The sequence below is a fragment of the Pteropus medius genome, unplaced genomic scaffold, assembly GCF_902729225.1.
Source record: "Pteropus medius unplaced genomic scaffold, Ma_sr-lr_union100, whole genome shotgun sequence".
Lineage (NCBI taxonomy): Eukaryota > Metazoa > Chordata > Mammalia > Chiroptera > Pteropodidae > Pteropus > Pteropus medius.
In genome coordinates, this window is record NW_024349799.1 from 18,115,388 (window position 1) to 18,187,208 (window position 71,821).

The 71,821-nt window shown below is 47.4% G+C and overlaps 1 protein-coding gene across 9 annotated transcripts; it reads right to left on the bottom strand.

The window, feature by feature from the left end:
• Nucleotides 1-8,430: 8,430 nt before the first annotated feature.
• On the bottom strand, nucleotides 8,431-51,671 carry WSCD1 (WSC domain containing 1). 9 transcript variants are annotated; one of them, XM_039886488.1, is made up of 10 exons: nucleotides 47,550-49,599; nucleotides 43,879-43,953; nucleotides 40,781-41,487; nucleotides 34,304-34,418; nucleotides 32,505-32,689; nucleotides 28,257-28,378; nucleotides 15,005-15,164; nucleotides 13,785-13,949; nucleotides 10,932-11,132; nucleotides 8,431-9,573 (listed from the first exon to the last, which is right to left on the bottom strand). In XM_039886488.1, exons 3-10 carry the CDS (start codon nucleotides 41,208-41,210, stop codon nucleotides 9,221-9,223), a joined length of 1,731 nt encoding a protein of 576 aa, XP_039742422.1. In that variant the 5' UTR covers nucleotides 41,211-41,487; nucleotides 43,879-43,953; nucleotides 47,550-49,599; the 3' UTR covers nucleotides 8,431-9,220. The 9 variants fall into 9 exon arrangements, with proteins under 9 accessions (XP_039742422.1, XP_039742419.1, XP_039742426.1 ...); XM_039886485.1 differs by lacking the exons at nucleotides 43,879-43,953; nucleotides 47,550-49,599 and adding an exon at nucleotides 51,542-51,671; XM_039886492.1 differs by lacking the exons at nucleotides 43,879-43,953; nucleotides 47,550-49,599 and adding an exon at nucleotides 51,537-51,561.
• Nucleotides 51,672-71,821: the final 20,150 nt, after the last annotated feature.

The window sequence follows — 71,821 nt, forward strand, 5'->3', positions numbered from 1 at the left end:
GGAGCAAAGGTGGGGCTCACAACATTAGACTATGTTCCTGAACATCAATAAGTGGAGATTTTGATGAAAATCCTGCTGATCTGTCTTCTGTTCTCTAAGAGTAAGGAATAGATAGTTGACCTAGAACTACACTTGTATCGTAGTTCAAAACAGCTCTCCAGGGGAATTTGGTGGCTACCATATTTCTTCACCTTTGTTTTTTCTTTTTTACCTGTAGTACTGAATAGTTATGGCTCAATTCAGTCCCCAAGCTTCTTAATAAGCAGCTGATGGAAAAACTCAACCAAGCATTTTCTACAACATCCCCTTAACTCACAGATAAGAAGAGCAAGGTATTATTTTTGAGGAAGATCTTATTTTTGTGGAAAACTTTAAAAGCCAGGTAATTTAGGATTTACCTGCATCCTTCCTTCCAGTTCGCTAATATTTCCTGTGCCTCCTGCATACCAAGTCTCGTGCGAGGCGCTGAGGTTACAAAGATAAATGCAAAACATAGTACCATCCCTGCCTCCACTGGCTTAAAATCCAGGAAATATGAAAATACAGCTTTTCAAGTGAATAAAAAATATTGGTGAATTGTTTATCAACTTTTAAAAAATGAAGAATGGAAGGAATAAACAAATTATAAGGGTATTTTATTTTTCCCAGGGAGCTCTCCATTTTGGGGGAGCCCTGACAAAGATTAGCTTCTCAAGTGAAGTTCAGTCTGTTATGACATCTTTGGTGAGGGCCTGTGCTTTGAGCAGGGGCAGAGATTGTTCCTTTCCATGAGATTATGCAGATGAGATAAACAGAATTTTAGAATGCCAAAACTGAGTGAGGCCTTAGACAATTCTTATTTTGGACTTTTCATTTTTTTAAAAATGAATAAATTGAGATTCAGAGAGGGGAAGGCACATGTCCAAAGTCACATAGCAAGTAAACTATGCTTCTAGAATAAAACCCAGGTCTTCTTACTCCAAGGAAGCATTTTTTTTTTTTTTTGTGATGCTTGCAGGTCACCTGAGGACATCAAAGATCTGATTTTCATGATCAAGGATCTGTTTTTCCTGATGGTAGATTAAGAATCAAGGATCTGGTTTTCATGATATTGGTAGATTAAGCAAGCATGTGCTCTGTTTTTTCCCTCCCTGAATCAAATATATATGATAATGTAGCTATGCATGGAAATAAGAAGAGAACCAGAGTGGACCTAAAAATGAACAAACTCTGAAAGACAGAAAACAGGAAGATAAGAAAGGAATCAGTACCCGAGACATTGCTAGGAGTTGTTTCTCCGGAAGATGAGAGCTTCTCACCAAGAACTGGAATTGGGGGGAAGGAGGTGGTCTGAGATAATTAATAGGATCATTAGTTGAGGTATCAAACCAACCAAGATGGTTGACCCTTACACAATCTTCCTCTCCTTTTATGAACACATGATCATCAAAATTTTGATGAAAACCAAAACCATGAAAAAGACCAAAAACAACAAATGGAAAACTCACACCCAAGGAAACATAATTTATAAGTAATCAGTAGAAAACATCTGTATGTGTATATTTAATATCCTCAGAGAAATATGAAGTGGGATCATCCATGAAACAAGTTTTAGTCGCTTAGAGGTCTCAGGACTAAAAAACATACTTATAGAAATCAAGTTCGTTGAATAGAAGAATGTACACAGTGAAAAGCAAATTATAATTTTTGACTATCAAAGTGAAGAATTGTCCCAGAATCCAGAATAATGGGATTTAGAGGTAGAAAGTATAAAAAAAGAGCTGGGATATGGAAATTAGATTCTTGAGATTCAATATCAGTGTAAACAAATGCCAGGATGAGAGATTAGAGAAGGAAAGCGGTGGTAATATTCAAATTAATAATAGTTAATAATGTCCTAAAATTGAAGAAAGAAGTCCAGATATTGAAAGGCCTACTAGGTATTGAGCATGACAAATGAAAAATGAGTATAGAATGGCCAATATGAATTGGAGATGTTAATGATTTCATTAATGTCAAGATGGTGTATTGGGGATATTAGACCTAAACTCATTATTATAACATGGATATAACTTGATCTTTCTAGATGATTCTTTCAAAACATCCACTGCATTCAATGCAATCCAGTGGTCAGCAGTGCTGTATAGATATAAAGAATGTACTGATTTCTGGACTTTTTCCAGACCTAAAGGTGGTCCCCAATGATCTCCAACTCCTGGTGTTCATACCCTTGTGTAATTTCCTACCCTTGAATGTGGGTAAGGTCTGTGACTTGCTTCTATCCAGAATATGGCAAGGTGAAGGAATGGCATTCCTGTGATTACATAATATATGTAAGACTCTATCTCACTCTGCAGCCAGTCTTAAAGAAGACATCAGCCATGCTGTGAACTGCCTATAAGAATTGAGGGGCCCACTAACTGAGAACTGAGGGTAGGCTGGAGGGACTGAGAGCTTCAGTCCTATAACCACGAGTGACTTAATTCTGCCAACAATCTGACTGAGCTTGAACATGGACACTTCTCTAGTCAAATCTCTAGATCAGAACGCAGCCTAGCTTACACCTTGATTGCAGCCCAGTGCGATTCTGAAGCAGAGGACCCATCTGAGCTTGTCCTAGACTCCTTCCTGACCTACAGAAACTATGGGGTGAAATATGTGTTGTTTTAAGTTTGTGGTAATTTGTTATGGCATAATAGAAAAGTAATCCAGGTGATTCTGGTGAGTTGTGATCTCAATCTTTGGTATACCTCATGTTATGATTTAGATGGTTGAAGGCTGGGTAAGGAGGGAACTGTCTGTACTTAGTACCACTTCTCTATTCTCGTAGCCTTTCTCCTAGACACACTAAGTGCAAGCTCTGCCTTCTAAAGTAGGATGTGGTAGCTCTGACTGTGGGAGGAAGTTATCCAAGTGAGTTGACGCCAAAATCAGGTGGCCAGGCTCTTATCACTTATAATGCTCATGTAAGCTGGCATGGGACTCAAAGGGGGCAGTTGTCAGCAGCTAGAGCTCATGCTTGCTTTCACATGTACTCATAAACGCATGCACACCACTGATCTCGGGCCCACCAAAGATGCTTGTCTATTAATATCTTGGGAGAATTGGACCTTTCTGCTGCCTGGGATTTTCGTGACTCAGGATGAAAACTCTGGGCTTCTACCTTACGGAAAGTTATGGTCCATTTCTAATCTCGCTCCTGTGGAAAGGCCTGCACCCTCTGAGCAGGTTTTCAAGTACTGGAAGTGTTTGATAAATGGCCCTTAAAACTAAACTCAGGTGCCCATCAAAAAGTATTCTGGCAAAGAATTAACAGTGAAATTAATGGGGTCGCTTCCAAATGAACTGAATGGGCACATCTGCCTCATTTCTAGTAATTTCTTGAAGAGTTACAGGGTTGCAATATGGGGGCAATCAGGTAGTTTCATGGAAGGGTCCTCGTTCCAGCCCCAGCTCCATCACTCATTCTCACAGCATGACCTTGTGGGAAATCGTTCCTCATTCAGAGTTTCCTTTTTCTCAGCTGTAAAACAAAGGGTTTGAACCTCGGGCAAACATTCTCAGAAACTAAATTTTTCTTCCCCTCACATGGAAATTATAACGTCCATCTCACTGAGGCATATGTGGGATGATGTTTGTTAAACTTCAAAACCTGTTTACTCTTTGGATCATCATTAGCTATACCATTAAGCCATGGATCTGTCACTGCTGATGTCTGAACCTGAAAAAAAATGTCCCACATACTGAAGACACCTTGGAAAGTCAATTCATTCAACTCATGCTTATGCTTACAGCATTGACTGCAAATTGTTTTAATTTTTGTTTGATACCAAGATTCCTCATTTTATATAAGCAAATAAGCTTTTAGGGTGGATCTGCTCAAATTTCTCAAGGCAGAAAACCAGATTTCTGCAATATTTTTGAATGTAAGAGTTCTCAGGAAAGGCTCAAATCTATCTTCAGTAACAAAAGAGCACTGAGAACAAATATATTCACATCAATTTCCTGGGATCTTTGGCTTTCTCTACATACTGCATAGACTCCATCCTGGCAAACTGTCTTAGATTCAGACATTCTAAGGAGAGTTTGAAGATAGAGGCCATGTATAACTCACTCTGTCCCTCTAATTTCTAGCACACGTCAGGGTTTAAGAGGAGAAGACAGAAGGGAACTCTCAGTGGCATCACCCCACTTCTCCTCCAATGGCAGTGATTCTGTTCTGCCCCAAGCTTGCATGTTCCACTCAGCAAAACCAAAGCTGTATGACTAACTGTACCTACCCTCCTTAAAAGGCAGTTTACTGCCCATCAGCTGTTACTCAAATATGTCCCTTGAAGGAGGTCTCACCCTCAATCTAAATAGCTTATCAAGGCATTCCTTCCAAGACCACATCATATTCTTCATGGAAGGAGTTATGGTAAATACAACAGGGTCATACTTTTACAATTATAAAAGATTCCTATCCTGGTCCATTCATCTGTCAAGCAGAGATAATAACAAAGCATTGATTAAAGATTAAATGAGACAACTGATGGTTTGGGCTGGGCAATCAAAAGGAATGATTTTTCTAAGGATATACAAGTGACCTCATTGTGTACTGACTTAAAAATGCTTCTTGTCCTAGCTGACTGAATACAGCTTTCTATTGAGCATTCCACATCCACTTGCTAATTCTACCAGCTCATATTGGTCTGAATTTTACTCTTTATCCACATTAGCCAGAGACAGAGAATATCATGACCACAGGACCTTTCAATGCAAGCCCTTTGTATACTGCTCTGAGCCGTAAGTAACAAAAAACCAACTAAACCCAACTTAAACAATAAAAGGAATTTATTGGCCAATGTAACAAAACCATCTATCTAGAGGTAGGGTCAAACACAGGCTAAGCCTGATCCTGTACTTAAACAATGTCACCAAGGACCTGGCTTCTTTCCGTCTCTCAACTCTCACTTTATTAATGTCAGCTTCAAGCCAAGAATGGTTCCCCCTCCATGGTCCCAAGATAGCCACCATTAAGACCCAGGACTGCCTACTCCTTCTTTCACATCTAGCAGGGTGGATAAAAAGAGTTTCAACTCAGCATTTCCAGAAAAAGTCTTGAAACTTCCTCTGGCTACATTACCTTAGCTCACATGATAATACCATTGTAGCCAGAGAGATGGAATGTGCTATTGGCTCAATCCAGTTCATGGGGTTCACCCCTGGAAGTGATGATAGAGCCAGCTAAGCTAGATCATTAAATCTCAATACAGAAATCAAGGCCTTCTGGGAAATAAAATGGGGGGACGGACATTGGAAATGCAACCAGCAACATCTACCACATCCCTTATTGTATGGATGGAAATTTGAGACCAAAGAGGGAAAAGACCTTCCCAAGTCACAGCAGAGCAGAGCTGGGACTACAACCCAACTCTTCAATCTGTAGACCCTGTATTGTTTCCACTCTACTACTTTTACTTGTTCAGGCCAACTTGCATAATATTGAATGGTGATCAGTATGGATTCAGACCAATCAATTTCTCCCTAAACCTGAATGAACCGGAGGCATCACATTTCAAACACATCCAATGAGTTTCCAGTCAAAAGAAAACAAACCTAAAAATTCTTTCAGCCACAAAATCAACCCCAGCATTTCCATCTCCCCTTTTTCGGGCCCCCTAGGAACTAAGTAACTCCTGCTACTTTTAAAGGAAAAAATGCATTCTGGTGTGCAAACATTATTGCATATTCATGCACTCAAAATCTAATTTTAGCTGCAAGAGACTTCATTATAAGATGCTCACATAATTAAGCAGCTTTCTTCCCAGGGTTTGGAAGCCTCTCTATTCTTCACTCTCATTTACACATCACTGGGATTATCAGAATGTATTTTAGTTTCTTAAAATTATATATTTTGGTTTTTCCAAATTGATCCACAACAGGAGATGAAATCCATGAAAATTACATGTTTTAACACAGGTTTGTGTAACGCCATAGCCTTGGTTTTAAAGTTAGAATCTGTAGACAATCGGGGTTTTGCTGTTCTGTACTGATGGGCTCCCGATGCATTTAACACATTTCTCTCCTAAATACAGATCCATTTTATTCCTTAGCTGGTTAGGACAGTATCCTCTTTATAAAGAAACTGTGAGCTAACTTGGATACAAGACCTAACTTGGAGAGAGACAAATGGACTTTCCCAAAAGGACAGACAGATCCCCCTTTCTGTGATGGCTGCTGAGAATCAGCAGCAGCAGGTGGGGCCTTTGCACCTCCTTGCTCATCCAACATTCTAGAGCACCTGAAAAACATCAGGTGCTTTACTGTGAGCATTGACTCCACTTGACCTGGATGCACCCTGACTCCATCATTCTGCTCATTCATATGTTTGACTAAGGTACACATTAAACTGAAAGGCCATTTGAGCAGCTGACACTCCACCTAGAAGGAGAGGTCGTCTCTGGGTACATGGCAGCAGGGGATGTATCAGCCTATCTACCAGGAGGAAAGGTGTGAGCTATTGTTCTCCTGACTCTTGAGGTGAGGGTATGGGAAGCCCAGGGGGTCTCATTGTGGCCGTGGTCCTGTTCAGCCTCCCAGCCACACCTCTGCCCTCCTCAGCCTCCATGGCTTCTGAGTCTTCTACCTGCAGATTGTCTGTGTGGCCAGGGAGTGAGAGCCACAGCCAGCGAACCAGTCTCAGGTGTAGAGCAGCTTCCTTCTCCATGGGTTGGTGCTTTTCTGTCTCCTTTAAGACTCTAGGTTTGCTCTGGGATGCAGGTGTCCACTGGCCCCTTTATAAGGCAGTGTGGAAACTCCTGGTGGGCCTCGACTACTCCTACAACTCAGGAGACATGGCCTTATCAGAGGCCTTTACAGACTTGACTTTGGAGCCATGTTGAGTCAATAAATGTTTATAAAGATCCTGTTGTTTCCAGGTCTGAGCTGAGATAGGTGATGCTGTGGGGAGGGTCTAGGACAGCCTTGGCATCAGTGTGAGTTTAGAGGAATATCAGGAAGGACTTGGAGTCCACCAGGAGCACGAATACTCGAGCCCACTCCTTGGCAAAACTGAAAGCTGGGGAGGCTTCCCTCTGTGGAAAGGCAGCCCCACTGGCACCCCTATTCCTGCCTGTCCTCACTAGGGGTGGCTCTCAGCTTCTCATTGCTAGCTAGAGCAGAGGTCAGGGCATCCCCATGACCAGCTTTCTCAAACCTCTTACATTTTCTCTTTGTGATGCAGTTTGGCTCAGGCTGAGGGGAAGTCAGACAAAGGGGCCCAGCTGGGGTTATCCCAGGCCTGGACAAGCTATAGAGGGGCTCAGGGGCTGCCTGAGTTCAAACCCACCACCTTCTTCCCCATCACATAGCACAGTGTTCAACTGAGCTCTCCACAACCTTCTCTGTGTCTTGGGTGCCCTGTGCCATGTTCCCTGGTCCATTCATACCTGCAGACCTGGGCTCCCTGGTGCTCACATGACATGTAGCAAAGGGTGACCCAGAAAGGTAATTAGTGTCACCATCTCTGTCCCTCCTAGGCTGAACACTAAGTGGCTATAAAAACAGAGTCCTTTTCTGCGTCCCCATCTTTATCCTCACTCATCCACTCCCTTCCTCCTGCTGCACAGACTCGGAGAGGCACACACACTCCAACCCCATTCACCTGTTTTGCAAAAACACTCCAGGGTTTTCCAAGCCTCTGAGCCTTTGCACATGTTGTTCTCTTTGGCTTAATTATCCTTCCCCTCTTCCTTGCTGGGATAATTCATACAGAGTCCTCAAGACCGGGCTGAAGCCTCCGTGGTGCATCTCCCAAAGACCACAGGTACACACAATAACCGCTTGAGCCTGCATAGCACCCACACTCCTCCTTCTGGGTTTCTTGCTCCTATTTGTGATGACTCCCTCCCCCAGCCTCACTAGACTGTGAGCTTTGGGTGGGGAAAAAGTGCTTTTCGTATAGGTCTTCTCTTTCTACTTGAGGCCAGCACATAGCAGGTGTCAGCATCTATGAGTGCCCTTCTTTTTTTAAGGAAGTGGATGAACAAATAGAAAAGATGACAGCCTAGCAGAAGTAGAGACAGAGGGTGTGGCAAAGAGGCCTGGTGACAGGAAGTGGTGGAGTGAATGACAGAAGGACAGAGAGGGCTCCACCACAGCCACCTGTGATCAGGGAGAAGCTGTAGCCATGGCCTCTCTCCCCAAGGGTGAAGGGTCATTACTGATGGGCCGAGCAGACCCCCTTCCTCATGATCCAGGGGCGGGACCCAAAGGAGAGCAGGGGACTGTCAAGATGAGTGGGACAACCAGTCACGGTGATCCCCAAGACCCATCCCTCCTGGGTTTCCCCATGCCTACCCCAAATCCCCCCAGCTCCCTTGCTGCCCCACTGTCCCCTCAACCTCATGCCCTGTTTCTGAGGCTTAGCTTTCTCAAGGACAGTTGGAGAAAGAAGCCAGGCAAGGAGGCTGTACTCCAAGGATCACTCATGTTGAAAGGGGTGACATGGGGTACACAGAACTTTCGGCGGATCCTGAGGTTGGTGTGTGTATTAGGGGCGCTCCGCTCTGCCCACAGTGTGGCCAGCCCATCTGCAGAGAAGGGGGAGGCAGGGCTGCAGAGTTCATGGCGCCCAGTTGTCATATCACACATATTTATGGGACGTCAGACACACATTCAGGGCCTCATGGCCCAGCAGCAACAGTCCATGAACCCACCTCCACGCCCAGGTCCTTGAGGCTCAGAGCATGAATGGCTGCCCAGCCCAGCATCCCACAGTCAAGGACTCTGGCCAGCAAGTCCATGCCTGTGGCTGTAAACAGGAAATCCAGGCCCTCCGAGAGCCCTCATACACATGCGTGTCTGTATGTGAGAGAGAAAGACAGACTGACAGCCTCTGGGAATGTATAACCTGGTATCTGTGTGTAACTGTGTCTGCAAGTCTGGGAGTGGCTGGCACACCCTGCCTGGTGGCTTGGTGGTGTCAAACAGGCACCATGAGAGCAGAGTGGCATGTCTAAGCATGCCTAGCTAGGAGTGTGTGTCCATTTTTGTCTGTCCTGTGATATCGGGTCTGCCTGGGTGGGCTAAGGGCTTATGTCCTGTCTCCCTGCATATGAGGGAGGTAGCACCCGGGTGAGCCTTCTTGCTGGCGGCACAGGCAGCTTTGTGTCCCAGTGAGGCTGCCACTCGTGCATCTGTGCAGGTGCTACCCTGGGGGCGGCTGGCTCTCAGCGGGGTGGGCAGAGCAGCTGGCCTATCATCTGGGCACATACTCCCTGGGCAGCCCGGCCCAGTTGTGGTCACGTAGGGCCTGGTCCACCGTCCGGATGTAGCCATTGATCAAGTCCTTCATCTCTGGGGTGAAGGGCTCGGGGTCCTGAGGGTGCCCGCCGCGCCGCCGGAAGCTGCCTTCCTTGTTGTTCTCCACACAGAGCAGCCTCTCCTCACTCACTGACACGTTGAGGAAGGCCACCATCTCCCGCAGTGTGGGCACCAGGCTGTGCCGCAGCTCCTCATAATGCACAACCAGCAGCCGCTTGCCATACTTGAGCCAGTCCAGGACGTGTGAGGACCACCACGAGGAGTAGCTATTGACGAAGTCCGGCCACTCTGTGGAGGAGAGGAGTGCCACATCAGGGCCCTGCCTGGCAAGGATGCTGGCCCTTCTGGATGCCCAGAGAAGCAGCCAGGATTTCCTATTACCTATTGCCCAAGGCTAACTTGCTAAAATATCCTGTGCAGAAAGACCCTTTTGGTGACCTAGTGTGCATAAGCGTTAATATTAGGCTGGGCTCTGAAGAGTCCTATGCCAGCCAGGGAGGTGTGACCTTGAGTGTGCCTGCCCCCAGCAGTTACCTTGCAAACACACCAAATTAAGACAAATGTGGACTGCGTGTACCAAGAACTGGTTCTTTCTCTCATGTGCTATGCATTCCTTGACCTTAGTGAGAGAGAGCTGGGTTGGGCTGGGCCTCACTGCATGATACAGTGATATTAAATACAGGTGGGAAACTGAAGCAGGGCATCTCTGTCAAGATGACCTTCATTCACCTTGATCTTGTCTCTGGCAACTATGCACATCTAATGTGGGTGATGAGAGCCGAGCAGTGAAGTGGGGGCAGCTGCTGGGTTTCCTGGTAAGAGGAAGATGCTGTGCAGGCCTGACTTCCTGTCCCAGCCCCTCCCGTAAAGCTAAATGAGCGTGGTGTCTGATTGATGCTCACTGTGTCTGGTGGGTGTGATGCACAGCTATGGCACAGCTATGTCAATGAAGCCATGGATAGGGGCAGCTTCAAGCTTCTGCAAATGACCTACTCCATAAGATTGCTTTCCCAGCAAATGAAGAAATTAGAGTTTTGGGGATGAGAGGAGAGCATGCAAATGTCAAGAATCACCCCAACAAAAATAGTTTCTATAACTGGGCTATTAATACACGTCAAATGCTTTGGGAAGCATTTGCTTTATCTGATCTTCGTCACAACCCCATGAGGTAGGGACCACCTTGTTTTTCAGATGAGAAAACTGAAGCTCAGAAGACAAGGTATGCAGCTTGCCTGGGGTTAGTGAGTTGGTAAAGGGGAGTCAGCAAGGGGGACGAGGATGGCTGGGGGAAGGAAGGTGGTCTAGGTGGAGGGGAAAGGGGAAAGGAGAGGACATGGGTCAGCATCAGCTGATCCAGAGTCATGCAGGGACAGGAACACAACCTGTCTGGCCTATAGACCCCGTCTCATCATGCCACACGCTCTGCTAGACACAGTTTTATTTCTGATGGCTTAATTTTATCTCGCTCACTACCCTGACTTGTATCTCTGTAACTCATTGCCCAAAGGCTAGACTGTGCATGCCTTGAGGGCAGAGACTGTGACCCCTTTCACAGGACACAGTAGGACTTCAGTAAGTTTGTATCAGCAGACTGATTCCATGAATAAAGTTGCAAAGAGCCCCCAGCCCACCGGCCCCTTCTGTACCTTTGCTCTTCCAGTTTCGGTCAGCTGCATAGCCCAGGTGCCCGGCGCACTTCCTGTTGAATTCAGCTACTAGTGACCTGTAAGGGTTCCGGATCAGCAGGATGGCAGAGTCAAACATTTCAATTTCCCTCTTGCCACTCTCATGGGTCTTCACACAGATGGTGCGCCGGCTTCGCCAGTGGTCCTTCTCACCCTTAAACCCTGCCCGGGAAAAAGGAGAGGGCCGCTTTGGAGGAAGGCATGGTAGAGCCCCCACTGCCATGGCAACAGATAGACTGAATGCTAACCAGCATGCCTTAAAGAAAGCTTTCAATAGGGGCCTAAGAGAGGCCTGTGGATGGCACAGCAGAGAGCACTGGAAGAGCCTATGGATGATTGACAGGGTGGCCTCTCCAGAACTGAGCCTGCCCAAGAGAAAGTGAGAGTAGGAGGTATCTAAAAGTGGGGAAAGATGTCGTCTGCAAGAGAAAGGAGGTAACGTACCTCCCAAAGACCCCCAGGAGGCAGGAGGCAGAGGGGCCTGACCATGCCCCATCTCTAGGAATTGCAGATGCATATGTTTGGGCATTTTCTTGGCAATTTCACATGAATATTGAAAATAACCCTGTGAGTCAACTATAGCTACAGGTATAGCTAGATGAAGAGACTGAGGCTCAGAGTGGGTATGTGACTTGCTCAAGATCACACAGTGCCACAGCGACAGAGCCAGGGCTCTCTCTACATGGCTCTGTGCGTCCCTGTAGGCCCCTGGCTTCCACCCACCTCTCCATAAGATCAAGAGCTGTAAGCGGCTGTTGTCCCTCCCTCTGACCTTATGCCATGGTCCTATAACAGGGCATCCTTGCATCAATGCAAGAGAGCCTCCACCTGGGGCCCTAGTCTGGCCAAGGTCTCATGCACAATGTTTGAGCCCAGCCCTGCTGAACCCAGAACCCAGTTTCTATAAACAGAACCTTATTCCCATTGACCAACCTTTCTAGGCTGGGGATCTGCCTTCCTCCTGGGCCCCTTGGGCCATTACTGGGCACTAGAGGCTGAATTACCTATAACTGAGAAGTCCAGACCCTATCCATCCACACACAGAGTCACGTATTTATCAACAACGATTATTGTGTACTCATTCTGTGTTGAACTTTATGTCAGGGATGAAGACTCAGATCCTATCTTTAAGCTTACAGTCTAATAGGGAAATAGCCCAAGTATATTACAGAGCATGGGGCTTATGGAAATAAAATGTAAGGGGAACTGGTTAGAAGGTATAGTGGGATGTCACAGAAGGCTTCCTAGAAAGATGTCCCCTGAACCTAGTCTCCCGGCCACATCTCAACATAGCCCATGCCAACCACCTCTGGGGACATGCTCTATAAATGTACATGACCTTATTTTGGGCTCTTCGAAAAATAAATAAGTGCCTTCCCCCATTTCATGAATGGCTGGGAAGCATTTGTCCATCTACAAATGCCTGGAAATTTGCAAGTCTCCTTTGAAGTTGGACATCTGGGTTCACCTAGTGTTTCAAACTCATCACTGCTATGGTCAAACACCAAAAGTCTTTGCTTTGATTCATTCTGTCAAATAACTGGAGTTTCCAATAAATGAGCATTCAAACCAAGGGCTAAGTAAACGTGAGATCTGGTCTTTGACACCCTGAGACTCAGGGTGCCTTTCATACTTCCCCGGCCTATTTCAACAGCGGCCATTTTCCTTATAATTCAAGACAAGCTCACCTAGGACAGGTTTGGTATTTTGGCACTGAAACTGCCTTGCAAATTTCAGATCTGTGTGTGTCATTGCTCTGTTAAGTACTCTGAGGCCAGTAGCTGACCAGTCCTGTAAGGCTCAAAGATACATTTTGAGGTAGTGTTGCCACAACTCATATGTGGCTATTTGAGTCATTGGGTCACTTAGCAATTTGTGGACCAAAACAGCCAGCTGTGTGAATAAGGTAGGCCTTCTAGATGAACAAGGTGGGTAACTGCAGCCTGTGGACAGTGGGTGGTTCCCAGGGACTATGTAGGTGCCCATAACATTCAAGACTCAAAAGGACAATGGCGCTAGGTTATATAGACAATCTTGGCTTTCTCCAAACCAGACCAAGATTGCTGTAGGTGATTCCAGAACCAACTGCCAAGCTCAGGAAGTTTCCATTTTCCCTAGGATGTTACTGATAGTATTCTCTTTTTCTTAACCAAACTCTCATTAAGAAACCCAGGGAAATTGTTGTAATGCTCAACAACAGAGAAATATACTTCACCAAATTTAGATTCTGCTTGACTTATCTGAGATTCTTAGTTCTTAAACAGCACACAGACTTGACCCATTTAAGTTCATTTATTTGGCATAATAAGGCATTTTATTTCTACAAGGGCAAGATTAAAAATCATAAAACTCTTGAATATGTTTGGACCTATATTTTTACAATACAACTTTGATAAGCTACACTTTGCCTTAAAAAAAAAAAAGAATGAGCAGACGAAGTCAGTCTCACCTAAATTACTGAGAGTTCTGAAAATTAAGGAGAATTTGAGCAATGTTTCTAGAGAGGAAATCCAAGTTACTAGACTTTCCCTTTGAATCCAGAACAGATATGAATTTTTACTCCAAGTGTGGTCCTAGGGCTGGCTGCATCAGCATCCCCTGGGAGCTTGTTAGAAATGGCAATTCCTAGGCTCCCACCTCAGATCAGCTGAACCACACTCTGGGTATTCGGCCAAGAAATCTGTGTTGAATTTAACCAGCCCGCCAGGAGATTCTGATACACACTCAAGTGGGAGAAGCTCAGCTCCAGTGCTCCGAGTGGACAGTCTGGGCCTAGGAGCTGCCTTTTGCCCCTCCTGTGAAGCCTTCACTTACCTTTGTTGTACAGAGTTCCGTCAAAGTAGTAGCTCCCGGTGTAGAAGCCAGTAGCATGCTCAATGAGGTGCCGTGCCCAGGTGTTCCCAGCTCCTGGGAAGCTCGACAAAGCCACGAACACTTTGGATTTGGTGGGCAGGAACCTCCTGTCTGTGCACCGAGTGTCTGAAAGTTCAGAAGTCGTCTCAAGGTCACTCTCCCCATTACGACTCACAGACTCACCTCTGGATTCCCATAGTCAGGAACTGCTGATCCAAGACTCTCACTCAGTAGCAGGGCAAACTGAAGCCCAAAGAGGAAAGCTCTGTGGCTGGCCAGAGAAAGCTCCAATGACGACAATGCTCCAAAGGCCCAGGCAAGAGTGGGGTGCAATTCAGCACCCAAGGAACCCTCAGCCTCGGCTTTGTCTCCATGGCCACAGCCAAATATCGGCTCCCAGCCCAGTACAGATAACTCCAGATTCTGTGGGGGAGGTGGCTAGGAGTCATGGCTAGGATGACCAATGCTACATACCCAGGTATAGCCAACAACAAACCAGGGCTGGACTAATTTCAGGCAAGTAACCTCTCTGTGCCTCCTCTCCTTCCACCCAGGGCTGCAAGGAGCACATGACATCATCAAGTGAAAGCTCCAAAGCCCTTGGGCAGTGCTGGGTCACAGCATGTGCTCCATGGTGGTGGCATAGTCCCTCCATCAGCTCCTAAGGTCAGCTGGGGCAGACCAGATGCTCTAGCAGAAAAGATGCCGGAGCCTGGGGTTAGTGCAGAAATCCCTAGGTCATAGGCTGGCTTGGGAAGGCCTCTGAGGCCTTGGAGGACTCTGGACCACTGAACTCCCATGCCACATACACCACTACTTAGCTGTTATTATCCACCTGGGCCATGCCTCTCTGCTCTTCCTTTCTTCTTCAAACCACATTCATCTCCAGGGAGACTCAGATAAAGGTCAGGTGCTCCTTCAATCCGAGCCCTGTATCCTGTGTCAAACCAACAGGGATGGCAGAGGCCTCCCTCTTCTCATTCTCCCACGATGGGATTGCCCATCGTGGGAGAATGAGAAGAGGGAGGCCTCTGCCTCTGCCTTAGACACCTTCCTCATCTGGGACTGTACACTCAGCCATGGCTGGCATCTCCAAACCCCCAGACCAAATGCCACAACCAACAGCAGGCACAGGGAGGATGGCCCTGCACACTTTATCTGCTTCTGGGGCAGGGGCTCACCTTGCACAGGTGTCTGGTAGACCTTGCAGTACTCCATCAGCCTCTGTGCCTCAGGCTCCTGGCCACAGAGTGAGCTGTCCACAGCATCCCGCAGGTTGAATTGGGGGGTGGGGTAAGCACAGTAGCACTCCCAGCCCCTGAGGATGGCCAAGGGAAACTCCTACCAGACAAGGAGAGGAAGAGAAGAATCTCGGGTGAATGTAAGGGCCACATCCCTTAGAGCTCAGGTACCCAGATGAACACATGGCTGTACTGCCAGTTGCAAGGGACATGAGGGATGTCCGTCCACCCTTCCAGTGCTGGGCTCTGTGCCCAAGCCCAGGGAGACAAAGCTCAATGAGACGTGACTCTGCCCTCCGATAGCTCACAGCTGGCTGGTGACAAGTCAACAGTCACAGCACAGTGAGAGCAGGGCTATCACAGAGGGGTGAGAAGAGTGGAAGGCAGGGGGCAAAGACTGGAACTGGACTTTTGAGATGTCTAGGAGGTTGTCAGGAGTGCCAAGGTGGGAACGGGCACTCCAGGCAGGGGGATCCCCATGAGCGAATGTGTGCATGGGTCAGAATGGGACAGATAAGGCCACATAGGGCAGCTCAGGGCTCAACATGTCACTCCTACAACCAACAGACTGCGAGCCTCGAGTGATGTCTTGAATTCCCGCTGGCCTTCCCTCGAAAGAGACCCAACCCAACTCTTATGCCTAAAATCTACTGCAAGGGTACGGTTCAGGACCAAGGATAGATTCCCACACAGCCATCTCTACGAGACGGTAGGAGTGGGCAAGAGCAGGCTATGCTTCACCAAAGTACTCAGTCCAATGGGGGATTCCTAAGAACAGAAAGGCCCTGCCAGGGTTCAGCCAAGCCCGTTCCTGGCGGTCTATTACAAGGTTTCTTGTTCTCCCTCAGGAGGCTGCACCACATGGTAAAAAGAGCTGGGGTGCTGGCATTTGGAAGGTGTAGATGTGAATCTGAGTTCATGGGCTGTATAACCTTGGGCAAGGTACTGAATCTCTCTGAATTTCACCATTGAACAAAGATAATAAAATCCATTTTGCACGTTTGGTATAAGGACTAGATCAGGGTCTTAACTGCTCAGCGCTGGGCCCTGCATGATACAGGAGTGTTGTGAGTGGCTGCTCCAGCCTTCTGATGCTCAGGGCATCAGCCAGGCTTGCTCAAAAATTCCTCCACCCATCTCTCTAGCATATATTTTTTGAGTACCTACCATGTACCAGGCACTAGATAGAACACACAGCCCTATTTCATCTCTGCCCCTCCCTATATCTTGCACACAGGAGATGTGAGTCTCCTGAAGTGTGGAGAGAGGAGAGGAGTCTATGAGTGTGTGCGTGGGAGGGAGGCCGTGGATGGAGAAAACTTCTCACTGCCAAGGGAAGTGCAGCATAAACCTCTTTATTTTTTGCCCACAGTGAAATCTCATAAATAAATAAATAAAAGAAAATCAATAGCATTTTCCGAGCGTGGCTTGGCAAAGTGGAGGATCTCAGAAAACACTATAGAGGTGGTGTCCCCGTCAAGGGAGGGTGAGGCCGAGCCTGGGGCAGTGGGGAGACTTTAGGAAGAAGGGGAGGAGAGGGTGCTGGATGCTGCCCCCCAAAGAGAGCTGTTCTTGCAAGCATAGGCTGGATTTTCTCCTAGAGGCCCAGCAGCCCCCATGAAAGCTTCTCCCACATCCCTCATCCTTTTTCAAGGCTTAGGGGCAGCTTCGCCTCTGCCAGGACTTTTAGCAGGGCCCTGGGCCCCATTCGCAGAGCTGAGCTGCCACGTGGGGACAGGAGGGTGGATGCTCTCACTCTTCACACGCTATAGACACCTACACACACATACGCACTATCTTGCTGCACTCTGCTTCTAGAACTCAGAGCTCCCTTTTGCACTGGAAAAACTCTTATTCTATGGGGCCATAAGTAAGGCACTTCCCCTTTTGGAACCTCAGTTTCTCCACCTGTAAAATGGACACATCCCATGAGTTGGTCTGCCTGGAAGAGTCGGAGGATCTCATTTCTCTCCAGCCCTCTCACTAGCTTCCCCTGATCCACCGAGGGCAGTGACACTAGAACATCCATTCCCATGCCTTTCGTGGGAGAGATCTGAGATGAGAATGGAGGATGGGGATAGGTAGTCACTCTGGGTGTCCAGAGGGTCCAGGGAGGAAGCACCGTGTAGAGAAAGCACCAGGTTTATAATCCAGAAGACCTGGACTCAAGTCACGGTGCTATAGTTCAATATCTGTGTGACCCTGGGCAAGTAATTGCCCTCTCTGAGCCTCAATTTTCTCACCTGTAAAACGGGGGTAATAATATTCACCCCACAGAGTGCTGGGAGAATGAAGGAAGATAATGCATGAGAAAGACCCAGCCCAGTGCCTAGCACATAGTAGGTGCTCTCCTATTCTTATCTCTTAAGGCCTTTAATTGTTCTAGAGATGGGCCCCAGACCACCCTCTTGACACTCCCAGTACCTAGAGTTTGTTTCCTAAAATTCCTCACTTCGGCTCTCCCTCCAAGGCTGGCCCCCAAAAGCTCAGAATTAAAGGTCAGAAGCCCCTTCCACGGTCACACTTGTGGTCCTTTAGTCTTGACCAGGCACATAAAGAAAAGAATCGCTTTGAAGACTCAGTGGCCACATTGGGGCCCTCTCCCTCTTACCTGCCACACCCCCAGCCACAGCTGCCTTCAATGTCAGCTGCAGTGATGATCCAGCACCAGCAGCCAGGGCCACCGCCACGGTGCAGAGCCAAGGAGACTGGACAAGGAAGTGAGTGGACAAAGGCTGATATACCTCATCAGTATGTCCAGCTAGACTCCACCCACCTGGCGCCCCCAGGCCATTCCTCAACAGAAAGGGAAATCTGTATTCTGACCCACAATCAGAACACCGCTGGCTTCTGGAAGCAAACGCTGCTCATGTGAGTTAGTGAAAAGCCATCGTAGGAACTGCAACCTCCAGCCTTTACCATTGCCATCCACATGTTCCTACAACACCCTCATCCCACCTCGTCCCAGATCAACATGATCATCACAGCAAGCAGTGGAAAACAAGCAGCCTGGGCACCCACAGCATCAAAGGGGAGAGTATGCGGCCACCTGTCTGTGTCCCTGGCACTTCTGTTCACACAGGCTGTCATGGGCTGAATTGCGTTCCCCAAATTTTGTGTGCTGAAGTCCTCATCCCTATACCTCAGAATGTAATTGCATTTGGAAATAGAGTCTTTAAAGAGGTAATTAAGTTAAAATGGGGCCATTAGTGTGGGCCCCAATCTAATCTGATTCATATTGTTATTAGAAGAGATTAGAAAACTATTAGAAGAAAAGATCAGAACATAAACATACACAGACCAAAGGATGACCACGTGAAGACACAGGGAGAAGGTGGCCATTTGCAAGCCAGAGACAGGCCTTAGAAGAAACCAACCCTGCAAACACCTTGATCTCAGACTTCTGATCTCCAGAACAGTAAGAAAATTAATTTCGGTTGTCTAAGCCCCCAGCAGTCTGTAGTACTTTGTTGTAGAACCCTAGTAAACTCATACACTACCTTCCTTATCAGTTCGTGGCCACTGCAGTTACATACCCCCCTCAGGGCCTTTGTACCTGCTGTTCTCTCTGCCTGGAACGTTCTTCCCCCAGACACCCTCAAGGTGTTCTCCCTCACTTTCTTCGAGTCACCTTTTCTGTGAAGCCTTCTCTGGCTACCTCATTTTAAGTTGCAACACCCCTCCCATCATCACCAATACATCCTAATCCCCTGCTGTGCTTTCAAATTTTGTTTCACTGAGGTATAATTTACTGTGATAAAATGCACTGACCCTCAGTGTACCATTCAGGCTTGATGAATGCATATCAAGACACACAGCCATTTCCCTCACACCAGAGTTTTCTCCATCCCTTCTCAGTCAGCCCTCCCTCCCTCAAAGCAACCACTATTCTGATTTCTATCACTACAGATTTGTTTTATCTGTTCTAGTTGTCCTATAAATAATCATCCAGTGCCTATTTTTGTGTGTCTGCTTTCTTTCATTCAGAAACATATTTGTTAAATCCACCCATGTCTTCTCTGTCAGTAGACTGTTCCTTTTTATCGTGGAGTATTATTTCATGTGTAGACATACTGATTCATTGATTTATTCACTTGATGGATACCTGGACTGTTTCTGGTTTTTACCTATTACTAATAAAGCTGCCATGAACATTCTTGTACAAGACTTTCAGTCGATAAATATTTTCATTTCTCATGGGTAAATACCTAAGGTTCCTGCTTCAATTTTCTCCATATAACTTGTCACCATTCAGCATACGATCTGTTTTATCAACTGACCTGTTTATTGCCTGCCTCCATCCATGAGAATGTAAGCAGGGATTTCTGTGTGTCTGATGAGCTTTGCTGCATTCTCTAGAACATGGTGGATGCTTAATGAATGTTTGATGGACAAACCAATGAATGAGCTGAATGAATGAATAAACATCCTTTCCAGAGCCCAACTCTCCCCACAGTTGTTGGCAATGGCCTAGGGCATGAGCCTTCTGTTGGTCACTTTCACTCTGGGCATGAGGAAGGAAAGGAAAGCTGCTGCATCTAAGCAAACCTTCCCCAACCTCAGGGATCCCAGGAGGCTCTGCTATCGTGGGATTCTGTTCAGAGAAGATTTCATCAACAAGGTAGCTCTCTTCAGGGTGGCTGGCTCTGTCCCCCTCCCCAGCTGTAACAGTGTTGCTGATGTTGCTGCCTCACGTTGTTCCCATATCCCAGGGCTGGGGATGGGCTGCCCCCACCAGTGACCCAAACCTTTTTGCTTCCTTGAGTGGATTAAACTGTCAAGTTTCTGGGTGTTTGCAGAGCAACGGGAGAGCTGCAGACAGTAATGTAGTTTTATTTACAATATAACGGCTTCAGCGACAACACTGGATTCTGAAAACAGAACAGTTTTCAGCCCTTTGGGGATTTCTAGGACATGATTTTCATAAAAATTAAACACTGATGAATCTTATTTCCCTGCCAACTTCCCCTCCTCCCTCCCCCATCCCAAGCTTCAGTGAGAGAGAGAGCAGAGAGAAAGAGGAGAAAATGATTAGACAAACCAAGGCAAAAAAAGAAGCAGGGACAGATGTGAAACTGTTTCAATCAAATGGGTTAAAGAGGGAGCCCGCTCAGCCTGTGTCAAAGGGTAGAGTGGATACACATTCTAATTCTGACACTTCATCTCAGCCTGAGTCTGGGTGTCTAGGAGGGGCTCAGGCTGGGCTGGGGCTGGGCCCACAGTGAGAGTGGGTACCCAGCCTAGAGCCAGGTAATGATACAGCCAGGGCTGGGTCCTCTAGGTAGCGGGGATCAGGTGCAAAGGCTTGGTCATGGCCAAAGGGTCAAGGAGTGAGGCCCCAAGAAAAACCCCTTCAACAAACTTGCTCATTTGGGTCTCGTCTCCTCCATCTTCACTCCTCCTTGAGCACCTTTCTCGGAATTTCCAGGCTTACACAGAATTACAGAAATTTCAGAGATCAAAACTTCAGGTTTCATAAGGGGAAACTGAGGCTCATAGGCAGGCAGTGAGCAACATAAGACCTCAGATCTTCAGGGTAAGTGGGAACAGAAGCCAGCCTCCTGGACTCCAGTCCAGGGCTTTGCCACACCCTGCACTCAACTCCTTGGAGGCAAACACATGAATGCGATGGATTTTTGATGAAATCTGCAAAGTTAGTTTTGAACAGTCATTGCCTCCAAGGAAGTTCTCTTCACTCCAGAGGCAGGTCTGACATTCAAGACACAAAAAGGAATGAAGATGCCCACAAAGGTGGCCGTGGAATGGGGGCTTTCGGGCAAATGTCAGGTTAAATGAAAACCCATCTGCTGACACTGTGACTGAGAGCTTGTTTCCTTTGACTTGATGCCCCTGGGTCCGACGGCAGAGTGAGGGGCTGTGTGGTTTGGGGAAGCAGCTACAGGGAGGTAGAACCAGACTAAGGCTTGGTGTTAGGCTACGCAGCATTGACAAGCTACTGAGCATCTCTGAGCCTTGGTTCATCATCTGTAAAAGGGGCATAACTTAATGATCTTAGACTTTGGAGTCAGCAGGTGTACATTAAGTTAAGATGGAGTGAGTCTTGATTTCTACATCTGTAAAGGGGGTTTGTGGATGGAATGAAATACTCATGAGTTGCTATCAGAGAGGAGACATGCGTCATCTTGGTTGGTTCAAGTCAAGGGAAGGCTAAACGCATGGGGTGGGGGCAGAGGCTCCTCCATGGGAAGAACTGACTCAGCCCCCTTGCATGTGTGCAGCCTCAAAGGTGCTACCTCCAGACTATTTGGGGCAAATGTCAGCATCTCCAGGATCCTCTATGGCAAGCCCTTTGGCAATGGCTCTCTGCAGACCTTGAGCTCCAAACAACAGACCCACTAACCGTGCTCCACACAACACCCTCCCTGTCAAAGTCCAGCATACATCAGAAAGTAGAGTCCAGTAAACACTGTGTGGCTCAGAACCGTCAAACCCTCAGGATCCCAAGGTGCGTGGATTTCTACCGACTTGGGAAAGGGCCAGCCCTTCATCTTAGGCAGTTTCTCAAACATCCCATGCACAGTGAAGGAACCAGGGGAAGCTGTATAATAATGATCATAATCACCATCATCTGGAATACTTGCTACTCAAGAGACACCCAAATCATGGAACTCTTTCACGTCCACAAAGTCACTGAGTCCTCCTTGCAGTCTGGTGGAGAAGCATCTCCATCGATCATTCAGTACATGAGGACACTACAACTCAAGGCTACGTGATTTGGCCAAATTGAGAAAATGGCAGAGCAGGGCTATGCACTCAAGTCAGTATGACTCTAAAGTTGCCTTCCCGTCATCTTCAGAAGCATGAGGCTGGGTGACTCGCTCCTCAAAATGTACCGGAAACCTTAAAATCGCACATAGGAAATGGATATACCCTTTGTCCCAGTAATTCCATATCTGATAATATAACCCAAGGAAGTAATCATGAACATGCTCAAAGCTTTATGCACAAGGAAGTTTGTGCATGGCAGCATTATTTATAATAGCAAAACAAACAAAGAAAAACAAAACAAAACAAAAAAAACAGCCTAAATGATGAACAGTAGAGGATGAAATGCCTTGCAATCATGAAGGGCCTAGCAGGGCAAAAGAAAATTTCATGACACATTAAATGAGAAAAAGAAGCAAATGGAAAGAAAGATTAAATTTATTAAAAACAGATGTCACATATACATATACACCTAGAATAAAAGACCAAAAGTGTGCAAAATGTTATTGTTTTCTCTGATGTGGCAAAGTTACAGATGAGTTTTAATTTTATTTTTGTACTTCCAAATTTTCAAAAATATCTGAAATTTTCTAAAATAAAACCTGTGTATCCCCTTCAAGGAAAACAATCAATATTCTTTAAAGACACACACAGTATAACATTGACAGGTTTACTGCAGAATTTTTATAAGAAATCCAAAGTCACATTCTATCAGTCACCTATTGGAATGACTATACAGCATTTTGACAAAAGGAAAAATTCTTAACGTCAAGTAGTAATTCATAAAATCCAGATTCTTACAGACCCAACCGCATGCCGCACGGAGGCAACAAGTCCACCAGGATAGATTAGGTCTATCGGGATCCAGATGGATTTAGCTAGAGCGGCTGCCCGGCAGAGAACAAGCAGGCTCCACCTTAACACACGTCTTTCCATTTTACAGGTGGCTGGGTTAGTGCCTCTATTACATGGACAAAGAAAAAATCCTAGAAAAATGTCAATGGGAAAATGTCCAGGAGATTATTATTCTATATGAAGAACTTATACACCCAAAAGAGGGTAAAAGAGAGCAAGAAGGGTAACACCTCTCTCTCTCCTCCGTCCTGTCCCTCTAATTCCTTTCTCAGTAGCGGCTGGCAGAACAGACCTCGGATCACATGGCATAATAGCTGGTGAGGCTTCACACGTTAGTGACCTATTTGCAGATAGTGTTAGATTTCAGTCATCAGCCCTATTGTGGGAATGCACACTCCCACAAATGGTCTGCCTGCTTGCACACAAACATCAGGCTTCAAAATTAATTACCCCAGATCTAAACTGGTAGCAACTCAAGTATCTAAGCTCCCTGCCCCTCTCCCTCACCTCTATCCAAATGAAAGGCGTGATAGAATCCTGAGTACTGAGAAGAGCAGATTTCCTTCCATCTCCAGTATGATCACAGAAAATTAGACAAAACCATTTTACTTTGTTTAAAAACACATTACACTGGTCAAGTCCCTTTTGCTGGGAGAGTCAGATCATTAAGATACTGATATTCCCCAAAATGTTCTTTTTCAGTCAAACTATACTCTTGGAGCTCCCCAAATCCATTTCAACTAACTAGCAAAAAACAATAGCGATTTTTATCTAGGGCTACAAATAAACTCCAGATGGTGCTCTAAATTAGGGCACTGCAAGCAAGGCTCCCCCTCTTTTCCGGTTTCCAAGCCACACCTCTCACATCTGCTGCTCCTGGCCCCACTCCCCAGCCAGCCCTAATTAAGGCCCTAGCCCCATCCCCCAGATTTAGCTCTGCCCCATTTAACATTCTGTTGTGAGCATTTTCCACTATAAAAGTCTTTGAAACATTTTCAATGGCTGTATTATAGTCCACTGTACAGCTACAGCTTAATATAACCATTCCCACATCATAGAACATCTGAGCTTGTCTTTCAGCCAAATGAGGATGAGATGAAATGGCCACCGGGACAGCACGGCAGCCTCAGTGCTACTGACTTCTCCAGAGAGGAAGAGTTTGGCACAGGAAAGTATAGGCAGACATCCCAGAATTCACCCCTCACCCACCCTCAACATTCAGGGGAGGAGAGAGAAAACCATTCCTGCAAATAGGTCCCTGGTCACTGCAGGCCTGCTTCTTCATCCTCACCAAATAGTTGGAAAAGACAATCGTTCATCAGAATTCAGACCCCTGGAGAATATGGGCCATGCCTGGGCATTGCTGAGCTAACACATTCAAGCTGGCCCTCTAGGGCATTGGTTCTCGACTAGGGAGGAGGGGAAAATTTTGTACTGCAGGGGACATTTGGCCTTGTTTGAAGACAGTTCGGGTTGTTCTAACTGAGGGGGAGGTGCTGTTGGCTTGTTGCGGGTAGAGGTTAGGGATGCTGCTAAATACCCTACAAAACACAAACAGATTCTAAAACAAAGAGTGATCTGACCTGAAATGTCAATAGTTGTAAGGTTGAGAAATCCTGGTCTAGAGTGAAGTCAGAGTCCCCACAAAGCCCCTGCCAGGAAACCGCAGAGCGGAGGGCTGACGGGGGACCGTCCAGAATGCTTGAGTCCAAGTGACACCAACATCCACAGGGCGGGATGACGGAGAAGGAGCGGACGGTTTGGGAGACAAAGGCTCATTCTTTTGGGTAGATGGTGGTTTTCCTTGAGTGAGTGGCATCTGGGGCATCGTCCTTGCCCTACCTGGAACCCCTAACTTCAGAGCCAGGTCACAAGCCTATGTCTGTCACAGCTTTGCCAAGACGTCTCAGAGGGTCACCCTGACGACTGCTGCCTCCCAGAGGGATGCGCAGAGAACAGCTCCACGCCCCCTCCCAGAGCATTCTACCTACAGCTGTGAAGTACCACGTCGTCAGGAATACCACCCCTTCCCTGCCACACCATCAGTAGTTCCCTCATATCCGCCGAGAAATGTCCGGACTTTGAGGCAGGCATCCAAGGCCCACTGCCATTTGTTCCCACGCTATCTTTCACACCATTCCATGTAGCGCTCCACTCCGGGAAAGCTGGGCTGCTTTCTACCACCTCCCTCCTGCTGAGAAGTTGCCTAGTCTCGTGATACACTCCTCACACCCCCTGTTCACCTGCCCCACATCCTCCAGCTCCAGCCTTTTCAAGTTCCTCCCTATGCCCACCTCCAAGCCTCCCTCATCCCCATCAGATGCTGACCTTACTCTGCCCTGTGTCAGGGTCACTTGGGTTCCTGACTTGGCCCCTCCACACGGGTGAACCTCTACCTCATGAGTGGGGACCAGGTCTCCCCCACCTCTGGGCTCTGCTGGCATCTTCCCCCTGCCCCAACCCGTAAGTGTCAGCATATACATTTGGCCACTTCTCACTTAATGTGTCCTGCCAAGATCCCGCTTTCAACATCAACTTTAAAGCCGGAAATGATGACTGTTCCTCGCAGCTGCAAACTTTTGAGCACCTAAACAATGGGATTCAAGGAAATGCCCACCCTCCCAGCCCCATCCGACAATATAGGAGAGGCTGGGAAAAGAGACAAGCCCAGAGGGCAAAGGCCACTTCTGAGAATGCTAGATGCCCTTTCCTCCTTGTTCTGACCTGAACAATTCACAGCAGCACTAACCAGAGCTGAGCATGTAACTTGTCCTTAAAACACATCATGAGGGGGAGATGTACAAGGTGCTAAAGTGTGAAATGGCATAAGAGACAAAGAGCCTACAGGTATCTTTGGCACATGCTCCAACACGAAACTGCAGCAACATGGATTTGTGCCAGTAAATATGAAGAAAGGCTGAAAACAGAAGTTGAAGACTTTTCACCCTTTGAGTTGTGTGTCTATAACCATACAGCAGAATTCTCTGGGCCCTCGTGGCCTGCCCAAGAGGAGGCGCCCCCAGATACTGGGATATCTACCTAGGATGCTGTTTTGAAGTCACTGTCTCCAAAAGAAGAGTCACAGGGTGCCTTGTTTCCTCTCACACATCGCCGGTATAGGTGTAAAATTAATATAACTGTGTTCAAGGACCTATGGCAAAGTTTATCAACATGACAAGGACACACAGCCTGTGACTCAGCATCTCCTAAGAATTTTATCTCACAGATCTGCTGAAACAAAACGAACCACCCACCCACAAAAAGAGCCTCTGCAGCCTTGTTTGTAAAAACAAAAGACTGGAAACAAGCTAAATGTGTAACAGCCAGGGCCTGGTTAAATAAATTATAGGACATCCATATAATGGAATAAAAGATCGGAAAAGCTCTTTCTGTGCCAATTTGGAGTGATCTCTAAGATAGATGGTCAAAGAAAAAAAGTCCCTATGGTGCCAGGTAGTGTGGGTAGCTCATTACCACCTGTGGGTTTGTAAAGGAATAACAACTTTGAAAGGAACAATTGCTTGAATATTCATAGAAATCTCTCTGAAAGTGGATGCAGGAAGTCAGGTCATCAGTTGCCTCCAAGAAAGGACAGATACTAGGTGGGTGAGACCAAGGTGAGAGGAAGACTCTCCCCTTTGCACCCTTTGATGTCCTTTTATTGTGTTCCATGTGAGCATATTATCGATTATAAATAATTTAAAACACTAAGGACACACAGTGGTGATACTGCCTATTTCCTGTCCTGTCTTCTTGTTTCTTCTTGTCTCTCCTGTCTCTTCCTTACAGAACTCGCCCACCTGTTCCCCCCAACACCAATGTCACAGGGAGGGAGCAGCATGAAAAGTACAGGGGCGTGGTATCAAGACTGGGCTGTAAAGCCAGTCATCCCATGCCAGTGTGTGGACCTGCACTGGCTCCCATAGCAAGCAGAGTATCTCCTGTCAGGGAGCACTGGGGGATTAAAACAGACCACTGGTGGGCAGAGGCCCCTACCACAGCGTCAAGCACACTGGAGGACACCTCCATAGTTGTTGACAGGTGGAGGCCTGCCTTCAGCCTGGTCTGGCCCAGCTGAGATCCTCTGATTCCATCAGGGGCTCCCTAGGGACCTCTTCTGAGCTGCAGGTGTGAAGGCAGCCCTGGAAAGCGGCTGTTTCCTTGTGTGCACAAGAGCCCTGCCTCTACTCGGGGCTCTGCTCCCATGAGGGGGAGAAGGGAAGAAGGAGTCTTCAGGCCAGATGTCCGCAAATCAACAAACTGATCTTGGCTCGCTGCACTGTACCTCATGATTTCCTGACGCCTAAGACATCGTTGGCAGTGGCTTCGGAAATACTGAACACACAAGAAAGCCACTTCGAAGGCTGCACGTGTGCAAGAGGAAAGCACACATGAAAGGCTTTGTCTCTCTCTGTCCACCTCCAAGAAAAGCGTCTCAAGAGGGTTCAGGACATGGAAGCAGAGGAAAGGCAGCTCCCAGAGAGAGTGTGGGCACCCATGGAGAGTATGCTTCTTTATGTCCAACCACATCTGCCTTCACTGAGGCCCACTTCCTGTACCCTTCAAACCACCAGCAGGCTATGGAGCTACACAGAGTTCAAATCCTGGCTCCCCCTCTTCCTGGCTGTGTGACCCCTGGCACAATGCTCGAGCTCTCCCTGCCCCAGTTTCCTCACCTGCAAAATACAGATAATCATAGCACCTATCCCAGAGGGTTGTTATGAGGATTAAATGGGTTAACACATGTATAGAGCTTGGAACAATACCTAGCACGACATAAAAAATAAATAATCAATATACTACTGTTGATAGCTACCACTGTCATCATCACCAAGGCCCTCCTCTCTCCTAGCCCCATTCTGTTACACTGCCAGGTATCACTGTCCCATCAAAGCTACTGAACCTCAGCACATAGGAACAGGCCCAAACCCCAGCCTACCGCCATCGAGGGCCACTGCTAGGGCCGCAGCATCCAGCCCCATCAGGAGACCACTGGACTCCAGCCTCAGATCTCATTGCTTTTTGGACAGCCTGCTGGTCTCACCAGCCTTTCTTTACACTGCCCCCTTTCCATTCTGCCTTTTGCAAACCCCATCTAAGCTTAGCCAAATTTCCTACCCCAGGGACAGTGGTCTTTGTTGCCCAGGCCAGCCTTTGTGCAGAGTCAAACTCCTCTCCTCAGCCCAGGCTGAACCAAAGGTACAAGTGTTACTACGGCCCCTGAAGTCAGGTTCATGGCTCAACACTGTCAGTACAAACAACAAAAAATCCATCAGCTTTCCCCAAGTCTCGAGCCAGTATCTTCTTGCTTTCGAACCAAGTCAATTTAACATCTGACACTTGTGCCAAGAGCCCACATCAGGAAAAGCTGATCCTTTCAGCTTTTACAACCTTCGCTGACAATTCCCCACCCAGCCTCGGATCACTGGCCTTAGCAACGGGTTCCCTGCAGGCTCCCTCAGTGATGTCTGCTGCATCGCCTGCCACCCTCCTGCCCAGGCTCTGAGAGCAGATGGACATCTGCAGCCTAGCATAGGCACCGACCCCTCTGAGACCGACAAACACATTGGATTGTTAAAGGACAGGGTTGTGGAATTATAATTGGCCTTACTTTCTGGGAACAAAATCCCGAGCATGTCTCCACTGTCACGTTCGCCTGTATCAGGGAGTCAGGGAAGACGTGTGTAATGTTCTCCGGCAGTCTGAAGCACCCTCGGTACATGACGGTCCTCCCTGAGGGGAAAAATGGGTTTCTGGTAAGAAATGGTGCCCATGGTTGTTGGTGCCTATGGTTATTGGTGCGTGTCACAAGGGAAATTGGTGGTTTCAGATCCTGAAACAGGTGTAACTATCCTCAAGAAGGGAAAATTTCAAATCAGAGAGGGTAAACTGCCCTGGATGGGGCGTGGTCAAGCCAAGCTCCTGAGAGAAACCAGACACCAGAAGCTTGGTCACCCAGGGTCACTGACAAGGGTGAAACTATTGGCTGAAACTATTGAATTTAGGTCTCACTTCTCCCACCAGCTCCTTGGGGGACAATGTCCATTCACCTATCTATCATTCCTTCCTTCCTTCAACAATCCAGATTGTGTATCCATCACGTGCCAGATTCTACACTAGGTGACTTGAGAGGCTGATATTCTAGAAAACTCTATTTCCTCCCCACACATGTATGGAAAGATTTGGAAATCTGAAACCCTGCCATGTTCCCTCTCACTGTGCCATCAAGTCACACCACTGCTTTGCTTTCTCACTGATCTGAACTCCCATCAAATTCTAAGAATATTACTCAAGCCTGCATTACAAAGGAAGCCTCCTGCCACATTGTTCTCCAGACCTTCTGTTGGAAAAGTCCAGCACCCTAGTTGCTTCCCTTAGTGCTGAACAAACCTTCTGGAATGTTCCAGCACCAACTGCTCATATTTCTTCCAGACTCATCAGAGTCTGTCTAAATGGCATCCTGGTTCTCGTCCCATGCTCCTTTGAATACCACATCTCTTGGGTCTCAGCATCTCTCCTGCTCTCTCTGCCTGCTACAGCTCTTGGCCAGCAGCACAAACCCTCTCACCAGCTAGTGCCATGGTGGGAAGGTTCTCTCCATGCACAACTGCAAAACAGGACTAAATCCTGGGTCTGGAAGCCCATCCAATCGACACAGCACCAGTGGTCTGGACATCGAGGCATGGACCTATTTGGGCAAAGATGAAGAAAAGCAGCCTGGTGCTGGAAAAGCAGTCTAGACTGAGTGTCCTAATGGCCTGGGGTCAAGTCCTGGCACTGCCAGTGACTTCTTTTGAAACCTGGGTGTGTCACAAACTCAGAGACTCTCCGTTTCCTCCCCTGTGTGATGCCCATCAGCTAGAGTTGTTTTGAAGAGCAACATGCACCCACGTGCTGGCTCCTCATGGGGCTGGACCCCCTACAACCACTTTCCTGCTCTGGCTTTTGGTGTAAGGGTCTGGGTGATGTCTTGTGCTGGGCTCACAGAACTCCTTCCTATCCTGTGGCATGATTGGGCCTGAAAAGAACAAAACAGCTAGATCGACTGGGTTGGGGTCCTCAGCCAGGTGGTGGGGAGAAAGGCTTCGAGGCATGTGGCAGGAAGGATGAGCAGCACAGGCAGGGCACAGGGTGAGTGGAGTCATCAGTGCCTCAGTGAGTCCATGGCCGCAGGGAGCTCCTCGGGGAGGCTGCATCTGGGTCATCCCTGTGCTCCCCATACCGAGCCCTGACTCTAACACACAGCAGGTGCCCAATAAGTGCTGAGAGGATGAATGAACTGAACTCAACAGGGAATGTGAGGGCACAGCATACACTGCCAATAAGTCAGCAATGCAAGAGCTGCTGGAGATGGTGGCATCAGCTGCCTCTAGACATCAATGAGCAACTGTCAGGGAAGAGGCTGTCATCTAGTACAGTCTATCCATACTCTTCTCCCTTGTTCTGCAGGTGACAGCCCCAGGGCCACTTAGAGCAGAAGAACACCTCCAAGGTGAAACCATTGATAAACTGTTCTGTTCCAACCTCTGATCCCCACCCAGGGAGCACGTTAATGGCTCTTATTCCTTGTATGTATTCCTTGTTAGTAAGAAGCTAAAATTTAAGATGGGTTGTCACTTGGTTGCCTCTTGACAGAGGTCCTGAGTTAGTTCATCCCCTTGAGAAGGGAGTAGGCAGGCAGAGGTCAACTGCATGGGCTCCACAGCCTATTACAGCTTTTACGCTGTACAACATTAACCACAATATCAAGTCTAGCCAACCCAAGATCTGAGCCTGGCTTGAATGATTGGGCTATCTGACCCTTAACCAATGGCAACCTGAAGCAAAACAATTACCTCGAAGAGTCAGTGGCTTAGCAGGCAAGAGGAGCTGGCAGGGCAGCATAGAGCCCACATAGAGACCTGGTCCTGCTGGGAAGCAGGGTATGGGGTCAGGGAAGCTAATGTTTAAACCCAGGGAAATCAAAGATCCAAGAAATCAGTCTGGTGCAATTTGGTCCTCAGGAAGCCCATCTGGATGCCTCGGTTATAGTGCAGGACTCAATAGATCCAGGACAGGACCTGGAACAGAGTTGGTGTCAATGACTATCTCTTGAATTAATGGTTTCATTAGTGAATCCATAAAGAGTGTGTTATCAGGGTCACCACTTCTGCCTCTGTTCTGCCATCAGTAGCCTTTGTTCCCAAGTATATCAGACCTGAACACAAGAACCTAAGTAGCCTGTCAACTGGGTTTGAGCATTGAGCCACTCTGACACCATATACAGTATGGTTCTCACAGCTGGGCTTGTGCTGCTTGGGAAATTCATTCGTTGCTAGGAGAGCTATCCCAGACACACCTCTGTAGTCTTAGCTTCTGACCTGACATCTCTTTCCCTGAGCTCTGCCCTGTTCTTGAACTAATCCATCAGCTCTCCTAGAGCCCTGTTACTAGGTGTACAGCTAGAGGAGGTGTGTCCATGAGTCAGAGTACCTGGACTCTGGCCTGTGCCTCTATCATACACTGTCCCACTCTTACCAGTGGTGGGGGGTCGTCCCCCATGCTTTGACTTCTTCCTAACCTGGCCTCTCCGAACCATGAAAGGATGGCCTCCCACGTTCAAATGTGCACAACCACATTGATTTTATAAAGAAGGCTTTATAATTAGATTAAGTGGATCTGGGGCTCTTCGTCTTACAATGAGGACAAATCTGAGTTTTAGACGCATCTAGCTGGGCTCCCTCAGTTGCTATCTGTTTGATAGCACTTTCTGTTGAAATTCTTAAGGGTTCAATCTTGCTCTCTGAAGCATCAACTCACTCTCTCTCGTGGTTGATTGTTTCCTCCTGAGTTCTGTATTTGAATAAGCATGCTCATCTTCAGTGAGAATGTATCTATGGGAACTCTTTACACCTGGGTTGGTGGTATAGCTCTCAAGAGGTTTTACATCTGCCTCTGCCAGCACCTCCAGATGGCTCAGAGCCAATTTTTTTTTTTTGTTGGTACTTTTGGGATCAGGTAGATTTGACAAATTCGAACCTCATACAAATGCAGGCCTACAATGGAAAGTTCTTAGGAAGATTTTTTTTCCATCTGAAGCTCAGATCAAAACAGACAAGTTTTCTTTCTGTCTCCCTGAACTGGTAGGTGGTATTTCTTAAATCTAAAATTTTATTGAGTTATACTTCAGTGAAATTGAATTCCACTTTATGCAGAGGTTTCAGTCTAATTCCCTGCCTGATCATCCTCAAGATTCCTTCTCTGTCCTGCATGGACACCAAAATCTCAGCTTGTGGCCATCAGACCAGCAACTTTCCCCTGTGGAGACAAGAGCTACACAGCATCTTCTCCAACCCTCAGGCCAATACCATGATTTTTAGTTCTCTCTGCATTTCTGGAGCCAGGGCTTTCTTTACTTTCTTGCTAGTTCAACTATGCCTTTAAAATAATGTTTGTTCAATTTTATCTAACAGTTCTAGGTGTTTTACAGCTGGGGAGCTTTCAGATTGTCTGGTCTACCCCATTGCTAGAACTCTTGGTCTGCCTATGCACTTTACGAAATAGACTGGAACCCAGAGAGGGAAAGCGAGCTGCCTGAGGCGACACAGCATGTTTGTGACATACCTAGGCCTAGCCCCCAGGCCTCCTGATCGGTTTCTCTCCCCTGCAGGGAACAAGGAAAGAGGTGCCTAAGTTAAGAAGTCAAATAACGTTTGGCAGACCCTAACCCCACTGCCCACTGAGAGGAGCCTATCCAGGGAAGATGGTAAAAAAGGGAGGGCACAGGTTCTGTCCCAAGTAATTCAGACTAGGGGCTGCAGGAGGGAGCAGTTGGAGAGTAGGGGACAGATAGAGCTTAGGGAAAGGCTGGCACACTCACGCTTCCTGGAGCCTGGCTGCAGCTCCTCCACTCGGTACACAGAGAGCCGGCCAACACCCCCGCACACGGAGCCCTTCTCCCCCTTGCACTCATGGTTACACTCCTCTGGCCTGACACTCATCACTGGGAGCCGGTTCCCGCAGTAGCACTCTGCCCCGGCTTCCAAGCCAGCATATGTGTAGGACCTGCAGGGAGAGTGAGGCCTGGGTTAAGTCCCGCCTTGGGCTCAGAACTAGGGCTGGGGTCCTAACAGCACCGAGGTCTGGATCAAGGAATGGCAGCTGGGTCTGGGGCCAGATTGAAGTTGAGGTTAGGTTTGAGTGAGGAAGCAGGGGCCATGGCCATAAGCATGTGTTTGGCCTTAGGAGTCAGTCTCAGCCAGACTTAGGGGTTATCTGCGTAGAGAACAGTCTTTCTTTTGTGATAAGCCAATTGAATCAGCCCCATTGGTCCCTCTCATCAGCCCTGAGCTTTATCCCCTAAAGGGCCATCTACGGTAACAGGTTATGATGGAGTGCTGGAAACCTGTCCTCAGTATGGGAGGGAAGGAGCCCTAACTGGTGGCATTTGCCAATTCCTGCGGTGTAAATACTCCCACCCCAGATTATCTCAAGCTACCAATGGTGTAGTAATGGGCTTATAACATTTCTAAAAATGTAACTCTTTCTTCTTGTGAGCCAGCATGAGCTGGCTCCAGCACACTAGTGGTCCCAGTTGCCTTCTGCGTGTTAACAAACAGGCCCTGCTACAAGCCCCTCTCCCCAAGGACTGTTCTTTACCCACTTCACCCACAGTTGTAATGCTGCAAGTAAAGAAAGATTGTAAATGAAACTGATATCGTTTCACACAGGATTTTACCTGTGGTAAGAGACCAACATTTTCAAACTTGCATCTCAGTGGACCTAAGTGTAAAAACCCAGATGGAAAACCCGAACACAAGCTCCTAATCTTCATCTGGCCCTTTGCTAGCTGTGTGACCCTGAACATCACTTACCAACTCCGAGTCTCAGTTTCCTTAACTGTTAGGAGAATAAAACGAGATTGTGTCAGTCTCAGTTTTAGCTTTATCTAGACTGTAAAGTCTGCACACCTGAGCAGGGACATTGTTCTTTCCCTCTCTGGCCTCAGTTTCTCCATCTATAAAATGTGTATATTTCGCTGCTGCCTAGCAGAAGGTGGCAAAGATTTATATGACACAAGAAATGTGGAAAAAATCTAATACGATAGAAATGAATCAAGAGTACCATCTGCTGATTCCGTTTTACCCGTCTGCTGTGTGTGAACACACATGCGTGCATGCACACATACACACACGCGCGCACACGCAAATTCTGAGTATCCTGATGGTAGGGACCAGTCCCTGGCATATGACTAGTGTTTTGTAACTACTGAGTGAGCTGGCAGTATCAGAAAAAGCAAATCTTATTATAAACACATGATAGAAATAAATTTTTCCTGCCGAACTAGAAAGGTCCTTAGAGAAATCTGGGTTATTTTAAACATACATGTAAACTGAGGCCCAGGAAAGGAAAAAGGACTCAGAGCTAAGTCACACGGTGAGTCCCAGGTACAGCTGGACTAGAACTCTGGCCTCCTAACACTGAGCCTAGGGCTCTTTCCACTACTCCCTGCTATTTCATCCATAAATTTTCTTTCCCTTAGACAACTGGGATCTGATAGATCGAGCTCTATTAATTATACTCTGGCAGCCAACTGGCAGCCAAAGTATCACCTCTTTCTGGGGACTATCCTTTGACCTTATTTCAAGGGGAGTCAACAGTCCAGGGCCCCACACTTACCTCTCAGCACAGGCATCCTGGCAGTGGGAGATGGTCATCTTTCTCAAGTCAAAAAATACGGCCCCCTTCAGAGTCCTCTCCTGGCCATCATCACTGAAGCATCCAACATATGTGCCTGCAGGCAGGAAGTACGGTAGAGACTCAGAGGCTCCGGAGAGAGAGACGGGTCTTAACTGTGGGACCACCCTTAGGAAATGCCAAGGCAGCCCCTAGCCCTTTCTGGCCAAGGGAGCCTCTCAGAGGAGCCCAGGGGAAGAGGCTGCAGTCCAGCCTTCCCACTGTGCTTCTGGATACCTGTGCCTTGTTCCTTTCCTGCCCCTATTCTTAGTTAATGGTCCACTGTACCCCCGGACACCAGACACTCTGCCTGGAGCCTTGTGTTGGTCTGAATACCACTTTCTTCCATCAACCTCAACTCAACAAGTCTGGCTGGTTTAATCACCTCCCATACACCCCATTCTTCGCCATCTTCCTAGGATCAAAGAGGCCTCCCTGCCACCATAAATGGCCTGATAAGCAGGTTCTGTTACTTCCTCGTGATCCAGAGGAGAGAAATTAATGTGGAAACTCTGATCTTGGCTAATATAAAGAAGATCTTGCAAACAGAAAGGGGTATTTCAAGAAAAAATCTGCCGTCCCAGGAGAGAGCAAGCCCCCATCGCTGGAGGTGGGTAAGTAGTGTGTTAGCATGTAAGGGAGCTGTCCTGTGTGGGACTCAATAGGACCAAGGAACTGCTGAGCCCTCATCAGTCCAGGCATCTCTGCCACATCCCTGGAAGGAGGTGCTGGGGCCCTCCTGTGTCACCTCGAGAGAGAGAGATGTCTCCCAGAGATGCATAGACAACTCAAGCGCAAAACAAGTGAATGAAACATGTAAATATCATGTTCACCACAGTGTTTTGAAGGAACAGTGCGTTGGGATTTTGCAAACACACCATCCCATGGTCCCTAGCTGTAAATGTATACCCACAATAGCTGTGCCGAGATCTGACTGGGGACCAATGTTAAAGATGTTACACATCTTCCTGAGCACATTTGTACTCAGCTCCTGGATGTCTGAAATAGCACCTGTGCAGCATACCGCAGCCTCCAGAAATTAGGTTGTCTCTGGAAGTAATACACCCAAAGCCCTGCAAAAGCCTGCTGACACCCAAATGGCTTTGTGGTGAGGAGTGATCTCCTGGTCTACCAGTCTGGCAGCTACCTGCGGTGGGCGAGACTTGTTTTTATTCCTTCCAAGAACTTGGCCAAAGCAGGAGCTGAAGTTCAGAAAAGCAGGTCTGCCAGCCTTTATTCCTGGAGCCTGAATCAGGGAGTGATTTTTCTGTCTGTGAATGCCACACTTAATTCCCTCTCTGACCTTGGCCAATCACTTCAACATTCTATGCCTCAACCACCAAACAAAAATGTCCACCCCATCTGCCTTACTCTGCCCCAATGTATTTCTCCTGCCCCACATTTGGACGTGTCCCTGTACCCTCCCTCATGTCTACTCTTTGCTTCCTACCTGTCCTTGATGGCTTATAATCCTGACCACTCCAGCCCACTATGGCCTTTCCTTTCTCTGGATTCTTATATTTTGCATCTGAAAAACTTTTTGTCACCCAAATCCTATCATTAACTGTGATTGTTTAAAAAAATCTTTTATATCTTGCATGTCCTCTCTCTGCAACATGACTTAAGGCTTGTTAATGCAGGGGCCGCACCTTCATCCTAGCTGGTCAGGCACAATGTCAACATCAACATCTGCTTGTCAACAGTGAGTTATAATTCTGAAACCATACTGATATCCTCTGATGGTACAAGAGGAGGACTGGAGAGCCCAAATGCAGGATGGGGATGATCCTCCTGACTACATCAATGTGCAGTTCCCTGGGCTCTAGTTTAAGAAAAGCAACAGAGGAAGGAGACCAAGATGGCGGGTGACTAGACTCTCCAGCATGCCAGGAGTGGTCAAGGACCCAGAGACCTCAGATTAGAGAACACTGGGGACACGGGGGGAGCAACAGTCACCTTCCTCAGTGTCTAACAAGGGTCTTACTCCCTTTCAGGCAATGAACCTCCTGAGATCACATCAGCACACACATGGCCACACCCAGTGTCTGTCCACAGGCATACAATATACCCCTTTACTCAGGACTCCCAGACCCCCAGGCCCTGCAAACTTCTCTCGCTTTATGTAAAGTCTTAGGACTACCAAGACCAGAATGGACCACTGCAGAAAGCTTTCAGCCAGGTCAGTGAGGATAAATTGCTCTCCTTAACCGACCTACTTAGTAAAAGTAAACTAATATTTCAGAAACCTCTCATGTGTTGCTCAGCGAAGAAGAAATTCTATTACAGCTTTCAATTAACATCCAAAACATAAGCTCAGGGGTTGTTAAACATTTATCATTGTTGGTGGGAAATGAACATAAAGGTTCTAAAGATGCCTGGCTCGAGACCCTTGAAGGCTGAGACTGGCATGTACACTTTTCTTGGGGAAATAGGGGGAAATAGCCTTTGGGGATGGGCTGACTTAGATTCAGGTCCAGGTTCCACCACTATCTGGCTGTGTGATCTGGCATGTGCAGTCTCTCCTTCATGAGCCTCAGCTTTCCCATCTGTAAAATGGGGCTATGCTCCCATGGAATTCATGCGGTGGTAGTGAGAATTCCATAGATAACACACAGAAAGTGTCCAATGCAAGGTATAGCGTGTAGCACCTGCTCATTCATGATTGTTTTATTGTTAATATATCATTATTAATGTTAAATATTTTTAAATTATTTTATTTCCCTGAAACTCAAATTCTTTATTATTAAAATGGTGATAGCATCACATACAATAAGCCTGTCTGAAATTAAATGAGATAACAGATGTACATCTACACAGAACAATGTTTGGCACATAACAGATGTTCGAACAAGTAACAGCTATTACTATTCTGATCCTAGACTCTAACCTGGGACCTGGCACGATGATGGATCAGTAAATATTAGCTGAATAATTAGCACATTAATAAAAAAGAGGAAGAAATGGTTTTAAGCAGTCAGGCTTGGGTTCTTTGGGAAATAAGGAGTGGATAACCAGTCAGCAGCTTGCCATCTGTTGGAACTGAACAGTTTGGAGGGGAAACTCACCCCTGGCTGGCCCCATCTCAGTTTGTAGCAAGGGCCTGAGATGCAGATGGCCCACCTCTCTGTTTGTGAGGAGGAGGTGAGCTCTTTTTTCTAGAAAAATAATGAATGGCTTTTCTAACTCCATGACAAGCAAGAATGCACAGAAAGAAAAGGACTTCCGAGGAACACACAGGGACATATTCTGAGGCGGATTTATTACTTTAGGCTGAAATGGAGGCAATGCATTATTGTCTGTGACTCCACATCTGTTCATTTGCACATCAAAATGGACACGCAGTGAGGCTATTAATGATGGCTTTGGAGATATTGGAATGTCTTTGGAAATTACTATCAATAAAAAACAAACTGGCTATGGAGAAGTTACTATTTTTTCCCTAGTAAACTTACTGACATTTTATTCCATTATGGATGTTGTCCAAGGTATAATGAAATGCTCAGTGATTGATGGAGCCTCCTGCAGCTTCCGCGGCTTGCAGGATCCCCTTTCAGGAGGATGGCGGGCTGCCCACTCTGCAAAGAGACACCCTCTTTGTCTGCAGCCCCAGCAGCTGCCCCAAGGGCTAGATTGTGGGCTACTCTCCACAGTGAGGCCCATCTGCTATGCAGGGCCCACAGAGACCCAAGAGGGAAAGGGGGCTCCCAGAGGGTTTTCAGGCCATTGCCCCACTTCTCCCCTCTTTCTCTGAAGACATCCAGCCATGTGATACCACAGCCTCTCTCAGAATGCAAATTCTTCCTGAAATCTTGGGGGACCTATAGAGGGTACTGACCATTCAGAATTGCTACCATTCAACACTGGAACTGGATCCTGATATTCCCACTGTACCAGGTATTTGCTGGGTCATAGGGAGGTTTGGGGGATCACTGGGGAGGACAGCCAGAATGTAGAAGGTACACCAAGGGTAACTATTCCAATATTTTAACAATTGATAAGACCATACTAGTGTATGACAGATGACCAGTAGTCCTATTTATCAAACCACAGTCCTTCAGCCTTCATTGGAGTCCCTTCCATTAATTTTTAAGTAACTGGAGATGACTTAAATTAAAAAGGTATCCACTGGTTCTCCTGGACATACATAGTCTATACCTAGGGCTATAAGTAGGTGACCCTGAGCCCTCCCCTCTGCTGGCCAGTCACCTGGAAGTCAAGTTATAAAGAACTAGTCACTTCTGTCTAATGAGTCCAAAGCCCTTTGTACATATCTCTATCATGCTTCAGCCATGCTGTACAGTAATCATTTGGGTGCATAATTAGTAGCATACATAGAAACTCAATAAGTATAGATTGAGAGTAGTAAAGAGAAGAATTGGAGCTCATTTGCACAAGATCACAGAGCCAATAACTAGCAATGCCAAGAAAGAAACATAGGTCTGTTTCAAATCTGATTTTTTTTATATGGCTTCCTCTCAAGAAATCCAAGTTGACCTTGTCAGTCATTTACACTTTAATCTAAATGAGTTGCACTGTTGCAGTGTGCATAGAGACCTAGTTTCTGGGTGTGTCGAGGAGGGTTTACAGAAATCATACCTGTATAAAATGAGCTACAGAATCAGTTCCTCATTTCTCTCTCATTTCTTACATGAAAGCCTTGCTGAGGAATCTCACAGTGAGGGCTTTGACCTAGATTATTTCAGAGGAAACTTCCTTCCTTGTCGACAAGAATATAGTCCTCCAGTCTACATTTTACTTGGCTACTAGGGTCATCTGCCTTGGGCGAGGGAAGCTTGGTCTTCTTCCTCTGGAACCTTCTCATTATCCTCAGAATAAAGCCAAATTCCTAGGCCTGACCCGCATATCCCTTCTTTACCTAGGCCCGAGACAAAATTCAAGTCAAGAATAGTCTGAACCCAAAGCCCAAACTCTAAGATGAGCTTCTTGTCTCATCTCTTTCAAAATCCTGCCACTAAGTACTCTATGCTGTGACCACACTTTTTACAGTTGAGAGCAATTCCTCCTGTGATTTAGGGTAGGGGTTCCCAATCCCAGGGCCACAGTCTGTGAACCAGGCCGCACAGCAGGAGGTGAGGGGCAGGCAAGTGAGCGAAGCTTCACTGTATTTGTAGCTACTCCCCAGCACTATCATCACTGCCTCAGCTCCACCTCAGATCATTAGGCATTAGCTTCTCATAAGAACAGTGGTCTCTGATGCCATGAAGGTTGGGGGCCACTGATTTAGGGTACAGGACCAAACAAGGTGGTGATAGGGATGCTGAGATGCTGACTGAGCTCAGTTACTACCATGACACATTTCCTGGGTGCTTATCCCATGCAGGCTCCATCACTGGGCCCTGCACAGAGTCTGTATAACTCAATGCAAAGAGCCCCAACCTGGAGCCAGGCTGTCCCGACGTTGGAATCTGGTCCGTGCCCTGCGATGTGTTGCCCAGGCCTCGCTGCTTCCAGGCTCTACCCTGAAATGCGTGCTCTACCCTCCCCCAAAGTCCCCTGTTCCGTAAGACAGCCTTTACTGGCTGTCTTTTCTTCCCTGTTGCACTTGCCACTCCCTACTAGTATTCTTGAGATCACATCTCAAATATACCGTGTGCACTGGAATCTTAGTTTCAGGGTTTACTTCCAATAACCCTGAAACTAAGAGAATAACCTTGGGAATTTATTTAACTTCTTTGTGCCTCAGTTTCTTCATCTGTAAAATTGGAATGTAATATCACATCTACAGGTACATAGTAAATGCCGTATGAGTTAGCTATTTTTATTAAACAATAATAGTTGCCAGGTAGTGAATGCCAAATAATATACTAGGTCTTTTAGACTGGGGATTCTCAGCTTAGGTATGTATCAGGATCATGTGGGGAGTGTGGCTATACAGACGGTGGCCCCTGCCCCAAAGTTCAGGATTCAGTAAGTCTGGTAGAACCTGAGAATTTGCACTTGCAACAAGCTCCCCTATGATGCTGAGGGTGCTGGTCTAGGACCCCACTTTGCAAACTACTGCTCTGTATTATCACGTTTAATACAATAACTCTGGGTAGGTATCAGGGGGCCCAGGGAAATTTTATGACATGTCCAAGGTCACCCAATAAGCCTATGCTAAGGCAAGATTCAAGCCCAGGATTGTCTGAACCCAAAACCCTGACCTCTAAGGGACCTGCTCACATATCCTGGCCTTGAGCCATATGGAAGTCCAGCTGGTGAGTATGGAAAACTCCAAAGGGCTTCACAGTATAGGCAGAGCAGGAGGGAAGGAAGAACCTGTAAGGCCATGGACCTGCCGTGCCTACTTCTCAGGATGCCGGAAGGGCCAGAGAAAGGGAACATCAATCCTGTGACCGCAAGCAGGGCTCCTGGAAGCAGCTCCCAAAAATGCCAGGGGAACCACGGCTGAGCACCTACCTCGGCTGCTGGCGGCTGGCCGGGAGGCTTCAGGGCCCAGGGCAGATGGCCCCTGGGAGTCGTCACCCATGAAGTGGTGGAACCAGCGGCGCCGCAGCTGGCGCAGCTCTGAGTTGCGGCTCCGGAGCCAGCGGGGTCCAGACCGGGGCCGGGCCAGGGGGCTCCGTAGCACGTCCACACCGAGCAGCAGCTCTGGGCTGACACGGGGGCCTTGCAGGGCTCTGCTGTCCAGCAGGCCCACACCTAGTGCCATGGCAGCCACGGGTAAGGCCTGCAAGGAGCCGGGTGCCCGGGGACCCTGAGGCAGGGCCACTCGGGCCCGCTGCAGCAGCAATAGGCTGCCGGTCATCAAGTAGGCAGCTGTGAGGAAGAACAGCAAGAACTGTGTTCGGCGGAGAAACTTCTGGAGTCGGAAGAAAGGTTTGGCCATGCCCCTGGGCAGCAGGGCTCCTAGCCAGAGCCCGGGGATGGCTCCTAGCACCCGGGCAGGAGGGAGGCCGGGGCCTCTGGAGGCGTCATCTCTGCATCTTGGCACCAGCCTGTACTGTCCGTGGGTTACTGTTCCTCCTGCCCTGTTTCCAGCAGGTGCTTAAATGGTACCATCACTTATCTCCAGCCACCAGGTTCTGCAGCTGCAGCTTCTGCCCAAGTGTCACAACTTTTGCCATACCTGAGCTCTACCAGCCCTCATCTCCAGGCTCAGAAATCTGGAAAAGCAGAGAAAGAGCACTTAGATGCAATAGGAGGGTACAGCACTCCCACTGCTCCAGGGTCAGGAGCCCCACGCCGCTGGGTTCTATCTACCAAAGGGGCTGGGTGTGTCAAAAGAGCACTGGCCAGAGAGCTCGGTTCAAATCCCAGCTCTGCCACTGGCCGGCTGTGATATCAAGCAAGTTACTTAATTTTGCTGGGCCTTAGCTTCCTTACCTATAAAATGAGAATGACACTGACCCCTGAGCAGTAGTGAAGATCCAATAATGATAGCAATATGGAAGAGGAAAAGCAGCAGCTGTGCTGAATCTTACTTTGTGTCAGGCACTCAGCTAAATGCTTTACGTATTATCTTAATCCTCCCACCAATCCAGTGAGGTAGATACTATAATATCTTCATTTTACAGATGAAAAAACTGTGGCAAAAGGAGGCAAAGAAACTTTCCCGAAATCACACAGTTGGGAAACAGAGGAGCCAAAGTTTGGAGCAGTCTGTATTGAGAACCTGTACTCTGAACTACCACACAGCTCAGCCTGCAATGAGACACTACCACAGTGTACCTAGCTGGAGGCATGTGTATACAACAGGTGCTCAATACCAGCTTGCAATCTGCTGACTCCTAGGGGTGCACTGGGAATGCAAGCTGTGTTTTAGAAATTGCTTCTGCAGAGGTTGGCTGGCTTTAACACAAGAGAGGGGAAAGGGGAAAGAGAGGAATTGCATAGCCTGCCGGGCTTCCTGAAGGCTACAGGCCAAAGGAACAGGACAACGCTGGGGCCTTGTACCTAAGAATGGAGGATGGGGCACCTGGTGTGGAGAAGAAGGAAGGGCTTCCAGGGCAGCCTTCCAGGGTGGCCCTCCACTCCCCAAGACTTAGTTCTCACACTGAGCTTTGGTTCCCACTGGTGGCGCCTCTGAAGTGTGCTATTAGGGGTTGGCAGAGCATTCTGCAGCTGCCTCGAGCTGGGTTGTTGCATGAGGAAGGCCCTTAGCACAAGGACAGGCTTGTCCCAAGAAGAAAGGCTCTGAGGAGCGTGACTAAGCCTCTGCCCGTAACTAACATGGCCCTGGGACCCCTGCCAGGCCCACGCAGCCCCTCAATGGCTGCTCTGTGTGCTGGGGACAGCTGGCTGGGTGTGAGAGGAAAGACAATGTTTGGGCTCTGGCATTCCAGGGGTGAAGATCCAGAGGGGCCCAGACCAGCATGACCCTTTCTGATGAAACACTGAGAGCCGCCAGATTCTTGAGAACTCTGGGGAGGGCAGGAACCTGGGAATAATGTCCTTTAGGCTGAAATCGAGTGGGGGTGGAAGGCTGGGCAAATGAAGGTGGAATCAAACTGAGTCGAGAAGCCATTTCAGACAGGCCTCCAGAGCTTTTGTTGTCTTTCTGAGCGTGTGGGTGCCAGGCCCACCCCAGCCCGCCTCGTAGGATTTGTAAAACCACAGAGAAAATCCCAAGAAATCCTGACTGATCTCCCTGCCTCCAGCTTTGGCCTCTCCCATCCACTCTCCACAGGCCTGCCAGGGCGATCCTCCTAACACACAAATCTGATCCCCTGCTTAAAACCCCTTTCAATAGCTCCTTGTGGCTTTGGGGATAAACTCCAAGCTTCTTAGCATGGCACACAGGCCCCTTCATGATCTAACCCATCCAGTTCATCTATTGCCAGGCCCTTTCCTTTGGCTTCCCCATCATGTACGCCGTGTGCTCACACGTGCGTGCGTGCACATGCGCATGCACACGCTCATGCACGCACACACACGCACACACACACACACACACAATCATGGTCCAGCACAACCACCACAGCGCATCTGTCTTGGTACCTTTGCACACACTGCCTTTCATGTATTTTCCTCCCTCTTTGCCTGGTGAACCCCTGTGCTTCCTCCAAGACTCAGCCCAGGTGTCATTTCCCAGAAGCTTTCCCTGACTACTACCAACGCAGAAGTATATTCCTGTCTTCTCATAGCCCACGCTGGCCCCTACCCCAGCATCACATCCTGGGACGATTTTAATTGTCCAACTATTTGTCAATCATCCTCACAGGACTGTGATCCACTCCAGGCTAGAGGCCATATCCTATTCATTTCGGTTACTCTGACTCCCAGCATGAGAACTGGCAGTACAGAGGCTCAGCAATCTTTGTTTCTGAACACATTTTTTTGAATAAATGAGAACATAAATTGATAGGTGGATCGTGATGTCAGAAACTCATTCTTGTTGGATCTTAGGGGCAATGAAATTTCAAGTTCCACTTATACAGAGCTGTGAGTGCTGAGCCTGAAACATGGACGAATGAAACAATGAAATAGCTGAACATAGTTAAGGTCTTTCAGACAGTGGAAGTTAACAAGGTGCCTGAGTTTTATATATATATTACCTTCTCTGTTGTAATTCCATGAAGAGGGGTTTCCAGGTCTGCTCACAAAGGGCTTCTGGTTATTTGACTGGGATTCTATCAGCAAAAAGTCTTATCAAATTAAAACAAAAGGGGAGAAGAAAGGACTCCTGGTATGGAAAGTTCTGATGAGATACAGCAGAAATGTGGGAAGGGATTAATAGTTCAGAATTCTGAAGGCAAGATGCAGTGTGGATCCCATATATTTTATATATAGGATTTAGACATGTGCTAACAAATAGGGATGGAGTACAGTAGGTGGGGCATTGTGAGGGCGACAATTAAGATTCTACTGATCACATCCAGGTTCCGCAAGGCCTTCTAAAGTCCTCTGTGGAGCTCCCCCTTTCCAGAGGGACCACTCCTGGTCTGGGGAGGTAGGCACTGGGTGTGGAAACAGGGGACAGCCACTTTCAGGCCAGAGCTCAATGGCCCAGTCCTCTTATAAGCTGGCTGCCACCCCAAACATTTAAAATCACAAAGCTGATTCCCAGCCCAGGACACCTGCCATGAGCTGCATGGGGGGCCTGCATACCCAAAGCATTAGGAACTTGTCCCCCTGCCCTGGATTTCTTCCACACTTCCCTACCAATATTGTATTTACCAATCATCCACCCACTCTCTGCCATGCCCACCTTTCCTCATGCCTGGTAGCCCCTCCAGGGCACAAATCACACAGGATTTATCACCTCTCCCCCAGATCCCAGCACACAGCCAGCAAGGTAGTGACAGTAATTTTTTCTTGAGTAACTGAACCTGAAAGAGGCCTGGGGGGTGGGCTGGGTGATGGGGAGCAGCTGCACAAGGGCTCACAACCAAGATATGAAATGCCACAAAGCAGAACTCGCCAACTCCTGGCGGTATATCTAGCCACTGACTGTCTGCACTGGGTCTGAGAGCCCACAGCTGTGCCCGCTGTATCTAAAGTCAGGGGCCCTCCATTAAAGCAAATCCACCTTGGGCAAATCGCTGCACAGAACAGAGCCTCAGGCTCTTCATCTGTTAAATGGGGGTAAATCAGCATTGTTCACTCCACACATCCTACCCAGGCAGATGTTCTGATTACTCGCATTTGAGAATTGAGGCTCTAAAGCTCAACTGGGTGAAGTGCATTGCCCAAGGCCAGACAAACAAGGGCCAGCATTCGGACCCAGGCCATCTGCTTCAGAGCCACCCCATGCCCACTAACCTTCCTGTTCTCTCTTCACACCAGCTCCAGGTTCACACAAGGCAAGATTTATTCTTGAAAGTTTAGTGTGCCTCTGCTGGCATCTTCTTGAAAATATGCCAGGCCAAAGCTCCTGGAGATGGTGCTGCACATGGCATCCTTGAGCCAAACCTCTCAGATCCTACCATGTGGGCAAGTGTTCTGGCCTCCTGGAGCTCTTCCCTTCTGGAAGTCTGGATCATTTTTCCCTAAGCCATGCTTCCCATGTGGCACCTCCCTTCTTGGAACCACGCAAAGTGCTTCAGGGGAACGATGGAGGGCTCCACCCCTGCCTGAGGCTCAGGCTTTGTTGGGAGAGGGCAACAGGCCTGAGTATGGAGGCTCAGGCTGGACAAAACAGACTCACTCCGCCCTGCTTTGCAGGCTTGTAGAAGCCCACATGTCACCCAGAGAAGGGCAGGACCTGGTGGAGGGAGACCCTGACTTCTCAGAAATAAGAGGAGAATAATAGGGCAGAGGGGCTTCTAGGGTCTCAAGGAGGGAGCAGGAGCCTAGCTCAGTTAGGGACTCAGACAACCTGAGACCTCTTCTGCTACTTTGTTGTCATCTGGGTCCCAGCGGGTAGCAAATGATGAGCATGAAGGGCGGGGTGGGGGAAGTGGGGCAGATGGCACCTGCCTCTCAGCTAGGCTGGGGGATCCAAGGGACTGAGCAGCTGAGGGGTGGCAGCAGCAGGGAGAGGAGAGGAGGCAGTCCTGGGAAGCCTGAGGGCTGGAGAAAGGCTCAGAGCAGGCCCAGACCAGACCAGTGGCCACTGGTGTTCAGTCACATGACTGCCTCCCTGCCACCCACTGGCCAGAGAGGACAAGCAGTGGCAAGTGAGGGGAGAATGACTCCAGACACCTCCAGAAGCCACTGTGGTCACAGCTGTGAGGGCTACGACCTTTCAGAGATTCTCAAAGCCATGAACTCTTGATGGGGTGGGAGCCATAAAGACAAAGAAACAGGGTCCAACATATTGCTCTTCAGACAAGAGGACGGGCACTTGGAGCCCCAGCCTCCATGACTGGCAGTTAGGGGGGCCTTAGTCTTGGGACCGTGGCAAAGCCACACCAAGGAACCTCCAGTTGGGCTCAGCACTCTGAATTATCCCTCCCTGTCTTTTCCCACCCCACCAATGCCTGTCTCTGCCCTGCTCAGGCTCAGTGGACCCTACCTACCTCCAATAGGCTGGCCCCTCCCAATAGTCTAAGAAATTGATCTAACACGAATAACTAATGCTACAGCCAGCAATGGCTTCCCAGGACTCGGAGGGCCAAGTTCAAGCTTCTCAGCCTGGCATTCAATGACCCTTCTTGGTTTAGTCTCCCAGCCCCTTTCTTTCACTATTCCTTCTAGAATGCAATCTGCCAGCCACAGTGTCCCCTGGCCAGCATGAGGTGCATGTTCTTCCATTGACCATGAATGCCTATGTCCCATCTTGTGGCTCTGAAATGCGTTATGGCCATCATAAATGTGGCATCAACTCCAATGCCACCTCTTCCCTGATACCTTCCTGACCCCTGAAACAGAGCTGCTCCCCAGCACTAGATGGTAAGGTTGGATTCTCTGTGAACTGAGCCTGGGTGGTGTGTCTGGGTCCTGTCTTCAGTCAGGACTCCCTGCTACTCTGTCTATTTCTCCTAGCCTGCAAGCCCCTTGGAGACATAATCAGTGCCTCTGCCTATCCCTGGGTGGAGCCCAGGACAGGCACCCAGGAAATCTGTGCCCACTGGCCGCCCTCCAATGCTCAGGGCCATGCTGCCCTTATCTTAGATCCCATGCCTCTGGGCCTTAGAGACTCAGAGAGCAAAGAGCCAACCAAATATAAATCTGCTGGGCCCTTGAGTAGGACAAGGTCTGGGAAATGGGAATAGGGTGGGGGGTTCCTGACTTTGAGGAGGCAAATCTTTGATCTTCCAAACTTCAGAACTCAAGTGAAAATATCCAAAGTAAGAAATGTTGCTTCGCTAAAAAGGTATAAAACATAATAGTGAGGTCAAAACTCTATTCAATGCAAATCCACTGCCGAAGTTCATATAAATAAGAATATATTTTTCTATGCCACATTAGAGGTTGCAAGGTACTTTAACACACTGCCAAGTGTGCTGAATGAACAGATAAACAAACAAATGAGTGATCTTCCCATAAATTTGTGAAGTCAAAATTATTATCATCCCCATTTTATAGATGCAGAATTTGAGACAGAAGGATGGCCAATTAATCTGACCAGAGACAAATAGTTATTGCTAGACTGAATTCAAGTTTTCTGATTCCAAGTTTGTGGTATTATCTACCATATCACATGGCCCTCATCTGCTCATTACCAGAGTTGTAAGTTCTTCCAGGCATCACACTAGTGGCCGGGGCTGCAAAGAAAGACAGAATACCACCGAGGGTGCTGGCATTTGCCCTTTTAAGTTGGTTGATCTAGAGCCCAACTTACCCTTCGAACAGTCAATCGCAACCTCTTCTGGGTTACATCTGGGCCACTTCTTTTATAGAATCCTATTTTGTTCATTTGTTTATGTTTCTCCTACTCAGTGGCATACTCTTGAGGGTTGTCCAGATCCCACTGAACGTTCTGAATAAATCTGGGCAAGTGAGTGGAGTACTCAACCAAAATCAGCTTGGCCTTTCACTGGCTCTCTACCTGCTATGCCTGTAGTCACTGGAAGCGGACACAAGACACCTCTGGCATTCCTGTCATCAGAATCCTCTTGTTCCCCTCATGCCAAGACAGCTACCCTCTGGGAGGGGGCTCAAATCCCCAACAGTTTCCAGCAGCCAAAGAAGAGAAGCAAAGTGGATGGGAGAGGACTTAACAGCCACCAATAGGTGCACTGCATTTTACAGCTTACAAAACTCATCTAGCCCATTCTTCCCTCCACTTCTCACATCTACACTGAGAGGCAGTATTCTTCCCTAACTCCGTTCTCCAAAAGAGGCACACTTCCGATAATTTTGCATGCAGTATATCAACATGGATTATTAAATCCACGATGAAGAGAGATTAGGAAAAACAATGTGAAAACAAGACATTGAGCTTCAAGGAGAAGGTAGTCGAAGGCCATGTTCATGCAATTACTCCCCAGATGAGCAGGGCCTGCCTCCAGCCCAGTTGTGCCTCTGCTGGTGGGTTTGATTATCACGCACATATTACCAGTAAAGACCCTGAAAGCCTAAACACTGAGCTGCCCCAAAATCCTTGGCCTTGACCTCAGTGTAGCTGCATAGGGAGAGTCAGGGAAGCCGGTCTCACCAAGTCTGACCAGCATCTGAGCCAGATGGGAGCACAAACCAGGAGTGTCTTCAAGAGAAGCACCCCTTCCCTAAAAGCCTGGCTCAGACATGATTCCATCAAGCCTGGAGGCTCTGTGTCACCTGTTCTGGCAACTCTACAGGGAATCAGCTCTGACACTCACTCCTCAGTGCTCGGCCTTAATTGACCGGGCTGGAGGCTCAGGCTTTCGCAGCCCACCCACTGGTAGCCCAGAATACCCATTTCTGCCTAGTTAGGCAGACAGGAGGGAAGGGACAGGGGTCTGGCCTTCTGCCTAATCCAGGCTTCTTTTCACTTCTAGCCAGACATGGTGCAGGCCACAGAGCAGCATCCCACAGGGCTCCTACACTGAAACCCCCAAATAAAGCCCTCTTCCTTCCAGAGGAGCTGTGGAAATGGTCCTGCAGTGTCAGGTGAGGACCAGGGGGTTCCTCCTGGGGATAATAAAGCAGCTAGGCTCAAGCCACCAGCCCAGCTGCCCTGCTCACTAAGCTTCCTTTAGGAAGTGTGCTGGGAGACCGACCCACTCGCCCGCAGATCAACACAGCTGCTACTCCTCTGAGAACCTCTGGCTCTGGTGGCCCACTGAGGCACCTTCTCCATGGGACTTCCGAGGAGAAGTGTATATGAGGTAGTGAGAGGCATACTTGAGAGAAATCTCCCCCTTGCTCTCTCTCCAGCATCTGTAAGCATCAGGTAGGGGCTGCCACAGACTGGGCAGGATGAGCCAGCTTTCTTCCTCCTCTGTTCCACTGCCCACTAGCCCTCACTGTGCCTGATAACCTAGGCAATTCAAAGGAGAAAAGGCCCCCATCTACTGACCCCAACCATGGCATGGCGTCCCAACCTGGGACAACCCAAGGGCCTCCATAAACTGAAGTATGCTGTTCCTGTGACAAGAAAAACGACACGAGGGACAATGACATCTAATGTTGTTAGAAAAGTACAATGGAGTTCCGAGTCTGTCCATCTTTAGAGCAGCTGGGAACAGGGTGAGTGTGGGCAGCAGCTGGATTCCAGGGCAAGGCTGTGGGGGGTGTAACCCTTACACCCAGCCTTCCCACGCTCAGCGTTAAGCGTTCAGCGAAGGGGCAGAGGTCCCCTGCCTCCCCAGGGGCAAGCCAGAACCCGGCAGGCATCAACCCAGGGCACAGATGCTCAGGAAGACAACCGCGAGGTTACCCAGAGGCAGGGGGCTCTACAAGGCGGCTCGCTATTAAGAACAAACAAACAAACAAACAAACCGCAATTAGCAGCCTCCAGTCCTGAGCTTCAGTCCACATCTGGAAAGATGCAAAGCTCTACTTGCGGTAGATTTCCAGACAAAATACATACGTTTTGCTTTTTTGCCTCTGCCTCTGTTCAAGTTCGCCAAGAGCTGGAGAAAACCCTCCGCTGACCGGAAGCCTGGCTTGGTAGCGGAACGAGAGGGAGCCGCTGCTGGGTTAACGTCTCCTCCTACGAGAGGCAGTGCGCACCCCAAATCGTATTCGCGCCCCACTCCCCAGTTGCGGATCCACGGCTCCCTCCGGGGAAACGGACGGTCTCTCAGGATTCCAGGAGGGAGATTCAGTTTTGGCAAGTGCCTTGCGCACCCTGGCCCAGCCTTATCATCCCGGAGCGCTCCCCGCCACGCGCACACACTCACGCTCCCTGTCCCCCGAAAGGCGCCCCCCGCCAGCCCGCCCGGAAGCCAGAGCAGGTGCAGCCCCGCCGCGCTCCCGGCCGCGTTTACACAAACTTGTTTGCCCGTGGCCGGCTGGAAAAAAAACCCTGCCTGCAGCCCGCACGGGGGTCCGGGCTGAAGCACCCAGGAAGCAGGACTCACCCGAGACCGCGGCCGGCCCAGGCGCCCGCCTCCCCGGGGCGCCGAGCCCGCAGCCCCGCAGTGCCCGGAGCCGAGCGCCCCCAGCGCCCGCACGCCCCGGGGCGGCCCGCGGCAAGCGGCCAGACGCGGCCAGGACACAGGACGCCGCCGCCAGCCTCCTCGGGGCTGCGGACGTCCGGGCTGAGCCGCCGCGGCACAGCTCGCGGGCGCGGAGCAGGCGGCTGGCGGGCGGCGGGCGGCGGGCGGCGGGCGAGCGGGCGCCCGGCTCTGCACATGCTCACTCGCGCGGCCCGGGGACAGCGGCCAGCCGCCGCCGGGTCCTAGAGGCGCCGGTGCCCCCTCCCTCGCGCCCGCGGGAGGGGTCGCGGCTTGCGAGGCTGGGGACCCACACCCTGCCCGGTGCCGCTAGACCTGCCCACTGTGCGGGGCCACGCGCCGAGCAAAGACACTGACACACACGCTCATACACACACATCCACGCACACACAGCCTCACTCTCAGTAATACACCAGGCAAATTCGTTGGCACTCACACCCAAACACACATAGACCCAAACACACATAGACACAAACGCACTGGGCACTGCCACTCTCATTCGGACACAAATACACAGGGACAGATGCACACTGTCTGATACAAACACTGAATCACCACTTCACAGACACACCGACACCCACACTCTCACACATGTACACACTGGGTTCTGTCCCACTCACTCAGAAATAACCTGGGACAGTGTGACAGTCACACATATGCACACTGCCACACAGTTTGTAGCACTGATACCAACACACAGAGTCAGACATACTTGGATCACTGTCCCATGCAGAGCTAGACACTGACACTCATGTCCTTATACATACACACCGTCTGGGATAGTTACACATAGTCTCACTACCCCACAGACAAATACGCTGACACTATCTCCCATGCCTACACACTACACCTGTGACTACACCTGTCTGCCACCAGCTATTACACTGCCCCATGCCAACACACATTGACAGATCGATGCCCACAGAAGCAGTGTCACGCACCCTCTGGTCCACTAACAGATACACTCACATAAAGAATCATACTGGACATGACTCAAAGGCATGCATGTGTGTGCATACACACACACACACAAACACACACTCTGAGGCAGACAGGTGCTGATACAGACACACAGGTATACAACCACACTGCTATACACAATCCTCTTTTTAAATAAGGGCTGGATACAACCCTAAGGATTTCTCCTCCACGCCCACCCTGCTCCTCAGAAATCCCTAAGCCACCGTGCCACCCCTGCCCTGCCAGGTGCATCAGTGGCCCCTGACCTCACCCAGGGCTGACTATGAAGGTTCTCCTGGAGGCTGAGCACTGGCAGAGGCTGCAGGAACAGGTGACGGTGGTGTGACTCTAACCCCGTCTTCCTGAAAGTGAGTTTCATACCTCCAACTCCCGCTAGGGGCAGAGCTGTTTGGCAGGATTCAGAGGAACCTCTCAACAGGTGGGGGATTGGGGTGAGGGGTTGGGAGGTGGGGGCGTGGGGTGGGGCGTGGGTAGTGAGAGGATTGGTCTGGGGACTGGTGCGAGTCTTGCTTTACATAGGTCAGTCGAGTGGCACCCGGAGAGGAAAGGGACTTGCTTAAGTTCACACAGGTCATCAGGCCAAGCACCAAAATTAAAACAGCTCCCTCAGGATGAAGATTGGGAGCTCTGGAGCTAGCGAGGGCACAAGGATAAGAGACACGTCCTGTACTGCCCTGGCATCCCTGGCTTTCAGAAAAGCCCCATACACATCCTTTACGGAAGGTGAATGTATGTATTCTATTATTATCAACAACAATAACTCCCTGCACATTTTCCCAGTGCATTTGGATTTTCAAAGCCCTCTTCAGGACAGTTATATAATTTGCAGGGCCCAGTGCAAAAGTGAAAATATGGGCCCTCTGTTCAAGAATGATTAAGAATTTCAAGAAACAAGAGCCAAACATCAAACCAAGTGTGGAGTCCTTCTGAGCATGGGGCCCTGTGCCCTCCACAAGTCTCATGCTGGTGATGCTGGCTCTGGTTCCCACACTCATTGCCTCACTTCAAACACACAATAGGTGATGGGTGCCTTCATGGTCCCACTTTACAGAGAAGCTCCTGAGGCCCAAAGGTGGATGAATGCGTCAGGTTCACAACAAGTAGAGCCCAGAGGAACTCAAGCCCAGCTTCTCTGGAGGCCGGTACTGCCTTGCAGCTGCCACTTGGGACAGAAGATTCAAGCTGAGGAGTCGAAGTGGCTGCCACCAGGGAGGAGAGCTGTCTCAAGGAAAGAGAAGAAAAGGCTGCAGGGCATCTGCTCTATTTCTGTGTCTGATGCCACACTGTACCTGCTTTGCAAAGTCCTCCTGAGGCAGAGCACATGGCCTCTGAGTGGGAGACAGGTAGGAGCACCTGCTCACTTTGGGGAAAGATGTTGAGAAAGGCACATGAAAGAATCCAGGACATAGTTGAGAAGGGCTTGGGACATGCAGCTGGGGCCACCTACAGTGTCTGAATGGCCAGGAGTATTTCATAGATGGGACGATGCCCATCTCTGTAGCAATGGTGACAGATAAGAGAGTATAAGGAGGCCATCTGAACTAGGCCTGATAACAGAGTCACTCCCAACCCTAGTCCAACTCTGCCTCACAGCTCTTCTTTCTACACAGCTGGGACCATTTGACATGCATTTGTATATTATCTCTGTGTATATAGAGAAGCAAGTGTGGGAAGATATCCTAATATCACAGGGGCTTCTATGGTGGTCTCACAATGGTGCCAACACATGCCCAGTTACGGCTGAGTTATGTACTCTCTCCTACCTTCCCTGCAAGTCTGGGACTAGGGATCAGAACAGTCTGATCTCATTTCAATTCCATCTATCTGTGTTCGGTTCTTGACTCTACTCCATCTGCTCCTCTCTTCGTGGCTCCCAGTGACTGGATCCCAAATATTTACATTGCCTCCTAGCTTCCTGTCATATGCTGGCTTCTCCTTCCTTCCAGCATCCATCCTTTTTCACTGATTCACTCAACAAGAGAGGATTCACCCAGAGATTTTGTGTTCAACGCTGGAGACCCTTTGAAAAGAAGAATCAATCTCCTTAAGGATTTTCCAATGTGGAGAACAGGACAAGGAAACAGACCCAAAACGATAACGTACCGCAAAGGAGAAGCTCTGCTATGTCAGTCAGGACACTTGCAGCTTCAAAGCGCATGACCACTTAGTCAAATTGTTCTTCTGTTAGCGAAGAACAAGCAGTGTGATGTCTGTCGGGAAGGCAACTAGCTGCGTGTGCCATATATATGTGCATATGCATGGTACGTTGGAAATCAAAAGATCTGCAACATCAGTTTGGAGGAATTCAGGAAGAGATTCATGAAGGAAGTGCCGTTTCAGCTGACTCTTGAAGATGTAGGTATCATCTGGATCATAGGGAGCAGGGGCCACTCCAGACAAGGGTTGTATCCTGTATGAAGGCAGGAAAACATGAAATACATGGTATGTTAGGGGAATTGCTGGTAACTGGACATAGCTGGTACAATGTCAGGGGTAACTGGAGAGGAGGCTGGACTGTGACTGGCCATCTGAGCTCTCATTCAGATCATTGACAACAATGGACATGGCAGTGCTGCAAATCAAGCTTGTGCCTCCAGAGGGTGCTCAACTAGTCATCAGTCTTTGAAAATAGTTTTAACAAGTTACTAATTGTTAATCCCACATTTCTACTACATCCTGTTGTCAAAGACAGCCTGAGTAGTCAAAAGCACCAGAATGACAAGCCCAGGCAGGGAATCCATACCTCTCTCTCACCTTGAGCAATTCATAATCTTTCTGAGCCTCAATGTCTCCATCTGCAAATAGAGAAAATGCCCCCATTTTTTCGTCCCTGTGAAAATCAAATAAAATGCCTCTTGAGTTCATAGCACACTGTCTGCCATGGAATAAGCACCACCTTTTAGTAAATATTATATGAATAGCTTTCTCCCAAGGCTTTGCTACAATTTAGAAATGTCACAGGCACAATGCTCTCTTGACCTAACAGGCTGTGGTGGCACCTTCTTGTTCTCCAAATGCCACCTCCCAAGAGAGGCCTGCCCTAACATCCCAACTAAAGCACCCACCTCACTGTTCAGTTCCCAGGATACAGAAAACATATTACTACATCATTACCTTGTGTATTTATTTGTTTACTGTCTATCTTCTCTGCCCTAACACAGCTCCCACAGCCAGAATTTTAGTCCCCACAAAGCTAAGAAACTTTCTCTTTTAGTATGTAGCTTAATTCTTGGCACATAGGCATACTCACTAAATATTTATTAAATAAATAATTAATTGATTTTTTTAAAAATGCAAGTGTCTAGCGTGACATTTTAATGAACCAACCGAAGCAGGTTCCCAATGGTTGCCATGTTTCTTCCCAAGAATCCAGAGATTGCTCCCTCCTGCTTGGTCACAGGCTGATTGATGCCTGTTTGTGACTAGCCATCTTATAATAATTGTTCATCAGATTCACTGGCCACCAGGGAGACCTGAGGGAGAGTGTGGATGGCTCAGAGTAGTTTGTCTTTCTGCCAGAGCCCTGTGATTGGCTGAGAAAGCAGGTGCCCCATCACCCAGGGGCACCTGGATCTGAGCACCCTCCTTCTTTGACCATGTAGCTCTTAGCTGCTGCTCCATCTGTACCTTGGTCCACAGGGTGACCGGGCTTGACCATTCCTGAATAGCCTGAGGAAGTTGCCTTTTGCTCCCGTGGAGCACCGCATAGTTGGAGAAAGCATTGTTCGGAGACTGAGAACCTTTGGCAACATCTCAAAAGGGTGGGGTGGGGGGGAGGGGATGTGGTTCTTCTTTATCCCTTTGCTTTTTCAGTGGTGCTGTGAACTATCATGCACGCAGACCTGAGGCTGGGTTCAACACTTTGCTGGACTGCCTATTTACTTGTCTCTCCTGCGAGTGCCGCAGTGACTTAAATATGCCTCTGAAAAGATGCCAGGGACACAGATGGTAATTGTACCCCCTGCTGAGCTGTGCCTGCAGGCAGGGAGAGGTGGAGAGGGAAGGCCAGGAGGACAGGAATCTGTACCTGCCTGGGAAGAGAGGAGCCCCTCTGAGGACTGGTCTGGTCTGGGAGCAGGTGGACTTCCTAGGACTGGGCCAGAGGTGCCCTGAAATTTTCAGGAATTCAGAGGCAGCAGAGAGAACACAGGGCTTAGAACCAGGAGGAAGCCTGAGCTCCTTTCCTGGCTAGACCTGAACAGCCTGTGTGGCCTTCTGCAAAACCTGCCTTTCTGTGTCCTGGTTTGCCTTTCTGTAAAATGGGCAGGTTGTTTAATTGATATTGAAGGGCCCTTCTTTAAGTGAGACAAGGGAATAAAATGAGAGTGCTTTGGGGTCAGTTCTGCTTCTCTAGTTGGCCAAATTAAATTGTTTCTCCCAGGTGTAGTTTTTTAATCTGCAAATGGGGATTAAAAAAGTATTCAAGTGCACAGTTCCTGGCACAGGGTATATATTTAATAAGTGATAGCTAGGATGATTCTTCCAACTGGTGGTAGTTATGATAACTCTAACTGGCCCTGATGTGGGGTCTGATGTGGCTGGTGCTAGAATAAGTTTGCTTGACTGGGTTTATAACGGTCTGAACCCATCACCCCTCTTACTGGCACAGAGGCAGCAACTGGGGAGGGCTGAAGAACAAAAAGCATTGAGGACCCCCTCTGAAGTCAGTTGGTTGGATTAGATACAGAGCTTATGCGATCAGTCATCAGCTGGAAGATGTAGGATGCTGGGGTGATGAGTAGGCCATGGTACAAGAGGGTGACAGAGTGAACCCCCTGCTCTGTTCCTCCTGCCTGCCTGTGTGCACCAGTGGGCACACGTATGTGCTTAGCAGAGGAAGCGCCTCGTCTTTGTTCCATTTTAACGAACTTCCCTGTAAGTCACTCATCAAAGACCTTGAACTTGCAAGTAGTCTTCTAAATTAAGCCATTAGAGCACCTGGATAAAAGAGGAGATGGGCTCACTTTAACAAACTTACTTTGCAATAATTTTAGACTTACAATAAAGTCACAAAGAGAGCAGAGAGTTCTTATGTACTCATTCAGTTTTCTGCTTTGCGAACATCTCATATTACTAGTATACCTTCATCGAAGCTGAAAAGTTCACATTGGCACGTTGGTATTAACCAGGCCTCATTTGGATTTCATCGGTTTTTGCATTAATGTCCTCTTTCTGTTACAGGATCCAATCCAGTGTACCACACTGCATCTCTCCAGTCTCTTCTGTTCTATGGCTTTCTCTTTCTTTCCTTGCCTTTTGTCACTCTGACAGTTTTCTGAAGTACCAGCCAGGTATCTCGTAGAATGTGAAATGGGTTCATTTCAAATAACTAGATGTCTCAGACTAGAGAAGTTTTGGAAGCTGGTGGCATCATGTGACTTTTGATGCCATCTCTGTGCACAAGACCTAAATAAGCCATTAAGAGGTTAGCATCCTGAGGTTAGGAGAGAAGGAGAGGCCACCGTGGAAGAAATTCCAACAGCATAGGGGCTGTCAGAGGCTAGTGTCTGAAAAGAAATTCTGGAGAAAACATATGTCAAGTTGCAAAGGTACTGCTGGCCAGTTTCCTGAAGCACACTTGGTATGCAGGGCCTACTCATTCCCTGCACTCCTGCTTGTTCCAGATGTCCTGGGCACACAGGAAGTGTCACTAAGAAGGGACAGCTGCTCTCCCCAGCCTCCACTCCAGCCCTGCCCCTTCCCGCACCTGTGCAAGACCCCAGAGTCATCCACTTACACAGCTGGCCACATCCCCTCCCCTCAACCTGAGAGAAAGCAGCACACCAATGGCAATGGGCACAATAAATGCTCCATAGACATCTATGTCAAGGGCAATTGACCCTTTGGAAATGTTTTTAAGAAAGAGGAAAGTTTTAGTTGTTTACCTCTCCCTTCTCTTTGTAGGAGTTTCTATTGGTGTACCTTAAACACAGCTGTGCTGCTCTTCTTTGTGCCTAAAGTGAAGTGGCCATCTTGAGACCATGAGGTGACAAACCAACCCTCTAAGGGCGGCAGAGCACAAAGACAGAAGAAACCTGGGTCCTCAGTGGCACCCCTGAGCTTTTGTACCAAAGGAGGACCCCTTCCCTCTGGTCATATGTCAGAAAAGTAAGATCTATTTGTAAAGGAAAAAATCCTGCTCACTATGTGCTTTCAAGTGGTCCTTTTCTTCTAACTTGTGAGCTTCCATCCAATATCCAACACAGCTTCGGCAAAGTCCTGATAAATGTCTGCTAATAGCGGAACACTTTAAAAGTCATGCTTTCATATTTTGAGTCTTCTGCCTTCTGGAAGGTTGGATTTTGAAGCAATTTGATGAGTGGGAGGTGGGCGAAAGGGCTGGAGGTTGCACAGATGGACGTAAGAGATTGTAGACAGATGGGTGGTGGTATGTGGTGAGTAGAAAGGTTTGAATGTGTAGACTGTAAGCTCCTTGAGAGCCGGGAGCTTGTCTGTCTTCACATTTACTGCTGTTACTCCAGTACCTAAAAGAAAATCTGGCATGCAGTGGAATCTCAATAAATATTTATTGACTAAATTAACGACTTGTCCGGGTTGACAGTTAAGAAGGAAGAAGTGTGGATGGGAGAGTGGATGAGGAGATAAATAGTCAAATGTGTGGGGTATGAATGGGTCGATTTATGAGTGAATTGATGGGTACTGTATTAGTTTTCTGTCACTGCATAAGAAATGACCACAATATTACCAGCTTAAAACAACTCCCATTTATTACCTCATAGTTTCTGTACATCAGAATTCTGGGCACAGCTCGGTTTCTCATTAGGCTGCAATCAGGTGTCAGCTGGGCTGTGTTCTCACCTGGAGGCTTGTTTAGGGAAGAGTCTGCTTCCCGATTAATCTGGATTGTTGATAGAATTCATTTCCTTGCAACTAAATGACTGAGGGCTCCAGCTTTCCACCAGCCATTGGCCGAGGGTCATCTTCAGCTCCTAGAGGTCATCCACAGTTCCCTGTAATATGGCTGTTTGCTTCTTGAAGGCCATAGGAGATTCTCCAGTCAGATAGGACAGAGTCTTATATCACATAACACGATCATGGGAGTGATGTCCCATCACCTTTGCCATATTCCATTGATTAGAAGCACTCCACAGGATACAACTGCACTTGGTTTGGGGTGGGGATTACACATGGTGAACTCATAAGGGGACACCTTAGGGTGGTCTGACATAGAGCTTAAAGGTCCACACCAGGCTTTAGAAGAAATGCCAACTTGACACTGCCATCTCTACAAGGGCCTGGAACTCACTTACCCTCTGGAGTCCAGCTCAAGGCAATAGTATCCCCACTTATGTACTTTGGGCACCTATCTCACAGGTGTAAGAATGTATAGGGATGTCACTATACTCAAAACAATGGTCAGGGAATGTCTCTGCCTTGTCTTTGAGCCCTAACAGCACTGAGAATTTAGCCTGCCCAGAATGCCCTGAGCTCTTCAGCTAAGCATCTGAAATTAACCCTGAGCAGAGCCTTCCTGATGCCTCCAATCATCATCCAAACTCCATAGTAATCACACCCAGAGGGCATTCACACATGGGTTCACCCACAGACCAAGCTCCTTCCCCACCTTCCCTCCAACCTCCTCCTCCCTGTCCTTCCCACCCCAATCTCTAAGAGAAGGCTTCATTTGCAAGTCTCCAACTTTATGGAAAAGGCCAAGGTACCCAGAGCTTTCCTCTGCCCTCATATCAAGAACTTGTCTGCATCCTCAGCTATCCTGGGTACATCTTCCTTTCTAAGAAGAGTCCTCCCTGCACTCCAGACCCTACTCGCTGCCCTTCTTCTGGGACCCAACTCCCTCATCATCTCTGCTTAGCACTTCTGTCTCAACATCCCCTTCCCCTCCCCTGCTTTGAGTGGCCTCACCTCCTCAAATCTCCTTCACGTGGGGGACCTCACCCACTTCTCCTTGCCCAGGTTACCATCCACCCCCTCTATTCTCCCCTCTAACTGCTCCTGTTGTCTCTATTTCCTCTGCTACCCTTATCGATCTCTGGCAGTCTGGCCCTCACTCACCTGAAAGAGGTCGCCCACATGTCAGCAACACCTTACCGATTGCCATATAGGGGCTTCTTCTCCATTCCACCCTCTCAGCCCTCTGATGGCATCAGTCCCTCCTGAGCTGCCCTCGAGGCTGCAATCTCCTTGCCTTCCCTCTCGGTCCTGTCTGTCTCATTCTCACTCTCTTCCACAAGCTTCTCTTCTTTTGCTCATCCGTTAAACAGAGATGTTCCCCAAAGTTCTGTTCTCCCGCCTCTTCTCTGTTTGTTCTCCTTCTCTAGACCCTGCTTTTGCTCTGCTGTGATGCCTGCCAGAGGGTGGACATTACATACTCTGCCTGACATCTCCCCAGAGATGGCGCATCAGCCACCGAACACCATTCATTCCCCACATGGCACCATTTCCCTTTCTCGTCTCCTAAATTTCTTTTCCACCTGGTCTCTCTCCCTTGGTTAATGGTACTGCCATCCACCCAAGGACTTGAAGTAGAAACCTTCGTATCAGCTCAGGATCTTTCTCTCTCTCATCCCTCTCATCTCATTGTTAACCTTCACCTATTCCACATTCCTAAATTCTATTTGAATAGCTCTCCTTTGCTATGTCCTGATTACCTCTTGTCTGGTCTAGTTTCACCCGTTCAGTCCAGCCCTCAGCCTATATGATGGCATGGGTGTAATATTTACACATTCAACATTCCCACTGCCTACAGAGTGAATTCAAACTCAGGAGCTGGTGTCCAAGGCCCTTTGCTGCCTGGCCCATCCTCCTGGAGTTCCCATTTCTGGCTTTCCGATGCTCTTTGCTATTTCCCCAAGTCAGCCTGTGTCCTCCCTTCTCTGGAGTTTGCCCACTCTCTTTCATCTGCCTGGCATACCCCTCTCCTCATCATCTGTCACCAAAGGCTTTCATCTTTAAAGAGGGAGACAAACTCTACCTCCTCCTCAAAATCTTCCCAGGTTCATCGTCTGAATTTAATCTTCCACCCCCATTAGTGTTCCCACAGTTTTGTTCTTGGGATAAAAGTCAGGATGGGAAAACACAGAAATCAAAGTAGGAGGAAAAGGTGTGTGTGTGTGTGTGTGTGTGTGTGTGTGTACGCATATGAATGTGTGCATGTATGTATGTGGGTGTGGGAGTGGAATAGAACTGTTTAGAGCTTTACTGACACCTAAAATATTTATGTCACAGCCCATCTGTCCCTCCACCCCCTGGCTGAGTATGGCAGGAGAAAGTGCTATCATTTAGGAAGAATCCACAGTTTGGTGGTTCCTATGCTAGGAACTTTACATATGTGGCTTTATATAATCCTCCTCACAACCCTATATAACATGTACTGTTTTGGTCCCATTTCACAGATGAGAAAACAGGCTCACTTCATGGAAATGAAGTGAATAAACCAACATCATACAACTAGAAAGAATAAAAGTTGAGCTGAAGCTCAGATCTGTTTAGCTTCAAAGGGCCCCATCTCCATGGGCTCTAACCTTGTCACCCATGTCCACCCACCTGTCCATCTCCCCCATCCCACCCCCAGGCACACAGGGACAGCTGCCCCTCCTCTATCCAGAGAAGCTTCTGGCCTCTTTCTCCTGTACAGTCATCTCAAGGCCAACACACATATGCTTGTCCTCCACCTCAGACTATGAAGGAATTTCATAGAAAGAATGCTGCTGAGTTGTTACTAACAGAGGACATAGCCAATGTCACTGCCAGAGTCCAGGCAATCTCGGGAGGGAGAGAGGGAGGCAGCTAGGGAGAGCTACTACTTCTGAGAGGTCCTTGAGCTTGATCCAGGGATCCTCTAGGGAGATGGAGAGCAAAGAGCTTCAGAAGAAAGAAATTCTCAGGTGTGCCTGTCTGCACCCCAATGCTAGATGCCCCACATGTGGGCTCACCCTCGGGGGAAAACTACTCTATAATAGGACATACATAGGAGTGAAGGAGGACAAAGTTACTTGGATAAACAAAGTGTTCCTTCTGGTGCCTTCTGCTTTCTTTTATGTGTGTGCTCCAAGGGGAACACAGGGATGGAGGTACGAAAAAGAAGCAGAGAAGCAGAAACTCACTAGTCTCTGAGAGCTCACCAGAGCAGACTGACTACCACCTACTAACCATGTGACCACGTGTCCTTGAGCAAGGCCTTCACCTCTCAGATCCTCAGTTTCCTCATCAGAAAAATGGAGATAATGAGAATGGAAGGAGATGAGGCCTATGGGGTCCTCAGCCCTGTGTCTCACATTGAACATACATGACTTTATTTCTTTTCCTTCAGGCATTTGATCACAATTTGTACTTACATTTTAATTTGGGTACCTAGTGGGTTAATGTCTGCCTCTGACACTAGACTCTGAAACTCATAGGCAGGGGCCATGCTCAAGGTCATAAACACTGCTTCCCAGAACCATTGGGCAGGGCTCAGTACAGATGTGTGTAATGAATGGTGCTCGAGCTCCCTCTTGCTCCATTCACTACCACCCGGGATTGTGTGTGAGGCAGAGGCATGCACCTGATGTCTGGGAGGGTGGAGAACTGGTGAGTAATGGGTGAGGGCTAGGAGCGGGCAGGGACCTGGGGATGAGGAGAATGTCTGTATAATTCAGATAGTTCCTTCTGACACTTCACCAGCTTTGTCAGCTCAGGAAAGCCAGGAATACATTTTGCAGGAATAGGAATAGAGATTTAAAGAGGACACTTCAAAGAAGAAATAAGTCGATAGAGTAGGTGGGTCGAGGAAAAGGCTATTCTAGGACCAGGAGGGGATGGTGCAAGCTGGTCAAGACTAAGGCAGCAAACATATTTGGAATGCTCAGGGAAGATGAGAAATTCTCTGTAGTTGACAAGTGAGTAGGGACACTAGCCTGGAAAGCTAAGGAATTTGGCCTTCATCCTGGAGCTAGGTGCTGGAGAGCCACTGAAAAATTTTCACCAATGGATAGAAACAGTGATATGGGGAAGGGAGAGGGGTGGTCAGTCCTGACCAACCAGGCCTGCCTGTTACCATGGAAACCAGTTGTGGGGAAGAGTACGAAGGGCTTTTCGTTTCTATATGTATGAGTCTGGCCCTCAGAATCTTGGGCTGAGGTTAAGACGAATAGCTAGGGTCATCTACTCTCCTTAGGGTCCCCAGTTGAGTAAGTAGTTCCAGCACCATCCCAGCAAGCAAAATCCTGGCTTGTGGGCCCAGGACCTTCCTGGTCCCACCACCTGAGGAATGACAGAGCTTAGGTAAGTGTCAGACTCTCTGACTAGCCTCCACCTGTTTCTGGCCAAACTCCCAGGAACAGGAAACTAGGAAGTGATGGCAAGTGCCAAGAGCCACTGTTTCTGTCACCTTGATTTCTAGGCAAGGCTGCTAGTGAATGAGGCATTTCAGAGATCCCTGGTCTTGGAGAAGCCACCTGAGATATACTAAAGCCTTGTGCCAAGTCGTACTTTCCCCTTCACCTCCATGGGTTTGTGCCAACTCTCCCCTCCCCCAGCCTTTCTCCTCCCAGATCAGGCTCCTGGACCCCTGTGTCCAGCCGCAGCCCTGTCCCCACCTCCCAGAACCATCTTTTATAAAGACAAATCTGGCTCCTCTACACCCAGCCACAGGTACCCCTTTACCCATCATTATGACCACCTCCTCAAAAGAAATAACCTTCTTCAGTGCTTTTTAAAGATAACCTTTTAAAGGTTTGCTTACAATAACACCCAACAATTCTGGGGCCAGTATCCCAGGAATAACTGATTACTCCATTTGTATTCAATTTCTTTGTCTCTTTTTATTTTTACTGACAGATTGAAGGGTTTCAGGCTACCATATCTTCAAATAAATAGTCCCGCTCTTCAAAACAATCTAGACAGTGCCCCGTTTGTAACATGGCAGACTTTGGAAGAAATCTCTTCTGAGGGAAAAATTGGAGAAAAATAATCTCATCTTATATGGAGGCATTATCAGTCTCTAAAATGCAAATCAGGCCAAGTCAATGATTCTTCAAGGCTCTACAAATTAAAGTGCAAACTCCTTAACCAGTCCAGGCCTAATCCAGCCAAACTCGCCATCCATATTTTTGCCAGACTTGTCCAAGACTTAACCTTTAGCCCCTGGATTAAATTAGCTGACTCTTCCAGGCTGGATTAGGTACCCCAGTCTCAACATAGGCACACACACGTACACATGAACACATACACACACTGCAACACATGCACACATGCGCCTACACATACACATGAACACACAAGTACATGCATTTATACATGAATGTACATGTGCACATATGTGTGCACACACGCACATGTTTCTTTGTTGTATGTTTGTTTTCATCATAACACTGGTACTTCAATCTTACCATAGTATCTTTGGGTCTTCTTGTACTGGCGAGTCCTTCCTACATACTGTTCTCTCCTGGCCCTCAGGCAGAGGTCAGTCCCAGCACCCAGTGAAAGATCAATGAGCACAAAGAGCAGTCAGGAGGTAGGGCCCTGGTACTGGTTCTGCCACTGCCCTTCTGCGGGACTGTGGATTGGTCCCTGCCCTTCTCTGAGGCTCAGTCTTTGATGGGTGTAGACTGGCTGAAGCAGGACCCACGTGGGCCAGGTGGGAGCAGATTCCATGCTTGGGATGGGGACATTGGAAGCCTAGTCTATGACTCCCTGCTGCAGTCGGCACAGCTGCCCGACCCAGCTTATTTATGATGCTTTTAGCTCCAAGTGGACCCATTTCCGAACTCTTGTTTGAGATATAAATTATCTCAAAGGGCTGATCTGTATCACTGTGGTTGGACAGTGCCTAACCAGAAAGCACTCCCACCTTTCAGCAAGTTCAACCCAAGGAGAGCTATGGATTATTTTTTTCACTCTAATTGAGCACTTCAGAAAGGGGGGTTGAAAACCTTCAATAGGTTTTATTTTTAAGGAAAGCAATTTTGACTTATTAGGCTCTGCTGACTTCAGAAATATGCTCACTAATGACTTCTATTTAAATATTTTCCTCTAGCTGAGACTTTTTTTTTTTTTAATACTGTGTTAATCGATTCAACATCCCCTAAATGAGAATTTTCCCACCTTGGCCTCTGAACTTTCTTGGCCAGACTCCTCTCAAGAAGTCAAGGGGTCCCAAGCAAGCCATGTTAAGAAAACTCCTGTTGGAATTACCTACAGAAATGATGACAACCCCTTCCTTCTGTGTAGCACTTACAGTAATCTGTTATGTGCAAAGCACAAACTTAGATGGAATCACTAATTTCTCAAAATCTGTCACTGGTTCCCCAGCCCTTACAGGATTATATCCAAACCTTCTAGTCCTGCACAAAAGGCCCAGCCAGCTCTCATCTGGGATCACAATATCCACTGTGCTTCCTCATGAACCTCAGGCAAGAAATGGTGGTGGTGGTTGCCCAAGCTCCAGGTCATTTTCTGGGTGAGTGACCTATGCAAGCACACCAGGCCCAGCATCCAGAAGGGCCTGCACCTGGTTGAATTCTCCTCTGTTGCTGCCTTGACATTCTTAATAATTTTTGAACAAGGGGCCCCCACATCCTCATTTTCTACTGGGCCCTGAAAATTATGTAGCTGATCACCATACTGTCCTACACCTCTCTTCTTTGTATGTACTGTTTCCTCTACACGAGACATCAGCCTTCAGCCCAGTCCTGCCTACTCCTTGTCCATGTGACAAATCTTGAGGAAGGTTAAGTGGTCAGGGGAAAGTACAGCCCAGTAGCTGAACAAAGCCAGGGTTCAGGGTGCAAATTTCAGCTCCGAGTTACATGATCTTGAGCAAGTGACTGAGCCTCTCCAAGCCTAGTCTTTCCACCTAAGAAATAGAATCACCATCATCCCTCCTTCTTAGGTTGCTGCAAGTACTAATAAAGAGATAATCACAGAGCACTGAGAACCGTATCTGGCACAAGTGACTGTTTAATGATGTTATTCACTGTTATTATCCCATAGTGACTATGATTTACTATCGATCCTCTTATAAAGGCTTCCCTAGCTGGCCTGACTCCTTCACCTAAAGTGAGATGGCTTCTAGTCTGAGCTCCTGCAGCCTCCTCTCTTGTCTGCATGACAACCATGCCAGTAGATTGCAACTGTCAGTCGTAACAGTTTATGAACACTTTTGTTGCAAGTGTCAGGAACTAACTCAAATTAGCAAGAAGAGGGGCTGGTTATAACAACGTGGTGGTGTCTCACAGAACTCCAAGGGCAAGAATATAATGGTTCCCCAGCCTGTGTTCAGAGCAACTCCTGCTTACCTGTTCTGCTTGTGCCCAAGACAAATCAGGGCTCAGCATTCCTGAACATGCAGTGTGCAGCTTCAGGTTTAAGTTGATTTCTGCAGGAGGGAACCTGCTCACTCAACAGACTCTCCACTCCCAGAAATTATTAAAGGAAAAAAATTAAATCCACCAGGGTCGGAGGTCAGGAAACAAGGCAATCCCAGCAGAACCTTAGCTAATTGCCACAGTCAAACATGCTGGAAGAGCAGAAATGCTGCCGAATTATTTACTTGGGTCCTAATATCAAAGCAAATAACAGAGAACCTGCTCCATAGCCAGTGACCTGTGACCTTAGGTCATTATGGTGGCCAGGGAGTCTCAGTACAGAAGGTGTTTCCAGAACTGGCACCCACTGACCCCTGCCAGGTGAAGACATGAAGGAAAATATGTGCTTCTTTAGAATTCCCCATTTTAAGTAAACCCAACACATTGACTGTTGAGTTTGTAGCTTTCACAAAGCCTTATATGTAGGCTCCCTCAATGAATCCAGCTTAATGATCTTCTTTCTGGGTCCCCACAAAAAAAAAACATGTCAGAAGGGAATGACTTTTTCCTGAGCCTGGTTTCTGTGGGGAAGCTTTTTCCAAAACTCCCTCTTGGTCTCTCTTTGTCCCTTCATTCCCTTGGGAGTGAGCTGGCCACAGGGAGTGGGACCGTGCTGCTCTGCCCTTGCAGGGAGGTAACCTGCCTTGGTCCAGCCAGCAGACCTAGAGTCATGTTCATCAGCCTGGCTTGATGCAGTGGTGAAAGATTTGCGGGCCTCCATCTTTATTCTTTGTTTGCTCACCATGTTCAAAACCCAGATGGGGAATTTTATTGAACGGTGCTCAGAGGCCTTCATTTTGGCTACGTGCATCAAAATTCAGCCAACAAAGTCAATATCCTACTCGGCCTAGGGCACAACCTTCCTGCCCACACCAGAACTGGTAAAAGACAACTATGCAACAGTAAACAAACAAACAAAAAATACCATCATTCAGCCTAATCCTAGCTTCTAGAAACCACCAAAATCAAAATGCTCTGCCCATACACAGAAGCTCAGGTCATAGCCACAGGCTCTGGTTGTCCCCACACCATTCTATATATGTACTTGGCTTCCTGAATTGCCTTTAAAAAAAAAAAAAATTCCCCAATGCACCAAATATCAAGAATCTTTGAGGAATAAATAATACCCCTCCCAGGTTTTGAACCAGGTGTGAAATAAAATAAAAAATAAAGGTAGAAGCCAAAATATTGGGTTTATTATTGCTAGAGACCAGGTGGAAAATTTGGCTTTAGGCTTATTAGGCAAGTGACTTGCTAATACTAAACAGGCAGATGTATCTACCCAGTCTCAGGCAGTATCAGACTGGAGTAGGCTTACCATATGGAGGCTTCCCACAAATAAGACTTACGTCTTAGAGTAAGAGAGAATTTTTTAAAAAACTAGATTTTGGGGGTGGCTCCATAGTGTAGTGGTTAGCACATCTGCTTTACATGCAGAAGGTCCTGTGTTCATGCCCCAGGTGGAGCCACGGGCCAGGTCCCGGGATGGGGAGCCCCAGGACCTGGGGTGGGGGGTGCCAGGCGAGCACGTGGGAGGAGATGCCCACCTTCAGAGATCCAGTTCTTAAGGGGAAATGGCAACATCCGTAGGTCAGGGGTGGAAGTGGGAGGGGCGGAGGGATTAAAGAGGAGGAAGAAAACCTAGATTTTATTTTTAAGAGCAGTTTTAGGTTCACAGCAAAATTGAGCAGAAGGTACAAAGAGTTTTCATAGACTTCCTGCCTCCATCCACAGGCATAGTCTCCCCCATCATCAGCATCCCCCATCAGAGTGGAACATTTGATACAATCAATGAATTTATGTAGATGCATCATCACCCAGAGTCCATAATTTATATTAGGGTTTACTCTTGATATTGTACATTCTATGGGTTTGGACAAGTGTGTAATGACATGTTCCACAATTATAGTATCAAACAGAATAGTTTCATTGTGCTTTACTTAGTCATCCCTCCCTTGCCCAACCATTGGCATAGTTTCGCCTTTTATGAAATGTCATATAGTTGGAATCCTACAGTACGTAGCCTTTTCAGATTGGCCTCTTTCACTTAATGATATGCATTGAGTTCTTTCATGTACTTCCATGGCTTGATTGCTCATTTATTTTATCAATGAATAATATTCCATTGTTTGGATGTACCACAGTTTATTTCTCTATTCACCTACTGAAGAACATCTTGGTTGCTTTCAAATTTTGGCTATTATGAATAAAACTGCTACAAACATCTTGCTACAGGTTTTTGTGTGAACATAGGTTTTCAGCTCCTTTGGGTAAATATCAAGGAATGTGATTGCTGGATTGTATGAAAAGAGTATGTTTAGTTATGTAAGAAATCATCAAGCTATCTTCCAAGTAGCCATACATTTTGCATATCCATGAACAATGAGAGTTCCTGTTGCTCCACATCCTCTCCAGTATTTGGTGTCATATGTGTTCTGAATTTTGGCCATTCTAATCAGAGAAGAACTTTTGCTCTTTGAAGTCAGATTTGGCCCACAAAAGGAAGGACAAAGCTGAACATATTGCACAGTTATGCTTTCCAAGTTTACCAATCAGATTGGTAAGTGAGTGAAAAGTTAGAGAAAGACCACTTGTGCTCAGGAAACATCCTTCCTCCTGGAAATCAGGAGTGGGGAAAAGTGGTTCTATTCTAACAGATAGCAACTCTGTTCACCCAGTCACCCAAACCAGGAACTAGGGCATTGTTCTTTTGTCCTACCTGCCCTTAACTACCCATATGCAAACAGTCACCAAGTCCTATTGATTCAAACTTTCTTTCTAAATAAACTTCAGTTCTGTCCATCTCTCCCCACATTGGTCCCAGCCATCTCTCTCCTAGGCGACAGTAATACCTTCCCTACTTGTTTCCTTGCTTCTCTACTCTTACTCCTACCTAAGTCCAATTTGAATCAGAGTAGTCATTATGTAATGAAAGTGGTCATATCGATTCTCTTCTTATATTTCCATTCCCTATGGCCCTGTCTTCATCTCCAATATCATCTCTCCTTCACTTCTCACACTGTGCTAAAGTTATGTTAACCGTCTTTCTGTGCCTCCAAAATGTCCTGCCTTTTCATGCCCCAGGGCCTTTACAAATGCAGTTTGCTCTGCTGGTTTATTCTCCTGCTTCTCTTTCACTATTTTACCTTAATAAATTTTAACAATATTTTAAGTCAGAAAATATAGTTAGAAATATACAACATTCATGGATGGAAGTCTTAATATCAAAAAGATGTCCAGATACAATAAAATTCAAACCAAAGTGCTAAAGTTTTAACGGAATTTTCCAAAAAGATTCTAAATATGTATGTAAGAGTAACATGTCTAGAAGAGCCAGGACACTTCTAATAAAGAAGAGCTTGGAGAATTAACTTGTCTTACCAAATACCAAGATATTTTAATGCTTTAAGTCAGTTATGGAATGTGTAAGAATAGACAAACAAACTAATAGAGTCAAGAAAGAGACTCATATGCAAATAGACAATAGACTTACATATTAAGATGATAGGACAAAGAAGGACTTTTTTTTTTTTCCAATAAATGGTGCGGTTTCAATTGAATATCCAGATAAGAAGAAATACGCCTTGGTATCTGTACCTCAGACCATACCCAATAAGGCAAGTTCCAACTGGAAAAAGTATACTACACATAAGCATTAGTGTCAATAATATGTAGAGAACTACAACTGTAACTCAGGGTAACCAAATAATTTATAATTGGTTAATTAGTTAATTAATTAATTAATTGGGTCACACATGGACCAAAGATGAAAATGTATTATGAACCGTATTAGTCTACTTGAGCTTCCATAACAGAATACCATAGATTGGATAGTTTAAAGAACAGAAATTTATTTTCTCACAGTTCTGGAGGTTGAAAGTCTAAGATCAAGGTGGAAGCAGGGTTGGTTTCTGGTGAGACCTCTCTTCCTGTCTTGTAAACAGCTGTCTTCTCTCTGAGTCCTCATATGGCCTTTCTGTGTGTGTGTGTGTGTGTGTGTGTGTGTGTATTATTATTGCTTGTAGCCTTGTGCGTGCGTGCACGTCGCACTCCTGGTGTCTCTCCCTCTTCTTACAGAGACACCACTCCTACTGGATTAGGGCCCCAACCTGATGACCTCATTTGACCTTGATTAGTTCCTTAAAGCCCTATTTCCAAATATAGTCACACTGGAAGTTAGAGCTTTGACATATAGAGTTGGGGGACACAACTCAGTCCATGAAATGAAATAAAGGTTGTGCACAATCCAATGCTATACACCTAAAATTTAAAACTACAGTAAGAGACCGTGAATATCCAAAAGATCTGAAAATAGGAATTCAAACAGATTACTTGTACATGAATGTTCACAGCAGTATTATTCACAGTCTCCAAAAGATGGAAATAACTAAAGTGTCTATTAACAAATAAATGGATAAACAAAATTTGGTATATCCATACAATAGAATGTTATTCAGCCATAAAAAGAAATGAAGCTCTGATGCACGCTACAACATGCAGACGAACCTTGAAAACATTATGCGAGGTGAAATAAGTCAGACACAAAAGAACAACTTTTGTTTGATTCCACTTATGTAAAATGCCCAGATAGGCAAATACATAGAGACAGAAATAAGGTTAGAGATTACCAAGAGCTGAAGGGGAGGAGGGAAGGGAAAGTTATTACTTAATGAGTAGAGTTTCTATTTGGTAAGATGAAAAAGTTTTGGTAATAGATATTGGTGATGATTGCACAATATTGTGAATGTAATTAATGTCATCTAATTGTATGCTTAAAAATGGTTAAGTGGCAAATTTTATGTTATATATATTTTGCCACAATAAAAAGAAATAAATAAAAGACCAAGGTAGGTCCCTACTATAGGCTGCTGTAGAACCTGCACGTCTCTATAGCATTTATCCCTCCTTGTTCACCTGACTTTATGTCTGGCTTATACATATTAGATGCTCAGTAAATTAATAAATAATCATTAAATGATTAAATGAATACAAGACAGAAACCACATTAATCTTGTTTTCTTCTGCATCTACAACTTTTGGTAGGATGATTTACATAGATATTTGTTGAATCGGTGAATTAACAAAGCAATGCATGAATGAATCAATGAAGGATGAAAGTTGTGTCTATCGCTGGGTTCATCACTGTAATCCTTTGTTCTTGTCCAAGTGCCTGATACCTAGTAGGGACTCCGTGAAGTATTAGTTCAGTGAAAAAATATGTGAATAAGTACACAGATGAATAGGTATGCAAGGTGCAGAATGAGGGAAGTGAGAGTTTTGCCTGACCAGAGGTGGTCAGAACTAACTCAAGAGTTAGGTCCACACATGCTGATAGCAAGTTCAGAAGAGCTGAAAAGTAGATAGAAGATTTCTATAAATGTTGAAGGAACCAGAAATGTGAAATTGTCTTCAAATGTCTTTAAACATCTGCCAAGTTGTCATCGGGAGGAGGAAGCAGATATATTCTGAGATTCCTAAGGAACCAGCGGAGGAAGCTTCAATAAGGTAGATTTGGGTGCAATTTTAAAATGAAAAGAAGCTACATGCTTTGGGCACCAGCCACGTACAAGGCATTCTACAAGTTGTTTCACATACGTCCTATTACATTTCACATCTTCCTAAAGTAGGCATGATTTCTGCCACCCTTTATACATAAGAGATGATATAGCTTGCTCAGAGTCACAGTGTTCTAACAAGATAAGCCATGAGGCAAACTCAGGACCAGCAGATTCCATAGCCTACACTGTTTAGAGCTGACTCCCAAAAATGTGTAGGCTGCCTTGTAAGGTAGAACTGGAGCTGGAGAAGTAGAGCCTTGATCAATCACTTGCTTAAGCTTAAAAGAGACCACAAGATAGAGCTAAAAGGACAGACTGACCAGAGTCTCTCTGGTTCCCTGGATATGGTTTCCTGGATATGGTTTCCTTCACTCTTGTATTGGACCCACCCTATCATCACAATGGTTTTTGAAATAATGGCTTTGGTCTAGCAAGCTTACTTTAAATGAGGTCTACCTGTCTTATAAGCCATATCTAAGAGGTTTTTTTTCCCATTATAAGTTTTTTTGGTTTAAAATATTTATTTTTATTTTTTTAAGTTGATATTTTTTCAATGTTAATTGGTGACAGAGACCCCTTGATAGCAATCCATATTTCTTTCACAATAATGCAAATGATAAAAAAATATTATTTTTTTAAGATTTT

Excerpts from the sequence above, each read along its gene's own strand:
- WSCD1 (XM_039886485.1), bottom strand. The coding sequence starts at position 41,210 with ATGGCCAAACCTTTCTTCCGACTCCAGAAGTTTCTCCGCCGAACACAG. Across the intron at positions 34,419-40,780 it reads GCCAGCCGCCAGCAGCCGAG|GCACATATGTTGGATGCTTC; the intron begins GTAGGTGCTCAG and ends TCCTGCCTGCAG. Across the intron at positions 28,379-32,504 it reads GCAGCCAGGCTCCAGGAAGC|GGAGGACCGTCATGTACCGA; the intron begins GTGAGTGTGCCA and ends TTTTCCCCTCAG.